Genomic DNA, 72089 nt, shown 5'->3' on the forward strand with positions numbered 1-72089 from the left:
AAGCAAGCTTACAGACACATAGTCTGCGTGTTGTACTGACATTAAGACAAGCATTACCCAGAATTTAGTTTAGTTGTGTAGTGTGCTTTCAGAAATACTGGTTCACGTTGCTGTCACTGAAATTTTGCAATGTTTAATTCTGTTATTGAAAGAAGAAACAATCATAAACAATAGACAGACAAATAGATCGATTCTTTCACGTGAAACTGTTCCCTAAGAACCACCAAATAAAAATCATTAAAAATTGTCTCTCACAGCTTTAATGGTGAATAGTGGTTAGCATTGTCGCCTTACACCTCCATGTTCGGGGTCTGATTCCTGCCTCGGGGTCTGTGTGCATGGAGTTTGCATGTTGCTTGGTGGGTTTCTTCCGGGTACTCCGGTTTCCCACCACGGTCCAAAGACATGCAGGTTAGTCATGTGTGAATGATCTAATATCAAGCTGGCAACCCGAACCCTTAATTAAACTGCCATAAAAATGACGGATAGACCAAAATATCAAAAAAATTAAAGCCCTTTGGCCCCGAAAATAATAGAATTAAAGTTATATAATTTGTTATAACATACTAAAGATGGATGTTTGTACCATCCTAGCAACAAGGAAATACCATGTGGTAGCTTTAATTCTGAGAGTGCTTATACATTATAAGTAATACATTTGTGGACATTTGATCATCCCATTTCAGATGTTGCCCACTTTTTTGTATATATACATACACACACTACTGTTCAAAAGTTTGGGGTCACTTGCAATTTTCTTTGTTTTTGTTTAGTGATTTATTTTCTACATTCTACAGCAATACTGGGGATTTCAAACCTATAGAATAACACATATGGAATTAGGTAATTATGTAACAACAAGAAAAACAACAGTTAGTTGTTATTTTAAGACAGAGAGGTCAGCCTTTATGTAATAGTTCTTGCAAGAACAGTATTGTCAAGTGCATTTGCAAAATCCGTCAAGCACCATAATGAAACTGGCTCTCATGAAGGCCATCCCAGGAGGGCGAGACCAAAACCTACCTCTGCCGCAGACGAGAAGTTAATTTCGAGTTATCAGCCTGAAAAATGACCGATTAACAGCACTTCAGATTAGAGGCGTTATGAAGTCTTTACAGAGCAGAAGTAGCAGACACATCTCAATATCAACGCATTTTTTGGACGTCTTCAGCATCGCTTTAGAATGTAGAAAGAAATAGAAATCAGGAACGATCATGGTGATAAAGATAAACTTTTTTAGACACTTTTTGGAAGACCTTCCACTAGATTTGGGGTGTGGCTGTGGGGTTTTGTGCTCATTAAACCACAAGAGCATTAGTCAAGACAGACTCTGTGTTGGGTGTGAAGGTCTGCGGGGAGGAGCATAGAGACAGCATTCCAATTTATCGCAGAGGTGTTGAGTGGGATTGAGGTCAGGGGTCAGAGCCGGACACTCGAGTTCTTCCAGTACAACCTTAACACATAATGTCTTCATGGAGCTTGCTTTGTGCACAGGATCAATGTGATGCTATACACACATATATATCCACAAACGTCTGTGTAGTCTTAGCAGAGATGGGAGGAAAAAATGTATTCAATGATGTGTCGTGATTCCTTTGTGTGCCAATTTATATATAGTCAAACTGATTCCAAAATTTAATTCGTAAAATGAATTTTTACCTTTTATGCGTTTGCATTTGAGTCGCAGTTCCTCGGTATTCCTGCAGGTGGTGTGCTCTAAACTGGTCACCCATTGGCACACATTACCTGGTAGCAGCAAAATATTAGCAAAATTTGTTTAGAATTGTAACACCTCGGGGCCTGGAGTCTATCCCAGGATATTTATGAGAGGGTATAAGGAGAGGTACACCCTGGACGCAGAGCACACACACATATATTTAATTCAATTTTATTCAATTCAATTTTATTTATATAGCGCTTTTAACAATGGTCATTGTCTCAAAGCAGCTTCACAACATGAAAAAAATACAAAAAATTCTAGAAAAGAAAATTTTTGAAAGTGTGTATCTAGAAAATAATGAGATGAATAAATGAATGATGAATGAAATGTCGAGCAAGCCAAGGGTGATGGCGACAGTGGCAAGGAAAAACTCCCTGAGATGGCAATAGGAAGAAACCCTGAGAGGAACCAGACTCAATCAGGGAACCCATCCTCATTTGGGTGATAACAGCTAGAAATTATATACATCATGTACGTAACATCATGTGTGTTGTGCAGGTGAAAGTTCAATATAACAATATATACACACTCACATGCTCACCCACACACTCCGGGCAATTTGGGAACGCCAGTTAGCCTAATCTGCATGTCTTTGAACTGTGGGAGGAAACCGAAACACCTGGAGGAAACCCACCAAGCATGGGAAGAACATGCAAACAGACCTAACGTGGGATTAGAACCCAGAACATGGAGGTGGAGTCATCATGCTAACAACTAAGTCGCTGTGGTGCCATAGAATCGTAACAAAATCTGATGAAAATGAATATTATGATTTATCAGCGTAGGCCGCAGGATCCAGCGTGGCTGATCGTCGCGTCTGAGGGGTCACCCCAGCAGAACAGGAAACAAATAAACAGAAACCTGTTACACAAACTATACTTGAGCTATCCGCTGTCTGTGGGACGAGTTCCCAGCCTCAATGAATCGCAATGCGAATTGAATCGGCACCTAAGTATCGTGATAATATCGTGCCTGGTGATAAGTCTTACTGTGTGAAAATAATTATACCTCATGCCTTCTGTTCATACTCGGTCTGAGCCTAAATATATTATAGGAGATGCAGTAGGGACAGTAAAAGATTTACAGATTTACAGTATTTAGAAGAGAAAAAAATGCAGAATGGGAAAAGGGAAATGGTGTATATATGTATGTGTATGTAATATATATGTGTGTGTGTGTGTGTGTGTGAGAGAGAGAGAGAGAGAGAGAGAGAGAAAAAGGGAATACTACAGCTTATACGCGCCCACCCAGTGTCCCTCCTCCTTCTTTCTCACTCTCTCCTCTTGCTCTGTTCACAACCATCACTTTGTCTTAAGTAACTCTAACATCCGTCCTGGTCTGAGGGAAACAGCCGGTTCTCTCTGTTTAAATAAGTCTGCTTTGATGATGCTTCACGCGCGGGAGCTTTGGTGAAGCCGAAGGCGCGCGCGCGCACACACACATAAAAAGAAAGAAAGAAAAAGAAATGATGCCGGCTTTGTGAAGGAGGCAGCGCGTGAAGACATCTGCGCAAAAGTTGGAGATGGCAGCACTCCGACGCAAGTTCGGCGAGGACTATCACCAGGTGGGGAACCCGTCGCGCGGCGGCGGCGGGAACGGCGGCGGCGCGTTCTCGGCTCCGGTGAAGAAAAAGCGGCAGCGCTTCGTGGAGAAGAACGGCCGCTGCAACGTGCAGCACGGCAACCTGGGCGGCGAGACGAGCCGCTACCTGTCCGATCTCTTCACCACGCTGGTGGACCTGAAGTGGCGCTGGAACCTGCTGATCTTCATCCTGACCTACACGGTCGCCTGGATGGTCATGGCGTTCATGTGGTGGCTGATCGCGTACGTGCGCGGCGACCTGGAGCGCGCGCGGGACTCGTCCTACACGCCGTGCGTGGCCAACGTCTACAACTTCCCGTCGGCCTTCCTCTTCTTCATCGAGACCGAGGCGACCATCGGCTACGGCTACCGCTACATCACTGAGAAGTGCCCCGAGGGCATCATCCTCTTCCTCTTCCAGTCGCTGCTCGGCTCCATCGTGGACGCCTTCCTCATCGGCTGCATGTTCATCAAGATGTCGCAGCCGAAGAAGCGCGCCGAGACGCTCATGTTCAGCCAGGACGCCGTGATCTCCCAACGCGACGGCAAACTCTGCCTCATGTTCCGCGTGGGCAACCTGCGCAACAGCCACATGGTGTCGGCGCAGATCCGCTGCAAACTCATCAAGGTGGGTGCGCGCAAACTTACTGCACACGCGCACGCACGCCCGCACGTGTGCGCACACAAACACATAAACACTATATGGACAACATAACCCTATTTGGCCAAACCTGTAAAAAAAAAAAAAAAAAATTCAGGTGAATCAGGCAGTCTTAATGCTTCAGCATATGAACAAGACATCTGCTTCCAACTTTGTGGCAACAAGGTCCTTTTTCTATTCCAACATGTGCACAAAGCAAGGACTTTTATAAAGACAATCATCTGGAAGGACTTGACTGGCCTGGATAGAGCCCTGTGACCTCGAGCAGCTTTGGGATGAATTGGAACTGGAAATTGCAGTCGTCCAACATCAGTGCCAATACTCTACAGAATGAGTGGGCATGACTTCCCCATGCACAGAAATACTCCGAAATCTTGTGGACAGCCTTCCAAGGAAAGTGTTGGCTGTTATACTGTAGGTGCAACTCCATATTGAAGCATATCTATTTGGATGTAATGTCAGTGCAGGTTTGGCCAAATACTTTTGCCCATATAAGATTAATGCACATGCTCAAGCACATACTAAAATGTGTGCATGTATGCACAGACACGTGCACTTGTGCACACATATTTCCATGCATGCACACACACATACAAAGACACAATTCCATCCATGCATGCGGACACAAAATTAAATACGCACCCGTGCACAGGGAAAGACGCCTCTCATGAGTCTCATGCACAATGTTTCTTCTAATTCAGGCTTGTATTGCTAATACACTTCTAAAGTATTAATGTAGTAACACTACTTTTATATGGTTTTTAGGTTTAAAAAAAAACAAATTACACTATTACACTTTAGTTATTGACAGGGTTGATAACTAGTGAGAAAATAGGAAACACTATGATTAGGGGTTAGAAGTCAGTCAGAGCTGATGGGAGATTCCCTGATGTAATTACTGACCCCTGACCCTCTAATCAATGGCAACGAACAGCAGCGAAACAGGGAAATTAATGCAGAATCAGACGAAAAAAACAGGCGGCTGACAACAGAATTCTTTGCATAACGGCCGCACACCCACTGATGCGCCCAAGCTGCCACACACTCAGGATTAGCTGAGTGTAACCATGGTGCTGTTTCAGCAATTTCTTTGGCATCAGTGCAAAACATTTTATGCTGTGAAAAATTAAGTTTCTTACGAAAATTTTAGTTGCAAAATCCTTATTCAAGAACATATATGAAAATTGCTAAAAAAAAAAAATCCTGTCTCTCTAATATATTTTACTTATATTAACTTGTATTGTATCGGCAAATCTTTCAGTGAGAATGTGGGAGAATTATGCATTAAATATTTTATTCATTTCAACGTTTTATACCATTGAAACAAGTTATATTTATATCATTTAGGAGAATTAAAGAAGGGAACTTCTTTGCAATGCAATATATTTTTTCGGTTCATTTTGCATCGATTATTTTGCCTGCGGCTTTTACATTTACAATGATGGCAAAACGTATTAAGACGACATTGCCATGCATTATATTTCTCCCTGTGCACAAATTAGGTCATGTGTCACTAATTGTTCTCGCCTATCTGAAGAGTTGTGCTAATTAGAAACAGCTGCTTTACTTAATGGATGGGACAAATACTGTATGTTGCAGGACTTTTACTTTCTGAAGCCGGGGTGTCTCTGCACAAAAAAGGGCTAAAACTAGGGAATTTTGAATTGACCTGAGAACTGCTGTGGCAGATTTCTGTACATGATTTTCAGCAAGCAATCAAGCCGACATGGATTGAGTGAGTGACACCGGGGTACTGCACACGTCTTTTTTTACTTTATGCCCAGTCGGGTCCAGCAGGTTTTGAAAAATAAAGAACTTTAGATTGTTGTATAGCAATTTAAATGCATAATGTAACAAATTATTATTATTATCTTAATTTGCATTATTCAAAAAAAGTCATTTAAATGTGCTGTATACATGAGACTTTTGTCATCCACCATTCCTGAGGGAGTGTATCTAATATCTGTGACTGTAATATCCCTTAAGCTTGGTGTAGACTTCCTTCTGATGATGCTTCTGTTAGAACTAGTACTGTATGTCAGAATGGGATTAGATAAAAAGACAGAAAATAAACTTTATTGATCCTGAAGGAAATTGCAGTGCAGGTCCCTTAGGACCCAACAAAAAAATCACGGGATTGGGAGTAGTGCACTTTCCTGAGGGAGGGAGCAGGAGGTCAGATATGAGGACTGTGAATCCAAGAAACTTCTTCTTCATTAACACAACATACATGACGCTGCATGATGTGATTTCTGTATTTATTCAGTCGTCACTGGTACCTGATTTAAACCACAGCATCACAGCGGATTAAATCACTTTTTAATCACTTTTAAAAAGAACAATCTTCAGAACAATACTTCTGTAAAGATTTAAATTAGGTAGGAAAATGTTCACTGTTTTATACCTAATGTCTCCTTTTTATTGCTGTAATATATAATATTTTAATTAGCTTAGTGATTGAAACATAGTTTAGACCATTTCAAGAAAACAACGTAGTTTAAATAATCGAATAATTTAATTTCGGTTGGTTGGAAAAGTCGATGGTGCAACAGAGCGGTTTCTTATAAATTCTTATAAAACAGGCTGTGCGTATAAATTGCAATTGATAAGATATACAAGAATGTACTTCTTGCAAGCTCTAAGTAAAACTTAAAAGCCTACAAATGTGCAGTGGTGATAATTTATTTAGAGCATTTGCTATTAAACGCTCGCTGGTCCGTATTGTCTTTCTCAGATAAGGCTAAAAAAAAAAAGAACAGCAATATTCCCATTTTTGTTGAATCGCCACCATTTTATTTCAGTTGCCAAAAATACAATGTGCACTTTCACATAGTGCTGTTTACTATGCTGTCAAATTGATGGACAACTAAGAACTGGAAACTGTTCTGAGAAAACACAAATGCACACACACATGCACACACATACACAGACAAGCATTCTTTTGGGGTGTCTCTCAGACACTCTTCTAACAAATGATATCCCAAGCATTAGTGCTAGCCAAACCCACCTACACACTTCTGTTCAATCTGACAACATGTGGCCAAACCTGCACCGCTTGAAGGAATCCTGTACTCTTTTTATGTGTGTGTGTGTGTGAGAAAAAGAGAGAGCTCTTCTATCATTCACTGAAGAGTCTTCCACTTTAAAAGCTGCTAGGTCGAGCCGGTCTGTGCCAACCTGAGACAAGACGAGATGAGATGAAATCTGTTGAAGCTCTGAATTCCTGAGCCTCTTTAAGCCCCCTGCCTGAGCTGAGTTTACGGTCAAAACCACATCAGCTAATCCACGCTTCCGAAACATGATTGTTTTGTAGGGCACAGCTCGGAATGAGTGTTTTTTTTTTTTTTGGAGCAGCAGCAGAGTTGTGTGTCGAATATACAGTATCTATGAATATGTGGTTTAAAATTAGGAGTAGGTGGAGGAAGATGAACTCTCTGTGAACTGTGACTACTGTACTAACATAAGACGTCAAAACCATTCAGCATATCGACATTTTCCACTTTTTTTTAAAGTAAATTTTGATAAATTGTGCTTTTCCTTCCAGGACACTTGGAAATAGGGACATTAGGCTTTGCCTAGTTAGTTGAAAGTCTAACTAAAGCAATATGAGCAATATGATGGTATGGTGAAAGTAAAAAAGGTACAAAACTATCATTAATATCTATAGTACATTTAGCACAGTTTTTTTTTTGTTGTGTTTTTGGAAAAGATGCAGTGGCTTTTCCTGATACCTTGAAGTGCGAGCATTGTCACTTTGCACCTTCAGGGTCGGGGTTCAATTCCCACCTTGGGTCTGTGTGCATGGAGTTTGCATGTTCTCCCATTGTTCCCAAGTTCTTTCTCCAGGTACCCTGGTTTCCTCCCACAGTTGAAAGACATGCAGATTAGGCTAATTGCCATTCCTAAATTCCCCCATACTACCCAGCCACTGCATGTAGTGCCGGTCCCAAGCCTGGTTAGAAAATGGGAAGGCATTCGGCACAAAACCTGTGCCAAGTGTAAGGGCGAACCAGATGGTACGCTGTGGTGACCCTTTGACGGAAGCAGGCAAAAGATAGAAACAAAAATGTTGTCATTTACCTCAGACATTTTGGAAAATTATTCTTGTAAGCTTGGACATGTATGGGTGATGCAAACAGACCTGTTAATAACTGAGGCTAATTGAGACTACTGAACAAATTGAAGTCTTAATGGTTATAATAATACGTCAACACCATTACATATCAACATTTACCTCAAGTTATGTTCGTCAACTGTGTCTTTGTTTTGACTCCGCTAATGAATCTGGATTCTGAGAACAGGCTTGCTAATCCCTGCGGCGAAACTAGACAAAGCTATCGGGCATCTTTTCATTACCTCAGAAGTGTTGGTAAACTGTATCTTCTAGTCATTAATGATATCAAAAACGAGTCATAACCATCAGCGAAGTTATCATTTACCTCAGAAATGTTGGTAAATAGTATCTTCTAGTCAACATGGAAAGTATACTGTGGGGGACTGTGGGAAAAAGTCAAGTCATAGTAACAGTAAAAATGATCAACACTATCAGACATAACAATATTTACCTCAGATTGTCTCTGTAGATCATGTCCTCATCAGTTTAATTGATAATAATTTAATTGTTAATCGTACTCCACTTTGTAGGTTACACTTACTGTCGGTCGCAATCATGGATGTTTTTTGCTTAAATGAGACTAAACTCATGGTGACGGTAACAATGAGTCAACTAGAGACGAGAAACACGGATCTATTAACGGATTAGAATTCTTCTGAATCACTCACTGAATGGATCCGGGTCTTCCCTACTGGTCCCTCCACTAGAGGACGTTCACTGAATTCTTAGAATCCACGGAATCCTTGGACTTATGAATTCCACACATTAAGTCCCTTAAATCTGGCTGTTTCACGCCGCGGTTCCAGCTCGACAGATCTGAAGCCGGCGCGATACAAATGCCAGTAGCCAGTATTTGCCGGTTTAACCATGGTCCTCCACTAGGGGCGCTAAAACGAATTCTCAGAACCCACCTAATACTTGGCCTTATGAACACACACTGAGTCTCTTGGATCCGTCTATTTCACTATGCGCTACAAGTCAACGATTCAGATGAATCAGTACCTGCAATTTTCAGTCTCACGTTTCTGACCTTGCGGGAATTTTTCTAAACAACTCAGTCAGCTACTTGTTCCTACAGTTACTAGCTTTTGACCAACTGAATGGTGTAATTTTTAGTTTGTATTTATCTATGTTGTTGTTAGCAGAAGGATAACTTAGGACTCAAACAAATCCGAGTAAATGAAGAGAAGGATTTATGATTCGTGAGTCATATAAAGGATCATGTTATTTAACCCGGATGAATCTGAATTCGCTTATCTCAGTCAACACCATCAGACATATCAACATTAACCTCAGAAGTTCAGAGTGTTTTTTAGTCAACTGTGACAGTAAACATGAGGCAAAATGATCAGTTATATTGTCATTTAACAGCAAAAGTGTTGGAAAATTCTGCCTTTAATTGCTAAAAAAATTATTATGTATGGGCGGCACGGTGGCTCAGTGTTAAGCACTGTCGTCTTGCACCTCCAAGGTTTGGGTTCGATGTGTGCATAGAATTTGCATGTTCTCCCCATGCTTGGTGGGTTGTCTCTCACAGTCCAAAGACCTGCAGGTTAGGTTAACTAGACCTCCCAAATTGCCCCTGGCATGTGAGTGTGTGTATGTGTGTGCCCTGCGATGGACACCTGTTCAGGGTGTACCTTAAGTCTTCTGGGATATTCTCCTGGGCCCCTCCCCTCAAACCTGTATACGGGATAAAGCGGTATGGATGCTTATTACACATGGCATCAAGTTATTATAAGTGGTTAAACATAGTAAAGTCTATAAAATGAGTTGTTTATAAGGAAACACAGAACATGACTCAATTTAAACGCAGCTTATATCTAGCTAAGTATAAACTACATAATACTGGTCACCACTTATTAAAGCAAAGAAACAAAAAATACACAGATGCTTAGTTCTTTTGCGGTCATTTGTTATGTAACAATGATTTGGTCTGTGTGTGTGTGTGTGTGTGTCTGTGCTCGCACTCTCTCCTGCACTTCCAGATGATCACACTAAATTAAGCAAACAGAGATATAGCTTAATGACGCATAACATATTCCATGTGGACGAGGACACTGAATAGACACATGCAGAGCGTTGTGCACTTGTGTTGACTAAAAACACACTCCCTTGCTAAGCACAGATAAGTCATTGAAGGCAGTGAACAAAATAAAATGTAGTGAGCAAATGGAAAAAGTGTCTAGGATTAAATGAATCCAATTTAGAAATAACCTAATTGAGTTAAATTTCAGTATAAATGGTAGCGATGCTTTCGGCTCATAACAGACGTGAGATGTGTGTAAATCAAAGATAAATCTCATTGGGAAGATTATATATCCTGTTCAGATGGATATAGTGTTCATACCAGTCCCAGTGGCAGCAGCGGGTAACAAGGAGCAGTAGAAAAAAAAAATATCCAGAAGGACGAATTAACCAATGCTGCACTGAGAGTCAAGCACTGAAATTAACTCAGTGGGGTCTGTCAGTTAAACTCAGAATGAAAATGTATTAAGCAACGATGATTTATTAAAAAGGTATAGGAGTGCCCCTAGTGTGCATATTGTGTGCATTCTCTACACTGCCTATCACCGGGAATTGTGGCACAATGCGGTATACACCCTGGATAGAGTGCCAGTCCATCACAGGGCACAAGCATGCACACACGCTAACACTGGCAGAATTGCCAGGAACACACTAACAATGTGTTCCTGGCAATTCTGGAACACAAATTAGCCTAATTGGATGAGGGGGGAAAACCGGAGCACTTGGATGAAACCCACCAAGGACAGGGACAGCAAACTCAAACCCTCAACCACGAATGTGAGGTCGCAGTGCTAACCACTCTGCCTCCATGCTGCCTTTTTACATACATATGTATTGGTATTTTTAAATCTTTAAGGGGAGCTATTATGAAAAATATTGTTATATTGTCATTTTTAGAAAATTCAGTTGTGTCCCCAGTATGTGTGTTCAAATAGAAATTGAGGATGTTTTTGTTCTTTTTCCATTTTTGTACTGGCTGGAGCTTAAACAAGCCAATTAGATTTTTCCCCTATTATGACCTCATAGAAGAAGATACCAGCTCTATTGTTTTCTGGAGGGAAATGGTTTAGCAGTAGCTCATTTACATAGACACAGAAATTGCACATTTGGAGAAGGAGTGTATGTATAATGAATAAATGCATTATCTAAGGAGTTTTTTTTTTAGCTAGAGTATTAAAAGACATCGTGGGGGAGCTCTGAGACCTGGTTTAATTTGTTAAATAAAAAATGAAATATTGGATCAGTAAAGCAGTGTTTAGATGATTTGGTCAAAGTAAAACGAAATGGGTAATTTAGAATGCTTTTAGCAAACATTTCCATTTCAAATCATTTCAGTAATCACTTTAGGTCAAAACAGAATGTAGAATTATTGTACCACTATAGGCCAACCTGGATCCTCTTGTCTTTATGAGTACTGTAACAGTCAGGATCTTCCACCTTTCCACCAAATTGGGTGATTGATTTATCTGATGTCCAAAGAAAAAGACAGTAAAGGAAGCATATAAAGAAATCCCTTAAAATCAATGACAATTGATCAACCATGGGAAGGACAGGGGAAAAGTAAGAGAGATTAAAGCAAAGAAAGAGACGAGGTAAGATAAAAAGATATGAGAGACATGAAAAGACAGAGAGAGAGAGAGAGAGAGAGAGAGAGAGAGATCAAGCGAGCTAAAGACAAATGGAAGAAAAATCAGTCAAAAGAAAAAGGCGAATACATATAATAAAGAATAAACCATTTCATGAATTATAAACCAAAGAAAAATAATTGAATATCTGGCTGAGATAGTGACAGAGTGAAAGAGAAAGAAATGAACAAACGAAAAAAAAAATGAATTTGGACAAAGTCTGAAGAGTATCTCAAGACACACACTCTCTCTCTCTCTCTCTCTCTCACTCTCTCTCTCTCTCTCTCTCTCTAACTAACTATCTATCTATCTCTGCCTACACTCTAATCCCTGTAGTATTTTGTTCTGCTTTAGGGCTTTTAAAAAGGCCAGGGGTTTTTATCTTGAAAGACCGTCCGCATGCCGAACAGTTCATCCGATCAGCGATTCTAAAATAGCTTCAGGAGAAACGAATTGGACGAAGAGAATCTCTGACTCACGTTACTTGGGTTATATAACACAAATGAAATGCTTTTTCATGTCAGAGTACAAAAGATTTTTTTAAATGAGGTATAATATCTGGCTTACAGCTAATTAGAGAAATGAACACTGGAATTATGCCTTGATCAAATGTCAACAAGGTCCACTCATTGTAAAGATGAAAGCGAAAGTGATGTCTCGTAATAGCAATTGAAAATATATAAAAATATCTAGTCAAATTGACTAGAAAAAAAAAGGATTTTCTTAATATAAGGTTAACAAAAAATAAGATTACTAGGGTTACTTTTATAAAATTTTGTTGGCAGACAATTTTGCTAGCTTTAAGCAATTATTTCTTGAAAAAAAAACAAAATTACTAATACATTCCCAAAAGAACAAGAAATTAACTAGTGCTGCACACATAATCACATTAAATTTAAATTGCATTATAGACCTGTGCAATTATTTAATTGCAAATGTTATTACAGGTAATATACAATTAGTTGGAAATAGATGCTGTTTGTCAATAATTTAAGTATTTGCGCATTTTTTAAAACATTTTTGAGGTGTAAATAAATAATAAATAAGTAAGCAACTGTTTTAATGAGATCATTCGTCCAATTCTTTGCTTTTCGCCTAGATATATAGGATTAGATATAGATTTATGGCAGTGTGATTTTTTTTTTTAATCTAATTGTGCAGCCCTAAAAAGTACACTTTATTAATTAAAAATTTTAATTTTTATTTAGAAAAAGACAATTTTACAATTGGTTGCTTTAATCATATACAGTGCTACCTTAGCATACAAATGTAATCCGTTCCGGAGGTTATTAAGTTATTAATGCGAAAATGCGTATTGTGAAGCGCATTTTTCCATATGAAATAATGTAAATGCAGATAATCTGTTCCAGCCACCTAAAAATATTACCAATTTTCAACAATTTTTGCATATACTATAAAAACGAAGCATCTAGAAAAGACATGTAAGTCAAGTAAACTATTAAATAAATTGACCTCACTTAACCTTTATTTATGATTCCTCAAAACTGAGAAACGAAACTAAAAGTGGCTTCCTGTTCTTCTTGCTACCATCCTTGCTAACATTTTTGGGACCCATGATGCTATGTTTTCACAAAATCTTGCACAAAATGCAAAAAAAACACAAAAGAATTATGTAAACTTGCTTCCCTTGGCTTTCCAAGTTTTAGGTCTTAAAATGAAATTTCTAATAAATTTTAGATCAGTTTGACTACATTCAAGATATTTTTAACCACTCAAATATCACTTTTTTTTTGTTTAGTCACCAGATACTGTAGGTGATATGTAAAAGCAAACTAATTTCATTTTCTGGAGCAAGTGCTATTCTTCAAGCTCATGTATAATGAAAACGAAAGATAATTTGTGAGATAAATCATAAGGATTATGTTTTGTAGCATTGTACGACTTACTTTTACCACTTTTCTTTCATGCACCATGTCTAATAATGAGTGCACTGATGGTGCATAATGGCGTGTGTGTTTTGTGGATAACGAATGAATCCACACCAGATGGTTATCACAGGACAACAAAGGAATCAGAATCCTGACTGTTAACCTGACTGCATGCAGTCACCCAGGAAATACTAAGAGAGGAAATAAAGTACAAAGCAAGTCAGCAAAATGAGTGTGTTGCTGTGTAACTGAGCTTAGCGTTCTGTGTGTATGCGTGCGAGAGTAATTGTTAGATTCAGAGAAACCCCGTTTTCAGCCACAATTGTCAGTGTGAGAGGGAGAGAGAGAGAGAGAGAGAGAGAGAGACAGAGCGGAATCTGCCAGTTCTAGCTGTTTCATCTTTTCCTCTCCGTTTTTTTCACACATTTACCAGGCAACCATCTTCATTTTATCTTGTCCCACTCTCTCACCTCTGGAAACATACTGTATCCGTTCTTTCATGTGGCTTGCGTGTATTCCAGTCAATGAACATATGGGTGTGTACTTGTGTGTGTGTGTGTGTGTGTGAGAGAGAGAGAGAGAGAGAGAGAGAGAGAGAGAGACTGTGAGTGTGTGTGTGTGTGTGTGTGTGTGCGTGCTTTTCTGGAAGCAGAGAATAAGGAGAGAGGGACGAGTGCAGATGAAAAGGGCAGACACATGAAAGGAGACAGAGAGCTTTGTCAAGAGTGTCTCCATGTCTTCACAGGAACACAAATGCGGGTGATTTTCTCTCCAGTACCAGAACAGATGGGTGTGCGCGTGTGTCTGTGTGTAAAGCTGGCTGAGTGGACATCAACCCAGAGATTGAATCCCACTCCATTTACTTGCACGCATTTATGGATAGCCGAAAGTGATGATACACAATAGACATTCCTATTAGGGACGTTATAATGTCCTGATTTCCTGCAACAGCTCCAAATGAAGTGATATTTCATGTGGATGATGTAGAAGGTCTTGGGAGGCCTGAACAGATCCCTGTCCTCAAGCCCACTGAAGAGCTTTGCGATGGACTGAAATATCAAACGACTTAAAAGCCATGTCTTCTTGTCAAACACCAGTGCTTGACCTCACTTATGCTCTTTTGACTAAAGAGGCACATATTCTCAAAGACACACTCTAAAACCTTGTTAAAATCCTTTCCAGAAGAATGGAAGCTGTCGTAGCTGTAAAGAAGGACAACCAATCCAAATAAATGGCTTGGGTTTTGTTTTAGACTAGGATGTCCAAATAAGTGGTGTCCAGACTATTTTAATATTTCGGGTACCGTACTGTGTATCTTTCTCTTAACCATTGGTGGCGCTGTTATATTCCGTTCCGTCCATTATTTATAGTGTTTATTCTGTGTACCGTCACAGACTTTTGAGCTTAAGGAATAAAGTAGGGTACAGCCTGGATGGGGTGCCAATCCATCATAGGGCACAAGCACATACACACTCACCCACCCAATCATACACTAAGTCAGTGGTTCTCAAACATTTTCTTTCATTCCCCACTTAAGGGGGTGAGCGAACTTTCAAGCCCCACTTGTCAACAAAATGATAACAAAATTGGCCAAGTTTACTATTTATTGAAATATCGATTTCTAAACCAATAAGATCAACACCAAGTTCGAAACAGATAAAATACACGTGCTATTGTTATAACAGGCTTATTTCGTCACTTATCTAGAGCTTTCTTTCAAAGAAGTCGAGTGGCTTATTAACGTGACTGGGGTGTGTCGTCTCTAAGTGTCTTCCTACTTTGTTGAGTCTCATGGTGTCTGCTGCCAGCGGTTTAAGACACAAAACACACACGGGTCTCTCCTCTGCCCCACCATCCCCACCATGAATCCAAGCGCAACGTACAGTAGGTTTCATCATGTTTCCCTTTCGGCTGCTTTTTGGTTGATTAGGCTGATAGTGCTGATTCACCTGCTTTTTTGTGGTCCATGTAACAAATGCATCCATTGATGTTATTATGCTCACTACATACAGTACAGTACGCTACTGACCGGGTTTGTGTCCGCAGTAAAGTTAGTTTGATATTCGCATCTCCGAATTCAATAGCTGCGTAAATAAACCCGCAAATAAAATACCCACATATATTTCCTCTCTACATTATCTTGAAGCTATATCCGCCTTAAATTATACATGTTTAAAAGCATAAACACCATTATTCTCTATGGCACAATGAATGATTTAGGGATCTTCGCAAAATGCCGCACACCAACAAAAAGCGTAGAACGATATTGATCTTCCCTTCTGTTCAGCGCCTGAAGGATCAAAAAGTAACTTTGTTACCGCACTGGAAACTAGAAATGCCAGACTAGTACTGCCTGATAAAATATTAATGTTTAACAAAAATACAGAAACATCAGCATACACATTGGAATGAATAAAATGACATATATAATACCGAATGTTTCCTTATATATTGTTCCTCTGCAATTAACATGCCGACGTTAAACCGTTATTGTTGCACTATGGTTCCACTTTTTCTCTGATGTTATTTTAATTTACCTGTATTAATGATACATTTCTTTGCGTGTGATTGTTTAGTTTCGAGTGTCCAATCTTTATTGTCAATCAAGAAAAGTGTGAATTCCGATTATTTTCCACTAATTCCCTCCCGTTCATTGCGCCCCACCTGTCATGTCTGTATTCCTCACTAGGGGGCGCGCCCCACACTTTGAGAACCACAGATTTTGGGTGATGATTCATGCTCGCAGTGATTACGTTTCCATCTTTCCGCACAAAAAAAGCTCAAGGACCTTGCAGAACTTCAAGGAACGTCGGGCGGTAAATCGTGGCGGCTAACAGAGCCTAACACCGCATCTCACCGCGAGTCAAACCGCATTGGTGAGATAGGGGCATAACAGCAAACTATACAATGTGAATGCCAATAAACAAAGCTTATACTGATGTATTTTAAAAGACAGGGTACTTAGCCCTGCTAGCCCCTTAATACTAGCCCTCAGGGATATATTACGTCCTGCAATTACGTCTTGCAAGAGGTCTACTATTTATCTCAGTGCGTTTTAAAATAATAGCCTTTTGTATGTGGTTTGTAGGGAAGTAGTACAAGAGGAACTCAGATGTAAACTTCTGCACGCAAATGCCCTACCACTACCTAAGTCATTATTGGTCAAAAGAAATAGTAACAGGTGAGAGCATATAAAATTGGATTAGATTAGATTGAATTAGATTAGATTAGATTAGATTAGATTAGATTGAATTAGATTAGATTGGATTGGATTAGATAGGATTAGATTAGTTTGGATTAGATTGAATTAGATTAGATTGGATTAGATTAGATTAGATTAGATTGAATTAGATTAGATTGGATTAGATTAGATAGGATTAGATTAGATTGGATTGGGTTGGAATGGGTTAGATTGGGTTGGATTTGATTGGATTAGATTAGATTAGATTGGATTGGATAAGATTGAGTTGGATTGGATTAGATTGGGATGGATTAGATTGGATTAGATTGGAGTTGATTAAATTAGATTAGATTAGATTTAGCTGTTATTGTGCAAAGTACATGTATAAAGCCAATGAAATGCAGTATAACAATGTGGTAAATTAGGGTATGGGTCCATATGTACAGGGATGAGAGTAATTATTCTATATATGGTAATATGCAGTATAACTTGGAAAACATTGTGAGGTGAATAGGGCATGTCAAGAAGATAACATGCATATATAATATGTTCATCCTATGGCTCGCCGGAACACTTTTGTTTTACTGGGAACAGGTATTTCCTTCACACGTGCTGTGTGTGTTGTGTGTTCGGTATCTCTCCCGGCCAGTAAGCGCATTGGAGTGCAGCGGACACATCAAACTATTTTTCTACCTTTGCTTGATTTTAAACCTAATACATTCATATTCATACTGACATGGTGTCTAAAGTATTAGATTTACCAGTTCACCCCTGGCATGTTTGGGGAGGTAGAAGGAAACCAGAGAACCCACAAGAAGAACAGAGGACAGGATCCCAAAGTATGTACTGTACAATATTATAATGATGTACCATAGCGTATCAGCAAGTTAGAATCCGTACCATGGTACTATCAAAAAGACCGTGGTACTAAGTGGGTAGTATTCTGGTGGTAGTGTGGAATGACATCAGTGCCCCTGGAGCTGTGATTAGATAAAACTAAGTGTGCCACAGTGCCCCCCTGCTAAGAAGAAGTAAAAAAAAAAATTAAATCATGCTTGTTATGTGTAAGTGTAGTGTGAGTTGTAAAATGTTTGCTAATTGGGAAACATTACACTTTTAGATGTGGTGACATACTGGGAGTAATTAACAATGTTGTTTTTCCCAGTGAGCCACTGGCCCTGAGGGATTGCATGATTACCCCCCCCACACACACACACACATCAATAACAGTCAGGGAAAGGCCAGAGGAAAGTGTTGTCTTTATTGTTGCTGGTTTTGTGTTGTCTGTGCTTTAGACCGACACCATGATAAAGTGATGAACGGCGTTAATTAACGCTATTTAGCAGACATAGGAGGTATGAGTCAAAACTTATTCAATACGGGGTATATCTGTGTGTGTCTGATGTAAAGTACGGCTGTTTTTTGAATTATTATATTAAGTACATTTATTGTTTACAATATTTTGTGTTACAAGAGCATTTAAAACATTTTATATTTTGTCAAATTGTTTGTTTGACAAAAATTGTTTGTTTGTTACTGTCGCCTTGCACCTCTAGGGTCCGGGTTCTATTCCCAGCCAGATTCGATTACTGTCTCTGTGTGCATGGAGTTTGCATGTTCTTCCCTACTTGGTGGGTTTTCTCCGGGAACTCCGGTTTCCTCCCACAGTCCAAACACATGTTGGATATGAATTGCCGTTCCTAAAATTGCCCGTAGTGTGTAAATGAGTGTGTGAGTTTGTGTGTGTGTGCCCTCCTGGGATAGGCTCCAGGCCTCCCGCGACCCTGAATTCAGGATAAAACAGTATAGAAGGTAAGTGAGTGAGTAAGTGAGTGAGTGAGTGAGTGTTTATTTGTGTGTGTGTGTGTGTGTTATTTTTCAAAATGCTATAACTCCACAATTTTGTCACAATGGATACATCAGCCTGCATTTGTGTTTGTGGTAATTTAAGTATGCAATTTAGCATCAATAATACATTGGTTGAGTTTTGATAAAAATATAGCAAACTCATGCTTAGATTTTGATTTTGTGCTGAAGCAAATTGCAAGAAATGACAGCAAATTAGAAAAAGAAAGAATGAGAAAGTGGTGAGTTTTGTTGCACACAAAACTGTTTACCAAACAAAGATGGTTAAAGATCATGAGAAGCCCATAAACAGGACCAAAACTTCAGTTTACACCTTTATCAGCCTCCTCCTCCAGGTTTAGTTTTACTTTCCAGCTTGCAAACATAGTGCAGGTATGCACCGGTTAACCAGCAGGTTAACACAGCATGTGCACCTCATTTCTCTTTCAAACAAATCACTTGTGCATACAGGTAGTTCGTAAGTCCGATTTGTTCTTAAGTCTGACAAAGTGAGACTTATACGCGTGTAACACGAATATACACAATGTAAAGCATACCAATCTACTTAATTAAATTTCTGTCCCCTTTCCCCACACTGCAATCATGTGACCATTTTTTCCGCACCATCACACATACACACATACAACATACTGGACTTTAGACATTTGGAAGTATTGTATATAATTGTATTGGTATCTGGTTCACCGCAGTGTCTATTTTTTGTACATTACATGTGATCTACTTCTGTGATTTGTAAACCGCGGTCCGTTCGTATCTGCGGAAATTTGCAGTTCGTAAGTCAGGGGACTACGTGTATTTTAAGTTTTCTAAAGTGATTTCTCCATCATATCCCACATGGTGTTGTTAAGTAAATAACAATCACACAATGCGCATAATGTCCTATTTCACAGGACGTATCGCGGACATTAAGCACATGTCCGTTTTCATTTCTATGCAGACGATCTTCAGATCTACCTTCCTGTGGTTCTGAGTAATGGTTCTGCATTGGACTCTCTTTATGACTGTATTTATGACATCAGAAAATGGCTTTCTCATAATTTCTTGCACCTGAATGAAGAAAAGACTGAGTACATTTTGTTTACTCCGGATCCATCTAGCGGTTCTCCCAGTTTTGGTCCTTTAACACCTCGGTTTGTTCCGGTAGTGCGCAACCTGGGTGTTATTTTTGACAGTGGCATGTTTTTTGATAAACAGATAAGTGCAGTTGTGAAGGCAAGTTTTTACCAGCTAAGGCTTCTCAGTAAGGTCAAATCAATTTTGACCCGAGCTGATCTTGAAAAAGCTGTTCATGCCTTCATCAGCTCGCGGATTGACTTTTGTAATGCCCTCTACTCTGGACTCAGTCAATCACTGCTCAATCGGCTTCAACTGGTACAGAATGCTGCAGCACGTCTTCTTTCCAACACCTTTAAACGCTCTCACATCAGTCCAGTCCTCCGCTCACTCCACTGGCTTCCAGTGCGGTTTAGGGTGGAATTTAAGATCCTGATGTTTGTATTTAAGGCCATCAATGGTCTGGCCCCTGTTTACCTCGCGGAGTTGATAATGGTCCACCACCCAGCCAGAACTTTGCGCTCTTCTGAATATACCACGTTGGTCATACCCAAGTTTAATTATAAAAAGTTTGGAGGTCGGTCATTTGCTTTTCAGGGCCCAAAACTGTGGAACGCACTACCGGGACAGCTTCGAAGTATCACTGAGCTCAGTGCTTTTAAATTGCAGTTAAAGACACATCTTTTTAGACTTGCTTTTGATATGTAGCTATTGATTTGATAATTGTTTTTATGTATATTGTCCTGTTTTGATTGTTGTGTTTTATGTTTTTTGTTTTTATACTGGAAAGCGCCCTGGGCACCTTTTGGTTGTTGTAGGGCGCTATATAAATAAATTTTGATTGATTGATTGATTGATTAAGCGATGCTTACCCAGTCCTGTCATTTATTACTACTGCAGTGATCATAATGGCGATAACAAAGTGAAAACATCCTTTTATTGGCTTGACCATTCTCTAAACACACTTAAACCACACACGGAAGCTGCTGAGTTGCACAGGAAGTACCTTCGCTTTAGTGATCACATGATAGAAAGAAGCGATGTCATTGGCTTTTCAGAACATTATGGCATTGGGCTACGGTGACACAAATACGCACTCTTTACAAACGTGGTAAACAGAAAAAACATCCGGGAACACATCGGATTCTGATCTTGACAGCGAAAAACAGGAATCTGTAGGCATAGGCTTACAATAGATAGGTTGTACAATAGAATAAGTCCAGGTGATTTTTTTTATACCTTTATCTTAATCTATAATAAAAAGACATGACAATAAGTACTCAGTGATAATATACTTTATGCATAGGGCAGTGCATGCTAAAAAGTCAGGATAACGGACCAGAATAGTATTGGATAAGAAATCACTACGAACTATACATTTAAAAATATGAAGTAAAATTCTTGTGGGAAAAAAAAAAAAAACTTGACGGAAAGATGTAGAAGCTCAGATAGTAATAGTAAAAAGAAATGAATAAAAAGCATCTCACAGCTGCACAATAGCAATGTCTCTGAGGGCATAATACACTCATTGAGAAAATGGAGTATAATTTTCAGTGGTGCCACAGGGTGCCATGGCAATTATTGTGGGTTAAATTTGGAAAAAAGCATCTTCTTTTACTGACCATGGTTATATTATAGATCATTTTAAAATTGCAAGAAGGTTCCAACCCTGATTAATGGGAATATGTGAGTAAGCGCTGGGTGAATCCTATTTATTTCACATCATCTCTCATCCCTATTGTTCGTGCATGTGCATGGTTTTCCACAACTGCCAGTAACAGACACATGAACCACCTATTCTAGATGGCAAGCCCTGGATGTGTTTTAGTGTATGTACACACCACTAGTGCACTAAAGACCAGAATTATTATTTATAATGAGAAGAGAGCAGTAGGATACCTGCAGCACTCCCAAGGAAAAAAAATCTTTCCTGCAATCTGATTTCCCTGTATAAGAGCATAATCCAATCTAAATGCAGCCATCCATTAAATGAATGGAGACGTGTTTATGTAGGAGTGGAATTTGCAGCTTGCAAATTGATAAAGGCACCATGCAAATGGAGAGGTATATATCTTCTACGGTATGCATGCTGCTCGGGTGTCACAGCCGGTCTGCTTCATTTTTTTTTACAGAGAACAGAAAAATCCCAGCTCTAATTGAACTCCGCATTAGACTAAGTAGGACTGATGGTAGCTGCGACCAAAGTTGCCCTTTCCATCCTTGGTATTTTCTTGCGTTAATGGCCGAATCCCTTTCTTTTTACTACCCCACCACTTTAGGGTCTTAAGCTCTTTGTAGCTATATGTTTACATTTCCTCTACCTGTCCCCTGTCTCTCTTCTCCCGCTCTTTATCTCTCAGCCTTAATTCTGAGATGTGCCAGTACGGTTTGAGGAGGAATAAAAAGATAGGTCAACAGCTAGATGTGCAGTCCGTCTCTGAGACTAGACTTCGAAGTGCTCACTTACCAGTGAGTGTAAAAGGTCTGAGTACACTACCGGTATAATTACTGGACTGATTAAGAGAGATTATTGCATTTATTGTTTCAGTATTGTTTTACAATGTGGAAAAAAATCTAACTCGGGAAAGACCAAGCACTTAGAAGGTGTGTCAAAATGTTTTTACTGGTAGTGCAGATTCATTAGAGAAATTAGAACAAATGTTTTACTGCGCCAGGCTGCAAAGTGCCTGTAAGGGCCAATATTTCATTCTTGTAATTTGTTGTTGTGTTTATTTTATTTTAGTCTATTAGTTAAGCATTAAGCATCAAGTATCATACTCATAATTTGCATTGTGACATCATTTCATGAGTTGTTCTGTGACATCACCTCACAATTATGTAGCTGCATGTCTATCACGCACGTTAGTTGTTCAGTAGTTGTTAAGACACCAAAGGATACAGAAAGGTGTGGAAAACACGAGCTTTTGACCGTGAGACAGTAAGCTAAAAAGAATACAGAAAAATAAGTTGTTGTAACTGTAATTTATCGAAGCTACAGAACACAGCAAGGGACTCTATTTATGCAAGAAACTGTAACAACCCTTGTACTTTGATGTTGAAAATGAAACAAGAGACAAAGAAATCAACGAAACGTCTGGAGTCGCGAGTGACGCTGTGTAACAAAAGGGACACGCGTCAGAACTTGTGAATAACATGCACGTACAGTGCCTAAAAATGTAATTTATTATGAATTGGTTGTTTACGTACCAACCTCAGCAGCAACCTCATTTCCCCTCTTGTTCGTTCCAACCATTTAGCATTCAGCATCACCAGTATACTAATCATTAGCCAAATTATTTGCATCCTTTTCCCACTGGTTCATGCCTTAAGTTAGACTTTTTTTTTTTTTTTTTTTTTTTTTACAATTCTTTAGTCACAGTGGCTTAACAAACAAAAAAAATTCCTCTGAAACTGGTCAACTAGAGGGCCGAAAAAGGAAGAAAAAAAAAGAAGAGAAAAATATTCCTCAAAGCTATATTAAAAAACAAGAAAGTCTGAGTTCTGTGAAGCAAAATATGAAAAAAATGGATGAAGTCAGATTTTTGGATCCTGTCCATTCGACTGCCATATAAATAATAAAGTCAAGAAAATACTTCCTGGAATTCAGCCAAAATGCAATACAAACAGCATTACACAGGCCTTCTTCAAATGTTTTTTTTTGTTTGTTTGTTTGTTTTCTTTTATTATTATCATTTTTATAAATCTCTGATTGGTCCGAAACGCAGAAGAAAAGAATCCCAGATGCCGTCCTGAATGCGAGCCTGATGTCTGGTTGTGCCTGTCAGCATGATGCTTGTTTAAGTATACTGTATGCTCTCAATAAAGGCTTCCTTTTAAACACTATACATACATTGGGTTAAAAAAAAAAGTCATGTCGGACACAAGTGATTGAACTACAATATGTTTTTGTCCAACATTTAAACAGCTTTATCTGAAAATATTCAAATCCCCATCCTAGCTTTGACCCGAAGCATGTATCTAGCTATCGTATATTCTGAATGACTCAAAAGGTTACGAGAGAAGTAAACGCAACACATTTCATGTCACTGAATGTGGGTGGAATCGGGTCATAAAAACAAGCGTAGAAAAAAATCATAAAAATCTGTGGTTTATCATGTGTTTAGAGATTACAGTTTTGGCTGTTTTCCATGATTTAAACTGCCTACTTTACACTGCGCTGTAGTGAACACTCAGATTAGTAGCGCTCCCAGGTGACACAGCTGTTTTGCATGATGTTGTTGCGAGGTTGAGACTTAAGATTCAGCTATCCATAGCCAGAAGTCCAGAGAGTTTGAGTAGAAAGAATCGTTTTCCTTTTGCCTTCATCAGGCGTAAACTCTAAAGCACCTCTCCTTATTGGTCTCCTTATTAAAGGTCCTGTATTTTACTATTTTTTTAACAAGATAATACAGGGCTCAATGCTCCTTCAAAACTGACATAATAGGTTTGAAATAATTTTTCATACTTCAAACCAAACAGTGCTTTTTGTCTATGTAAATGAGCAATTCGGGAACGCCAATTAGCCTAATCTGCATGTCTTTGGACTGTGGGAGGAAACCGGAGAACCTGGAGGAAACCCACCAAGCACGGGGAGAACATGTAAACTCCATGCACACAGGAACGGGAATCGAGCCTGGCCGGGAATCGAACCCGGACCCTGGAGGTGCAAGGTGACCACCGTACACCACCCTTATTTACACTACACCGCCCTAATTTAGTCACCACCCTAATTTAGTCCTATTTAATTCTCACCCATGTTAGGGCACTCCCACATCAGCGACACCTACCAATCAGGCTAACACACATTCCCTCTGACGCACGTCAAGCCGCTGACCGCTTCTTTTTTAAACAGTCGTATCACGCACCGTTAGGGAGCGGCATAAATCTCTTGGAGAACAATAGTATCTGACCCCTTTCCATCTGTCTGTTATCTTTAACACACAGGTCTTTAGCTGTGTGCCACTCATAAGCCCTTATATGAGGTCACATTAGGGGGGGAAAGGTAACTGGATTTTTTTAACCCCTGGTCCAATGCACAAACTGAAAGAGAAAGAGTTTTTGTTTTGTTTCATTTCTACAAGTACATGGCCATTTTTAAATAAATGCAGTGCCTTCACCTCTCTCAGTGCAAGCACGTTGTCTCATGAATTAATTTGGCCAAATTCACCATGTAATTGTAAATTAAAAGATATGGCATCATTAAAATAACCACCGAAGCTAGGTTAGCGTTCATATTCTTTTATCCTTAATACTAAATGCAAAATCCCATTATGCTATTATTTGAATGCAGAAATGCTTAAGTCGTGTTCTTAATCAATCAGCTGGTTTAAACTGTAGATGCATACAACATGCGATTAGCTTCTCAGACAGCACGTGACTGAGGAAGTGTGACTGTGCATACCATTCTCGCCCATGAACCCATAAATATATGCAGAAGTTATTTAGCTAGGTGAGGGTTCTGCCGCTAATCCCCTAAGTCACGAGGCAGTGACATGCTGGCTTTCATTCTTCAGGACAGTGGTTAAGCTGGCTAGATCAGAGATCAGTCTGTATCTGAGCAGCGTGTGGACCATAATGTGTCCTGCAGAGCGTGTCCTGCGGAGCGTGTCCTGCAGAGCGTGTCCTGCCGAGTGTGTCCTGCTGCTCTCTGTGTAAGAGATGTGTAAGAGTCTGGGTCCAGCATACAGTCATCCGCTTTACTAATCTTAAGATGTGACGGCAGGAGTGAAACAGCGGGTTAGAAACGTGTCTGTGTCTGATTAAACCCAGCAGAAGAAAGCAGCATTTAGTCTCACAGAGTCAGTTGCTAAAGAACAAAGGGGTCCTGATAATCTCCCAGTCAACTTCATTAAACTGCTGAAACATGATCAAGTTCCTGCTATGGCCTGGGAACTTATTAATGGGTCTCTTGTTCCAATGAAAGCAACATAACCAAAGGAAATATGAATTGGTACAGGTGAAGTGGAGTAGAGTGGAGTCAAGGAGCCTTTATCCGTTAGTCTCCATGTGGAAGAAGAAGAAGGTCTTTGTCTGTCAGACTCGTTAAAGAGGCGTGGCCTTTATATCTGTCAGTCTCAGTAAAGGAGGCGTGGCCTTTATTTCTGTCAGTCTCAAAAAAGGAGGCATCGGCTTTATATCTGTCAGTCTCAGTAAAGGAGGCGTGGCCTTTGTATATGTCAGTCAGTAAAGGAGGCGTGGTCTTTATATCTGTCAGTCTCAGTAAAGGAGGCGTGGCCTTTGTATATGTCAGTCTCAGTAAAGGAGGTGTGGTCTTTATATCTGTCAGTCTCAGTAAAGGAGGCGTCGGCTTTATATCTGTCAGTCTCAGTAAAGGAGGTGTGGTCTTTATATCTGTCAGTCTCAGTAAAGGAGGCGTGGTCTTTGTATATGTCAGTCAGTAAAGGAGGCGTGGTCTTTATATTTGTCAGGCTCAGTAAATGAGGCATGGTCTTTATATCTGTCAGTCTCAGTAAAGGAGGCGTGGCCTTTGTATATGTCAGTCTCAGTAAAGGAGGTGTGGTCTTTATATCTGTCAGTCTCAGTGAAGGAGGCGTCGGCTTTATATCTGTCAGCATTAGTAAATGAAGCGTGGCTTGTATATCTGTCAGTCTCAGTAAAGGAGGCGTGGCCTGTATATCTGTCAGTCTCAGTAAAGGAGGCGTGGCCTTTATATCTGTCAGTCTCAGTAAAGGAGGCGTGGCCTTTATATCTGTCAGTCTCAGTAAAGGAGGCGTGGCCTTTATGTCTGTCAGTCTCAGTAAAGGAGGCGTGGCCTGTATATCTGTCAGTCTCAGTAAAGGAGGCGTGGCCTTTATATCTGTCAGTCTCAGTAAAGGAGGCGTGGCCTTTATGTCTGTCAGTCTCAGTAAAGGAGGCGTGGCCTTTATATCTGTCAGTCTCAGTAAAGGAGGCGTGGCCTTTATGTCTGTCAGTCTCAATAAACAAGGCGTTGCTTTTATATCTGTCAGTCTTTGTAAAGAAGGTGTGGCCTTTGTATATGTCAGTCTCAGTAAAGGAGGCGTGGTCTTTATATCTGTCAGTCTTATTCTTTGTAAAGAAGGTGTGGCCTTTTCATATGTCAGTCTGAGTGAAGGAGGTGTGGCCTCTGTGTTTGTCCGTTTCAATAAAAGAGGTGTGGTTTCCTTTTCATATGTCAGTCTGAGTGAAGGAGGTGTGGCCTTTACATTTTACAATCTCAAGGAAGGTGTTGAGGCCTCTGTATGTGTCAGTCTCAGGAAAAATGGTGTGGCCTTTAAATCTGTCAGTCTTAGTGAAGCTGTCAGTTTCAGCTCAGGAGGTGTGGCCTTTATATAGAAATTATGACATCAGGTCAACATGGCTGCTCACGGCATCAGAAATTAATAAAGCAGGAGGGTTTTACCTTTAAGTGAGTTATTCTGTACATGCACAATTATTTGCTTTAGATCAGATTACATACAGACATCTTTGCTTTACACTTAAGCATATCCCTTTTCACAGTTAGCTGTCTAGCCTGTTGCTGACAAAAACATGAATATGGAAGAGGAGCTTTGTAGCTCTATGAAAATGATGCCATAGTGAGCTCAGACTAACGCAGGCGCAGGCTGAATAGCCGCAACCAGGGCAGAAGGGAAAACCTACATTATAGGACTAAATCTAACAGACCTGACAGTACTGACAGTAAATACAGACGATGTGAATGTCGGGATGAGGATCGTTTCAGCCCCATTCACACAGGATTGAGTGGAACGTTTACAGTAGAAATTGTCAGTTAGATTTATCTGATATGAAATCAGATGTAACACAGCCTGTGATTTGTGCAGTGCGAAATCCAGCCTGATGTGAAAGTGTGGTTCATGTGTTATGAAATTGCCTAGAAAACTACAGTATGATTACGTAAGATAATGTAATAACACACTTCAGATAATGAAGCTGCAATGCAATATGTAGAGCATGAGAGAATGTGCTCTACAGTACATACACACAAGTTGTGTGTGTGTGTGTGTCTGTGTGTGTGTGGCAAATTTTCCTGAGTGGAGACTACAAAGATTACAAAGCCCAAACTTGAGCAGTGGCTTCGGCTTGTGTTTCAGTCCAAATGAAGGCCATGAAAGAGCAGTATGTGTTTTTGTCTTCATGGACGATAGTGTAATCAATCACACACACATACACACAACACACTTATTTTATACACTTTACAGAAAAATGCGCCTCTAAAAAGTGGTAGCATCATTTTGGGAGTGATTTCTGTTGGAGGATGTACGGCAGATAGCATGGCTAAATATAGAGGAGAGAGACTGCACAGAGACAACCGATGTAGTGAAGAACCAGAGAGAAAACACACACACACACACACACACACACACATGCAGGGTACATGTGGACTGTAGCCTAGCGGATTGTTTGTGGTTGCGTATGTGTGTGTGTGTGTGGGCGGGTATATGGGTCAGTGGGTTGGTGGGCAGTTAGTGAAGAATTTCTGTGATTTTATGTTTTACTCTATGTGTGTGTGCGTGTGTGTGTGTGTGATATTTTTGTTATATGCTCCATTCCTCTCACTATGTGTGTGGGTGTGGGTGTGTGGGTGGGGTGGTGGAAGAGTATATCTGTGATATTATGTATTCCTTTCATAGTGTGTGTGTGTGTGTGTGTGTTTGTAGTTGTGCAGACAGCCTCACTTCCTCCTGTTCGAACCTAAAATCAGGCCATTTCTTCTCACACTTCTAAAACCGATGACTTTTGATGAACCTCTGTAAACAGAGTGTGAACATTTTAATACAAATATATCACAGCTTCCAAATCGCTAAATGTGTTTGAAACTCAATTTGATGTTCTTTTAAAAAAAAATGTTCGCTTTGACTCCTTGCTGTTGTATAAGATGTATTCAAATTGGTTACTTTTTTGTTTGGCATGTTGTTATTGTCACTTCCTGTTTTTGTTTACACTCTACTTCCTGTCTTTGTTATTAATGCATGGTCATGGTTTGGTCAGAACGCCACCTGTGGGAGTCCACTGACTATTTTGTTTGTTTTACCCATAGTTTCCTTCATATAATAAACTCTGTCCCATCCGTCCATCGAATATATGAAGAGTTATGATAATTCCAAGTTGTTGTTTTTTGTTGTTGTTGTTGTTGTTGTTGTTGTTGAAGCAAGATGTATCGCTGCTAATAGAGAATATTTTTGCGTGTTTTCTTTAAGTCATAAAGATGTTAAAGCACGAATGTACAAATTTTGTCAAAAAGTCTAAATTTTGTTTGTTTGTTTTTTTGCAAAAAGCTATAATTCCACCTCCCACAGTTTTGCTCCAATGGATGAATCAGGCTGCAGTTGTGTTTGTGGTATTTTAAGTAAGCTGTTTATTATCAATAACATTCTGGTTGCATATAAAGAAGAGCAAAGTCATACTTTTGTAGTGAGTCAAATACAAAGTACAGTACTCTAGTAGCAGAAAACCTATTCATTTAAAAATAAATTTAAAAAAGTGTTGAGTTTTGTTGCACAGAAAACCTTTTTCAATTACAATAATTGTTGAAGATTATGAGAAACATTATATGCAATTTATAAAAACTTTAGGTAACAGCATCATCAGCCTTCTCATTTAACAGTGTAAGTTTTACTGTGCAGCAATAACTTCGAATAATGTCTCTCACATCACTGTGGAGGAATTTTGGTCAATTCTTCTTTACAACATTGCTTCAGTTATTAATAATAATAATAATAATAATAATAATAATAATAATAATAATTTATTTTATTTATATAGGCGCCTTTCTGGTCACCCAAAGTCACCTTACAATTTAAACCAAAGATAAATTAAAAGACAAAACCAAATAAAATTAATAAGAATCGGTGGTGTAGTGGTTAGCACTGTCGCTGTGCACCTCCAGGGTCCGGGTTCGATTCCTGTCTCTGTGTGCATGGAGTTTGCATGTTCTCCCTGTGCTTGGTGGGTTTCCTCCAACAGTCCAAAGACATACAGGTTAGGCTAATTGGCGTTCCCAAATTGCCCATAGAGTGTGAGTGTATGTGTGTGTGCCCTGTGATAGATTGGCACCCTGTCCAGGGTGTACCCCGCCACGTGCCCTAAGCCTCGTGGGATAGGCTCCACGACCCTGAATACAGGATAAAGCGGTATAAATGATGAGTGAGTAAATAAAACAAGAGCTTTGTTGGTCAAACAATCCTATCAGGACAACAACACGGTACGGATTTTATGCCGGCTGCTCTACCTGGTGCAACCCTCCCATTTCATCCATGCTAGGGACTGGCACTACCATCCAGTGGCTGAGGTTTGGGAATTTGGTGGGAATTTAACCACATGGCAGGCAAGAAACCTACCTCTGAGCCACCACATGACACAAGAGACAGTTTCATAATCTAAAACCTTTAAAATCAAATAGCGATTTGCATGGATTTGAGACTTGTATGTTGTTTGTGGCATAGTTCGTGTAGGTAGCTCATGTAGTTTATTGAGGTTTTGGGGTATTCACTTATGTACAGCTCTCTTGAGGTTCCACTACAGCATTTCAATTGGTTTAAGATCTGGACTTTGACTAGGTCATTAAAAAATTTAGCCATTCTGGTATAGATTTTCTGGTGTGCTTCAGATCATTGCCCTATTGCATAACCCATTTCTGACCAAATCCTAGCTGTCGGACAGATGGCCTCACATTTGCCTCCAGAATACTCTGGTTCGATCGATGGTGTTTAGGTCCTGTGGCTGCAGAGCAAGCCCAAATCATCAGCCCTCCACCACCGTGCTTCACAGTGGGTATGGGGTGTTTCTGCTGAAATGCTGTTTGGGTTTGGGCATTAAGACCAAACAACTCCACTTTGGTCTCAGCTGTTGATAGGACATCATTCCAAAAGTCTTTAGTTTGTTCGGATTTAGTTTTTTGAACATTAGTTGTGCTTCTGTGAAAAGGTTTTTTCCTTGCAACCCTTCCAAAAAAACTTACTTGTTCATTCTTCTTCTAATTGAGCTGTCATGAACTTTAATGTTTAACATGCTCAGTGAGGACCTTAGAATCTGTAGGGTCTGAAATGTTTTTTTGTTTTTTTGTCATTCTCTGAGCATTGCACAGTCTGACCTTGGGGTGAAAGTGCTGGGACGTCCCATCCTGGAAAGATTTAATGCAACTTGAATTTTGAATACTTTCCAATTGTAAATAATATTTCTTATTGCAGAACGTTAAACTCCAAATTGTTCAGAAATGCAAGATGATGCGCAGCAGCAATCGCTTCTCTAAGACCATAGTCTCTGACCAATCTCTCTCTCTCTCTCTGTCTCTCTCTCTGTCTCTCTCTCTGTCTCTCTCTCTCTCTCTCAAAGAGCCACTAACAGGACAATGTGTTAAACAAGGACTGTGTGTGTGTGTGTGTGTGTGTTTGTGTGTGTGTGTGTGTAAGGGCTATTAACAATCGGTGCATTGGAGACATAGTTTGGACAAATATCTAAATAAGTGTCTCTAAAGAAGCACATTTATATAAATATTCATGTGTGATTAAACATGGATTATTGCATTAAGATAAAAATCAAAATGTAGATGAAATTAATAATCTAAATCTGATTGACGTTCGAATTAGTGAATCTGAAGCTGGCTGTTTGTACGCTACAGACTAAAAAGTAAGCGTGCTCAATTTATACCTGTGATATCATTGTTCTCCCTGGATGAATGGATGGAACTGAAAGTGGGCACGAGTATACCATAAAGTTTTTAAATATATTGGTAGAAATATAGTTTTTATTTTGGAGTTGAGAAAAGGCTGAAAAGGGCCTTGTAAACATCTTGAAGTTGTTTGTTCGTTGAATGCAATCCAGATACTACAAATCATAAATGTGCACCACTGGTGACTCCATCCCAGAGGTGTCGTGATATCCGACCTGATCCGCTTTGAATTTAGACAGGACGTGCTTTGTTCCATATTTTTTAGAATCAGTTCAGTATAATCTACTGTAAGAGAAAAAAATATTACAGTTCAGACTACTAGGACATGGTGCTTTGCATAAAAAATATGCAAACTGTCAGTGGACAGAAATAACCCCCCCCCCCCCCCACTAAGTGAAATGGTTTAACATTTTGAGTCTTGAGTGTGTAACATTCTGGTATTCTTCGAAGTAAAAAGAACAAAAGGTCAAAGCCATTACAAAAGGAAAAATGGAAAACGGTATGTAACTGTTATCGCTTTATAATGTTTATAATGTACTTGGTAACATAGGCGAGTATAACACCTATGTTTAACCTGCCTTGCTAAACTAGCTTACATAACACTGGATGGATATTATTTTATATCCAGTGTTTTTTGTCATAATGTTAGCAAAGTTAAGGCAAGTTTTTGCGGCTCACTGAAAGGAAGTTTGCCCAGGGCACAATACACACCAGAGGCACTGCCCGAGAGGTAAGATCAGGTGCCAGAGGAACGGAGTAAAACTTACAGCAAAAGACAAAAAGACACAGAACAAATTTAAAACCAGGCAAAGCAGTCTAAAATAACTGATATATATGCTGATACATTTGTTACTACAAAAAAAATTGAGCAGCAAATAAAATTTATTTATAACTATTTTATTATTATCACTCACTCTCACTCATGAATTATCTATACCGCTTTATTCTGTATTCAGGGTCGCGGGGGGCCTGGAGCCTATCCCAGGAGGCTTAGGACACAAGGCAGGGTCCATCACAGTATTTTATTATAATTATATACTGTATTATTATTAATAATATATTAGTATGTCACTATATAAATACTAAAACTTTAAAGAATATTTATAGTTTTTACTATTACAAAGTTCTTGGATATACTATAGAATGAGAAAAAAAAAAAAAAAAAAAAAAAAAATATATATATATATATATATATATATATATATATATATATATATATATAGGGTGTTTAAACCGGGACTTGGTGAAATTCCTCGTGAATGAAGGTGTAAAGCCAATTGCAGCCCCTCACTCCACTCCTACGGTGGCCCTGAAGTGCAAAACAAATTAACAAAACTGAAAACAAAATAACTAATATCTGACTGGCTGAGAAGTCCAATACAAATTAACAAAACGGAAAACAAATTAAAAACCAAATAACAAAACCCAAAACTTTTTTTTTTTTTTTTTTTTTGAGGGGGGGGTTTTGTTGTTTTGTTTTTGGTTTTGTTATTTTGTTTTCGGATTTGTTAATTTGTTTTCCGTTTTGTTAATTTGTTTTCCGTTTTGTTAATTTGTATTGCACTTCTCGGCCAGTCCGATACAAACCGGAAAAGGTAGGTATAGTCAGCAAATGAAATGCTTACCGCTAATTGGACGAGACATCTGTCACTCAAGATATACAGGAAGTACTGTAGTAGCGGTAGATTCGTGTGTGTATGAATGTGCAAACACTATTGTGGTTTCAAATGTGGCGTACTTACGGTGGCCCTGAAGTCAGTTTTGTTAATTTTTTTGCACTTCACGGCCATCATAGTTTAAAGTGAAGCAGAACACACAAGAAACAAAGATAAAGAAACAAGTTCCTACTTCCTGTATATCTTGAGTGACAGATGTCTCGTCCAATCAGCGGTAAGCATTTTATTAGCTAACTATATCTACCTTTTCCGGTTTGTATCGGACTGGCCGAGAAGTGCAATACAAATTAACAAAACGGAAAACAAATTAACAAATTCAAAACTAAATTAACAAATCCGAAAACAAAATAACAAAACCAAAAACAAAACAACAAAACTCCCCCCCTCCAAAAAAATTTTTGGGTTTTGTTATTTGGTTTTTAATTTGTTTTCCGTTTTGTTAATTTGTATTGGACTTCCAGCCAGTCAGATATTAGTTATTTGTTTTCCGTTTTGTTAATTTGGTTTTGAATTTGTTATTTTGTTTTGGGTTTTGTTATTTTGTTTTCAGTTTTGTTAATTTGTTTCGCACTTCACGGCCACCGTACCACCCCACCCAAAAAACATTTTAACCACAAAAATATAAAATTGCAAGTACCATTCCATCCTTCCTTTGATTCCTGAGACATGAGCTGACTTTGTGAATCAATTAATGCTGAATCTTCGACCACTCCCTTACTTTGCATTGGTTCTCTTGCATGATGCATGCTTTACTGATGATTGGCTCTTCAAGCTCTAACAAAAGTCACATTATTATAAAGAAAGTATAAATATAAGAGCCATTTGAATATTAATGTTTAAGCAGATAATGTTTAAGACAGTTTGTATTATCTGATTTAAATGTACACTGCACTTAATTAGTTCCACTGAGATATGTTTTTATTTTTTTGATTACTATCTTACTGTAAATTTCCTGTTGATTACTCAGGTGTTAATCCTAAAATGCATTATTCAGATAGTGTTATGAATTATTCAGTAAATAGAGTTTAGGTTAGAGGGAGAGGGGTGTCGTTATGAGAGAGAGAGAGAGAGAGAGAGAGGAATAATGTAAATCCTAACACACTGATGGGAGATGAGCAGGGAAAAAGATTAGCATGCTTAAGTGTGTTTATGGCATATTGTGTCATATCCTGACCCCTGAATGATGACAGTGTCGTGTAGAGAAGTAGCTCGGGTTTAAAGCCCGAGGACAGAGCAAAGAGCGATAGTGGAAAACTTGACATTATTTATTTTCTTTCTCTCCTGTCTGTCTGCAAATGCTTTTATCATCTGTGTGCAAACATGATGCCAAGACAGCAGAATAAATTTATTCACATGGGCCTGCTCTCTGCTACACTGTTATACAGATTCCGTGTACGTGATAAGAAATTATTATGATTCCACAGCTGGTTATTTTACATGTTCATTTTTACTCTGATGATGAGGATAATGATAATACCAGGGTGGGTGACGAATGATCTGCACTCTAGATGTAGAATGTATTTGAATGAACTTTTTGAAAAAGACAAAAACATCATTTTTTGACAATCTTTTCATTATATTGCTTTTCAATACTCATCGTCCATCTGTCAATAAGCTTTATATTCCCTCATTAAAAATGTTTTAGGCTGAGCCAAGTGAACCAAACAGGTGAAAGTCTTCTGGAGCGAGATCAGGACTACTACTTGAAACAACAAAGTTTTTTGCAGAGTGTCGACAGTGTGTGCAGACGTGCATCATCCCGTGAGATCACAACGCCCTTGGATGTCCTCTGTGTTTATTCCAAATTTAAGGCTTCAGCTCTTCAATAAGCGTCTCACTGTAACGAGCACTATTGATTGTTGAACTTTTTTCCTAATACTGTTCCAATACTGGCCCTTGAGAGTCCCAGAAAACCGTGAGTAGTTTTCGAACTGATGTTTGACATTTGAACTTTTCCTCGGTCAGCAATTGAGGATGTTCCTGTTCCGTCCTCTGCGGTTTACTCTCAGGTCCATAGTGATCAATCCATGTCTCATAACCAGTAATGATTCTCTCTAAGAAACTTTCACCTTCCTTAAAATATTGGTCCAAATTTAGTTTGATGGTGTTTTGTGATGATGATGATGAGCATGATGATGGGAATGGTAGTGATGAAGACGATGATTATGATGATGATGTTGGGAATAGCAGTAAAGATGTAATGATGATCATTGTGATAATGGGAATGGAATTGATGATGATGATGATGATGATGATGATGATGATGGGAATAGTAGTGATGATGATGATGATGATGATGAAGAAGATGCGAAGGGGTATTATGGTTATGGAGATGATAATTATGGGGATAGTAGTGGTGATGATGATAATGGTGATTATGATGATGGGAATAGCAGAGATAATGATGATGATGATGATGATGATGATGGTTATCATTGTGATGATGGAAATGGAAGTGATGATGATGATGATGATGATGATGAAAATGGGAATGGTTTATAAGATTATGGAGATAATTATTATGGGAATAGTAGTGGTGATGATGATGATGATGATGGTGGTGGTGAAGATACGAAGGGGTATTATGGTTATGGAGATGATTATTATGGGGATAGTAGTGGTGATGATGATAATGGTGATTATGATGATGATGGGAATAGCAGAGATGATGATGATGATAATGGTGATGATGGTGATGATGGTTATCATTGTGATGATGGAAATGGAAGTGATGATGATGATGATGATGAAGATGGGAATGGTTTATAAGATTATGGAGATGATTATTATGGGAATAGTAGTGGTGATGATGATGATGATGATGATAATGATGATGATGATAAAGATACGAAGGGGTATTATGGTTATGGAGATGATTATTATGGGGATAGTAGTGGTGATGATAATAATGGTGATTATGATGATGATGGGAATAGCAGAGATGATGATGATGATGATGATGATGGTGATGATGGTTATCATTGTGATGATGGAAATGGAAGTGATGATGATGGGAATGGTTTATAAGATTATGGAGATGATTATTATGGGAATAGTAGTGGTGGTGATGATGATGATGATGATGATGACGACGATGATGATGCTCATGATATTGATAATAATGATGATGATGATTGCGTGTTCCTGTGTGTGTCTGTGTGTGTTTGTAATGTATGAGATTAATGATGATCTGCTTCTCCATTTGTCCCAGTCTCGTCAGACCCCTGAGGGCGAGTTCTTACCGTTAGACCAGTGTGAGCTGGACGTGGGGTTTGGGACAGGAGCTGATCAGCTCTTCCTCGTCTCTCCTCTGACCATCTGCCACGAGATCAATCCCAAGAGCCCCTTCTTCGACCTCTCACAGAGATCGCTCATGAATGAGCAGTTTGAGATAGTTGTCATCTTAGAGGGCATCGTCGAGACCACGGGTAAGAATTTCTTTCTTTCTTTCTTTTGAATTGATTATTCCTGCCTGATGAAGTTTGTCTTTACCTGTTTCTCCTGTCCTCTTGTTCTAAATGCTTTTATTCAACTTTTTCTAACATTCTCTTTCTTTACTGCCAACCGCTCATATCTCTTTCTCTTTTTCTCTTTCTCTATCTTTCATGATCTGTCTCATACTCAGACACAACCACTCTTTGTCAATCCATATACCTCTTTCTCCCTTTCTTTATCTGACTCCCTATTTGTCCACTTGCCTCTCTCTTTCCCCTGATCCTTTGTCTCTCCTTTGTTCTTTTTATACCTCTGTCTCTCACACACTCTCTTTCTGCTTCACCTGTTCTTTTTATGTCTTTCTCCCTTTTTCTCAACCTCTTTTTCTCTATTCCTGTCTCACTGAAACAATTTTTCATCTCTCTCTTACTACAGTATGTCACTTTCTGCTTCTCTGTCACTTCTCTTTCATTCTTTCACCCTTTTCCTCTGTCTCTTCCACACTCCTTTTCTCCGTACCTTGGTCTCTCTTCTAATCTCTCTCTCTCATTCTTTGTTCATGTCTTTATCTTCCCTTTTCCTCTATCCATCTGTCTCCCTGCTCTTGACTCAATCTCTCTCTCTCTCTCTTTCTCTCTCTCTCTCTCTTACACACACACACACACACACACATTCTGAGTTATGAAAGCAGTGGTATAAACACACTCATGCTTCCAGCTGTACTCTATGCATAATAAAATGCTTTGGGTCTCCCGTGTGCCACTGTGATATATGAGCGTCAAACTCTCTCTCTCTCTCTCTCTCTCTCTCTCTCTCTCTCTCTCTGTCTCTCCATCCTTATCTTCCTTTTAATCTATCACTTTTAATCTTATTCCTCTGTTTATCTCTCTCCCTCTCTGAGACTCTTCATTTTTTTAGTCACTCTGTCTGTCCCATCTGGTTTTCTGTCAATCTGTCTGACTCTCTCTCTCTCTTTTTCGCTCACTCTCTCTCTCTTTTTCACCCACTCTCTTTCGTCTCTCTGCTTATTTCCCATTCTCTCACTCTCACTCTATTAGACTCTTTTTCTTTCAGTCTTTCTCACTGACTCATTTTTTTAGTCTCTGTCTCTCTATTCCTAACTTCCTCTCCATCTCTCTCTCTCATTCTCTCCATCACTCTCTTGCTTCCCCGTCTCTCTGTCAGTTCAGTTCAGAAGGGCTTTATTTGCATGAATGTTTGAAAAAAAAAATACATTGTTGCCAAAGCAGTTATTGAAGACTGATTACATTATAAATGACATCAATCAGTATTTATAAACATACATAAACATTATAAACAATGTCACTTACTTAGCATTTTATTAATCTGTCGCTCTTTCAGTCTTTCTCTCAAGTCTCTTTCTCTCTCTCAACTCTCTGTCTTAAGCTCTGTCTTTCAGTCTTTCTCAGAGTTCTTTTTAGTCCTCGTCACCTCTTACCTGATCTCTCTCTCTCTGTCTCGCTATCCTTATTTTCCTTTCCATCTTTCTTTATCTCTCTCTCTCTCTCTCCCTGAATTCTCTCTCTCTCTTTCTCTCTCTCTCTCTCGTTCTCTCTCTCAGCACTATGCCAGGTGAATTGTCATGCACTTATAACCGATTATTGATCAGCACGGGACCCTGAATAGAAATGTCAAACTGAATATTGTACACAATTTCTGGTCATGCAACCCGATTTCCGCGGCTAATCAGGGGATTTCTTTCTCTGCCTTTAAATGGTTTGACAGCTTTTTCGAGTAGTTAGAGTCGTTCGGTATTAAAAGGTTGTGGATATTCATGTCCATGTGCATGTTCTGAATGACTGGAATATTTATTTTCACTCGATATGAAGTGGACCCGGTGCCCAGCTGTTCTAAAGATCGCGGATTATGACCGGTGTTGTGCATGAACGTGCTAAAAGAGCGGCACTTATTCAACACACAAATGTTTTGGCGAACTGTCAGTTTTCAACTAAAGAATGTGAACAAGAGCGTTTTTAACATGCAGGCTGATGAACATAAGTGTCACAGGCTTCGTTCAACCGAGGATTAGGGTTAGGGTTAGTACTATGTATCCTGTAGAGAGAGAGAGAAAAAGAAAGAGAGAGAGAAAGAAAGAAAGGGAGCATGCACATTCTGATTGATCTTGTGCTAAGTGAACCTCTCACCGTTCTCAGTGGGCGGGGTTTTATGTTTAATCTCTCTGTCTCTCTCAATCAGTCCAGTCCAGTCTCGATCGGCGACGTGGCTGATTCGTCAGAACAGGAAAAAAAAATACTTCAGTATAAACAACCACATGGGTTGTAATAATATATAATATCAAAAGAGGTGTTACTAAAATAGAATAGAATAGAATAGAATAGAATGTCCCCTACATATGAACGTTCGAGTTACGAACTTTTTAAAAACTTTGTTTTTTCCAAAAAAAGAGAACGTGGCCCCCGGCTGCTGCAGTGGGAAAGTGCTCACCCCATCATCTAGAGATCGCAGGATTGAATCCTGGATGATGCTGTAGCCTCCCGCAGAGTTCCTTTCCAATATGATATCATATTAATACATGTTTTTCATGTGACTTTTTCTGCATGTACCCAAAGTGGTAGAATCAGAAAACAAAGTATTATAGAAGAAAACATAATAATGATAAGATAATATACAAAGTACACCACCTGACCAAAAAAGAGTTGCCATTTCAGAAGCTGCACCAAACAAAGCAAACAACTGGGTAGATTTTAAATCCCTGGAGCTGGGTTAAGAATCCTTCAACGCATCATCGAAACCTGGAAGGATAGTACTGAGCCATCAACTTTGTCACACTGGTGAAGTTAAAAAAATCTATTTGAATGTGTAGTCTGTTGGGTTCAGACTGACCCTATTCCAGAGTGATGGGTGCATCGGGGTGAGATGGAAAGCGCATGAAGCGATACATCCCATTATGCATAGTGTCCACCGTACAAGCCTCTGGAGGCAGTGTTATGATCTGGGGTTGCTTCAGTTGTCAGGTCTAGACTCAGCAACGTTCTGTGGCAATAAAATGAAGTCAGCTGACGACCTGATTGTAATAAATGATCAGGTTATCACATCATTTTAGTTTTACTTCCCTAATGGAACAGGCATATGCCAGGACTCAAATTGTGAAAGACTGGTATGAGGAATCATTTTCACACATGGACTGGCCACCAAATTGTGTTCGGTAATCAAAGCTCAAGGTGACTGAATGAAATCTTAGAGTGTGGGATTTTTTTTTTTTTTTTTTTTTGGCCAGGCAGTGTATTAGGGAGCTCAATCAAAGGGAAGCTGGTCAGGTAATTTCACAGTTCCTTTCAGCAGAAAAACAAAGTCTAACAGAGAAGGTCACGAGATCTGAGGAAGTTTACTTCTTTCATCTTCGAGTACAACCTGACATTCCAGGTGTGTAAGCACTGAGGCACTCAGGCAATTAGTATGTTTCAGCAAACAAATCAGTATTCATATTTATGAATTATGAACATGAACTAGTTCATTTCACTGTATGTGATCTCTTGTGAAGTGTGAACTTGCACAACGCTAAGATTTAGGAACCATGCTTTCTTTTAATCATAGAAACTATTTAAAAAACAGCATGAGTTTTCATGTGTTAAAGCCTCGATCATGTAGTGGTTTGGAAAGTGCACACATGAGGCCTTTATAACAAATTCATAAGCATGAATCTTTGATCAAATAATGCTGGAGGAACCGTGTAAGCTTTAGGACACAACAGATGGGGTGGCATTCATTTTAATGCTACAGACTGTTTTCTTGTCTCGTCATCTTCTGGGAACTTTTCTTTCTGTATCTTTTTCTTATGATGTAAGATTTACTTTCAAAACTATGAAACTCCAAAGTGATATTTCAATGTGAGTTTCTCATACGGAGGAAGTCTAGAGCAGCTATAACACTGTAAGGAAGCATCAGTATATCGCTGGACTTGTTTAGGAAGGCTGTGTATCAGCTAGAGGAATATATGAACGTGACGAATCCTCTATATATAGGGAGTTATCATGAACGTGCTATGAATAATTATTCACTCACTCACTCACTCACTCATCGTCTATACCACTTTATCCGGTGGTGGAGGGCTGGAGCTATCCCAGGAGATTTAGGGCACTCTCTTTAACATACCATGGGCAATTTGGGGACGCCAATTAGCCTAATCTGCATGTCATAAACTATGGGAGGAAACCGGAGTACCCGGAGGAAACCCACCAAGCACAGGGAGAACATGCACACAGACCCCAAGGCGGGATTCGAACCCAGGACATGAAGTTGCTAACCGTTACGCAACCTGTTTCCGCGTCCCACCCCCCTATCTGCAGGTGCGTGAAGGGGCGAGGCCACCAGGTCAGGCTGGCTGGCGATAATTAATGTTAATGGATCTCTGGCTTTCTCCACGTTTAAAATGCTCAGCTTTTTTTCCCTTCGTCCATCCTTTACCCTTCTTGTTTCACCATATTTTCTAAATAAATATCCCCCTTTTCCCGTAAGACCTCGCCTCGTGTCTGTGTGTCTGTGATGCCACCTGTGCACAAATAGTGAACCCGGTACAACATTAGATGTAAAAGTACAAAGCTCTTAGATGATTGAATAAAGCACATTACCTAATTTCATAAAAAGTTCATTACCTAATGCCGCCGTGCAAAACGTGTTTTTTAAATGCATTTTGGTTAATCTTTTGACATCGGTAACGGGAATCAAATTACATGCATTTAAAATGTTAAATTACTGCATTATCAGGACAAGTAATTACATACACACTGACACGTCTCACAGTAACACATTACACAGTAACGGGTTATACCCAACTCCGATCCCCACACCGCTCCCTGTTGACATTTGTGTTCCTACGCAAAATAAAAAAACACTATAAATCTGCCCATCCGCATCAAAGTCACATGACTACATTTCAGGTATACAGAATGTTTAATCTATTATCCTAAATCTAAATCATTTGTGCATTCAGACAGCCATTTAAAAAATCTGAAAATGGAGATCTCTGTAAGGTATTTTGTCCTGGAACATGTCTTTGAAGTCTTTTTTTCGAAGCGTGTCAAGCACCTTTTGCGATTCATGCTGGATCTTCGCCAGGGTGTCAAAACAGCAACTGGATCTTCATGTAATAGAAGAGGGTGAAGTCGGCACGAGCCAAATCTGGCAAGTAGGCTGGGTGCAGGAGACGATCATCATGCACAGTTGCCGAATGGTTTTGGTATTTTGGGGGGTTTTGCTCGTTGAAGTTTTTGTTGATCTTTCACAATAACTTAAGAAGGTCGGTGCTCCCTGTGAAGTCTTGCAACTTTTTGATTCCACGTATCGAGTGTTAGGTACTGTAGGTGAGATTGTTAAAGCAATATAAATACCCTGATTAGCAATTCTTAGTTAGCAAGCTAATTTGTTAGTGATGGAGTTAGCTAGAGGTTGATATGGTGCGGCAAAGACAGAACTCTTTGGACCAGAGTTGTCTCTGTTAATAACTTCACTTTTCCTTAAACTTGTAAAAGATGAAAAAAGAGATAAACACTTATGAACACTTTTCTAGTTCTGACACATAACATTTTAGAAAACATATCATTCCTCCCTATTAGTAATCTCATTATCTTTTGCGAACAGGCTGACGTCAGGGAGACATATACACCTAAGGGTCCATTGAAGCCTGTATTAATGACACATTCGAAAGACGTCATAAGAAGTGATGCATGAGAACTGGAGCAGTGAATGGAATAAAGATGAGCGATGTGGATTACTATCTCGATTACTGATTTTTTTTCACAGTTCTAAAGGGAGAAATTAGAAGCAAAGAGACAGCAAAGCAAACATCTCACAAGTCGAAGCTAAGATAACACAAAGGGACAAACGACAGACGATAAGTTCTGCATTGTTTGAATGAAGGATAGAGCTGGCTAGTGACAAGCGCAGATTTCCTATTTACTATGCGTAATCTGCAGATGAGACACGACATAATTACAGACTTGAAACACTTTATGTAAAACAAGGGCTGCCTTTTTGTCTTCCAGTGAGTGTGTTCTTATGTGTCTGCAACCCTCTAGTAAAAACCTCAACCAAAGTCTTTTTATAACAGTAAGATCTGAGGTGTAGTAGAATTTTTACGTGTATGATTATGAAATGCTCAAAGGGGCAGTAGTTGTTAGGGATGTTGTAGCACACGCACCTCTCTGAGGGCTTATCTGCCGGAGCGTGCATCATCACTCCGGACAGTTGAAGGAATTTGATGCAGATCATATTAGACATCATTTAAATTTTCATTTAGTTATAGTTACGGTTTCACAATGGACATCCAGTCCAATTGGATATCATGTTACGGGTATAATAAAAAAATGTGTGTGGAGTTTAGTAAGTGTGTGTGTGTAAGAGCGAGGGATGGTGAGTTAATTAAAATGCATGAGAAGCTCTGCTCAATAAACCTGTATTGCACGTAGACTAAAGAGAAGAGAGCAGATTTCAGAGTCCAATTAAAGTATGAGAGCTGATCAAAGAAGAAATCATCAAAACATAAAAAATTCCTCTAATTCATGTAATCAGTGTGATTAAATATCTTTGATGTGATTGTTTTCTTTTCCTGCGGAGGTTTGTGAACTGAAATGGACTGCAATGTATCAATAGTCGTTTTGATCTTAAGATTCTTAATAAGACAATGAAGTCCTTAATGCTTTGTGCAATTAAATCCCATTAAAGTTATATTTGTTTTTGTTTTTTTTAACAGTTTTTTTTGTTTAGGTAATAGAGTTAATTTCTGAGAAAAAAAAATTTGAAAAATAAATAAATAAATAATAATAATAATAATAGTAATAATAGCTGAATTTCATTTATATAGCATCTCTATCAACTCACTCAACCTCTGTCATCCATTCTCCATACAGCTTATCCTGTACAGGGTCATAAAAAGCCAGGTGCCTATCTCAGGGGACTTGGGGCACTAGGTGGGGTACACCCTGCACAGGGTGCCAATCCATTAAAGAACTCACACACACACATTCTTACACACTTAAACCGTGGAGAGAAACGCACCAATCACGGGAAAAACAAACTCTCCTTTACTAAATAATTAATTAAACTAATTAAATTATTTATTTTATAAAATATAATAATAGTAATAATAATAATAATAATAATAATAATAATAATAATTATTATTATTATTATTATTATTTTAATTATTATTATTAGATAATTAAATAAATAGCATCTTTGTTTATATTATTTTTTATTTACTTCTAATTATTTATTTATGAATAATTTTAAATATCTATAACATTTTGTAGTACATAATACTAATAATTAATAATTAATTACAACAACTATGAATTATAATTTACTATAAAAAGTGTTTATGTAATTATGTATTTATAAATTGCTATAACCTATTATTATTATTATTATTATTATTATTATTATTATAGAAGCAGCTCCACCAACAATAATAATAAGGTTAATTTATACAGAACACTTAGAATTTCAGTTATTTTGTTAGGTGTTTATTTGCTCATTTATTATTTCTTTTTAATAATATTTATTTGAAGTATTTGTATATTTAGTTTTTTTCTACTACTATTAGTACTATTTAATTTAATTAATAGCATCTTTATTAAGTGACTTATTTTTTATTAACCTATAGTTATTTATTTATAAATGATTTTATATATCTATAATATTTTATACCAGATTTTACTAACAATTATTAATTAATTACAACAACTATTAATTATAATTTACTATAAAATGAGTGTTTATATCGTTATTTATAAACTGCTACTACTACTATAAATCTTTTACAAAAACCTTTCATGCATCTTTTTTGACATAATAATCCACATTGCATAAAGCCATGCCACACAAATCTTACACCCAAATAAATATAAAGTGCCCAATACTTGTGCAGTTTCATGTCGTTATTAAAAGCACATTTTTTCTTCTTTTAAAGATCTTTCTTCTTGCGCTTCTTGCCATTGACACCCCCTACCGATCTGTCTCTCTGTTCCTCTTATGTCTTTCTTTATTAACTACCTTCTTCTTTGTTCACTGACTTTAGTTTTTTGTTGTTGTTGTTTTTTTTTTTGTTTTTTTTTGTTTTGCAAAAGCCAGATTAAAAAAAATCCCTTTTGTACAGCCTGAAAGACTTACTTTGACTTTCCAGAGACAAACAAGTCTGGATTAATCGGTTTATTGACTAATTTAAATTGGACAGAAAGCAGTTAAAATGCGAGAAATCGGATTTGGTGCTGTCTCTCCTCGGATATAAAGCACGCTGGCAGAGCTGAGTAACGATCGGACCGTCTCACTTCATGAACCGCAGAAAATCTCACTTAGCTGCTGGCTGAAGACTCACCCGTAGCTGGCACTCGCACAGACACATTACATTCAGACAGTGTAAATTAGTCTCCCAGCGATGGAGGCAACAGATGAGTGAAACAAAGACAGAAAACAAATTATTTTGTTGCTTCTAACATTTCATCAGTTTTTTTTTCTCTTTCACATTTTTACATTGTAAATGTTCACGAAAACCTAAAACCTGGATAAAAGTATGGTATATTCTAAATCTATGAAATAACCATGGAAATTGGTCATAAGCATCAAGAACTTTACCTTATAAAGTGTTTAATAAACACATATACACAAACACATTCAAAATATACAAAAATCGCCTTCGAACAGTTGATATCGAGATGTGTCTGCTTCTTATGCTCTGTAAAGCTTCATAACGGCTCTAATCTGAGGTGCTGATTGTTAATTGGTGATTTTTGAGGCTGGAGACTCTAAATGAACTTCTTCTCTCCAACTTCGATCTTGCTTTCCTGGGAAGGTCTTCGTGAGAGCCAGTTTCATCATCATGGTGCTTGATGAGTTTTGCAAATGCACTTGACACAATACTGTTCTGGCAAGGACTATCCAGAACAGCTGACGTTCATGTCTTGAAATAACGACTGAATGTAGTTACTTAATTACTATACCTAATATGTTAATATTTACCTATATGTGTTATTTCATAGTTTTTGAAAACTGGAACTTAAACTTCAGTATATAGATGATCAACTGCATTTTAATGTAGTCTTGAGGAATCGGAAAAGTTTCAGAGGAAAGTTGCTAACCCTAACCCTAACCCTGATTGTGCGAATAAAGCTCTGCTTGTCCTTGTGTTTTAGGTATGACATGCCAGGCGCGCACATCTTACACCGAGGACGAGGTGCTGTGGGGTCACCGCTTCCTGCCCGTCATGTCTCTAGAGGAGGGCTTTTTCCGCGTGGACTACTCACAGTTTCACAACACGTTCGAGGTTCCCACCCCACCTTACAGCGTGAAAGAGCATGAGGAAAAGGGCTCGCTTCCCTCTCCACTCGCCGTGCCCCACCGCGAACGAGTCTTCTCTGTCAACTGCTTAGAGCTAGGGGAAGAGCGTCCCAGCCTTGGAGGTAGCGCCTCCTGCAGGCTGCCCAGCAAGCTCCAGAGGATGAGCTCGTCTGGGAAAGAGGATCTGCCCAAGAAGGTTCTGCGTTTGAGCTCCCAGGGCCCGGAGAAGGCATCCAGCACGGGCGACTTGCCCCTCAAACTGCAGCGCATGGGCTCCGGTCCTGGCCAAACAGACGACTTCCATCTTAAAGCCCTCAGAGTGGGCTTTGAACCCATGACCATGTCCACCGGAGACCTCCAGCAGAGGAGCCTGTCCCCGATGCCGTCACCCATCGCCCTGGCACACACTCACGCCCCTCCACATACTCCTCTACCCTCAGCTGGAGCCAGAATGGAGGATAAGCTGCCTGCCAAACTGAGGAGGATGAACGCTGACCGCTGAGGTCGTAGGGATTTGTTGTTCTCTGTTGCTGATCTGGGATTTTACATGATTCGGGTCCCGCATCAGCATAAAAGAACAACTTCTAACATATATATGAAAGAGGTCACGGGTCATGGATGAACTGCAAATAAAATTCTGACAAAAAGACGGAAAATTGAAAGCACATATCAACGCATGAACTGACGGGAGTTATTTAGTTCTTTGGACGCGTGTTTGTTTCTGTCCACTTCACACAGTACTGGATTATATATGGGACAACTGTTATTCTGGTCCGTTTGCACCAACAGGTCATAACCGTGAAGCTAAGAAAGACAGGACTTCCAAATCATTTAAAAGTTATACGTGACCTATAATACCGACTGACTTGCCGAGCAGTCTGTGTTATTGAGTAAAGCTGCTAGTTACTGCATCCAATCAGAACTGACTTGTTTTCTACAAGTTTATTTTCCACTCATAACATATTTTGTTGCTCATCAGCGTCCAGGGATGTCCATTCCGCAAGACAAACTGGTCCCGATGGCCAAAAACTACTCCAATTCTAAAACTGAAAATACTTCACTTTTAAACGTTGTATCATGCATGCAGATAAATAATGCATGAAGAGAACATAGCTTAGGGAAAAAACTCTTTAAAGAAAACAAAAACAAAAAAATCTCTTACATTTCTCTCTCTTTCTCACACACACACACACACACACAAATGTATTCTTTTTCAATAACGAAGTTCTGAACATTTTTAGTTTGGAATATTTTTAAAGGTGCTGTTTGTCATATCTGAGCCAGGCAAACTCTAGAAGCCAAGGAATGAGCAAAAATCAGCATAAATGACTCCAAGCGAGGGAGGTTTGTCAACATGTCTTTGCCTGAGTCAAATATGGGGCTTAGCCGAAGATTACACAGGATGAGCGAGAGAAATTGAAGACTGAATAAAATAATTACAGATTTAACAATGCTTGTTTCATGCAGATTAACAACAGTATCTTTTTGAACCTCAGATTTTGCTGTTCTGGTTAAAATCCAATTAGCAGGAGCACTAATAGGAAATGTGATTAATCTGATTGAGCACTTAACATAATGTTCCATCCATCCATCCATCCATCCATCTACAAACCTCTGTAGTCCAACTAGGGACCGTGGAAGCCAATGGTGATTACCATTGTATCTTACCATCCTATTTTTTTTACAACCATGGTAGGACCTTAATATAACTATGCCACCATGCCACCTTAGATAATGTGAAATAATGTCAAAAATTCAAAATTTTGAATCTGTCACTACTGCCATGCTAATTACCAATGTTACTCACCAAACCATATTTGTGTTTTTGACTACATCTGTAAATACACTTCTTTTGGAACTTTTTTTTTTTTTTTTGAAAGAAAAACCTCAGTTATTATTATTTGCATAACCCAAATGATGTTTGGCGTATACAGAGCTAATGTTGACATTATGCTCATCGTTTAAGAGTTATTAGTTCATGCTGCAATGCAATATATGGACAAAAGTATGTGTAATCATCACAACCATATCGATTACACAGAGGCCATTAAAGTCAAAAGGGGAACTAAGAATAAAGGCATAAAATTGATTGACCTTTGCAGAAGACTTCATCCGCAGTACGGTGATGAGACTCTTATCTGCAGTAAAGCATTTGATCGGTGCAAACATTTTAAGGAAGGACCTACATCCATGAATGACGATCCCAGCTGAGGTGGCTCTGAGCCCACTCATTCCTCTGAACATTCAGTGAGTGAAATGCCAGATCCTTGAAAACACGTTGCCAACTCGCAGAAGAGATCCATCTGTATGTGGGAACTGTACTGAACTGCACAATCATACACAAACACCACTTGCACGTAACAGGAACTCGGCTTGAAGTTATTTCCACATTGCCTGTATAGTCCTGATTTAGCTCCAAGCCATTTCCACATGTTTGGGCCATTTAAGGAGTTCCTGGGAGGCTAGCAAGTCAGACCTAAAACAGGTAGTCCCATCATGTCTCTGGCGTACTGAGAAACTGTCTACCTAGATGGTATCCAAGCACTAGAGAAACACTGGGATAAGTGCATTAGTGTAGCACGGAGATTCTCTAGACAATTAAAGGTAGTTTTTACATATAACTGTGTTCTGTTATTCTGCACAATCAAAAGTCCCGGGTTTGACTTGAACGCCTTTTGCACTCTCATAACATATGTGATAAAGTTGAAAGCACACCATAGCAAAGAATGTCCTTGTAAGTTCTATTGATTGGAACAAACCTGTTCCAGCATGCACAAAGTGAGCTTCATGGAGAAATGGGTTGCTAGAGTTGGAGTGGAAGAACTCGCAAGTCCTGAACAGAGCCCTGATCTCGACCCTATTACCTCCATATTAATGCCACACCTTTGGATGACACATTAATGCCATGCAATACCATTTTGTGCTATCGAATTACAGTAAACCAGTCAAGAAGTTCGAAAGTAACAAATAACAAATTCAGCTCTGAACATAAGCTGTAGAGAAAGCGTTAGCAAAGTGTACATAATTAAATGCATGCTCTGTGAAAATGCCAAAACCAACATTATTAATGAATACATCTATAAACAGGTACAATAGCCAAACTGGCTGTGAACCTTAAACGAACCCAGTCAAATGGAGTATAATGTCACTTGTTTATTGGAATAAATTAGAGCTGAAATTCACTGGAGCATGTATTGCATGTTGTACATTTGACAACGGTTCCTTAATAGCCTTTAAACACACAGGAAATGCCAGTGCAATAAAAAAGAAGCTATTACATAGAGTGTAGTGTGTGTTCTCTTCATAAGATGTTGCAACGAAACCCGTTTTAGACATATTGAACTACAGTAATTTGACCTTCATCGCTGCTCAAATGAAGAATTTTCATAAAGGTTCTTTTTAAAATGAGTTTGTTTGTTTCCTATATTGTGCTGATTGTGTGTAATAACCGCTACCTGGTCCTAGTGTCGTCTCCACTGTGTTCTTTATCTCTGAGTTGCTTAATTTGGTTGGTCTAGTAACGAAAATGATAATATATGACCATATGGTGCAGCGAAATTATTTCACACCCAGAAAACTATTAACTTGTTGGTGCAACGGACCCCTAGCACTCTAGAACACGCAAATGCTCATACACACACACACACACACACACCATTTGTGCATGCAGTTACACATCACCATCTATGTGTAGCACCATCTCTCATCCTAGTCCATTAGTTTGGAAAAAGAATAAATTATATTTAAGAGGCTTCCTTTGTGGTTATTATTCTGAGCTGATAATTAACCATTATGTTGCTGTTTAGAGAAACTTTTTTAACTTTCTTTAAGCAATAAAACACAATCACGCATGCTGCTCTAGGAAAATTAATCAACAATGTTGTGCTCTAGTCATGCAATGCAACTAGACACGGATGAAGTTACTGTTGTCACAATCATCACACTTTTTGAACTGTTTATAGTTGAACATCTGTAAAACAAGATTCAAGGTTCCTAGAATCACATATGACAACATTATCATATATTTTATATTATATATTATTATATTATTATTATATAATATAGTGTTACTATAAAAAACTATACCATATCAAAATGATTGCATTAATACAAACCTTTGATCTGTCTTGCTGCCTTTTGAATTACAGAGCTTCTGTTATAGAAAATGAAAGAAAAACATCTGAATCAGAATCAAGAATTGAGCAGCACTGTGGTATAAGGCCGTATTAACTCCTCTAAAACATTCATTATCCACAGTGCATGTGGCAAATTATTGGAGTGTAAGGAAAGTAGATTTGGACTCGTTTGACTCCTGGCACTTTAAGGGGTTAACACTTTGTAATGACACTAATAATGAACGAATGATCCAAATGACCACGTTGCTGCGGATGACACTTTTGATGTGCAGGTGCATTATCCATAGATGTGGGCTTTGCATTCAACATCATCTCCTTTCACTGTCTATTCATGCACAGCAGATGTTTTATTCATGTAATATCAAGACAGAGACGATGTTGCATGAATAAAACAATGTCGCAAAACAATTATTTCGAGTTCCAGCCCAATTAGAAAACAGGATATTTAAATGTCCTTGGAATAAACAGATGTTCTAGTATTTTAGGTCCCAGGGAAGAAGCTGCGCAGAGCTTCGGTGATGCCTTGAAAAATAATGTCAGGAAATTGTCTGTCCTAGGTAAGTCCTGTCCCAGATTACTGACCACCTCTAATACAGTTTGAAAAGACTTTATAAAGAGAATTATAAATTGGCAACTGTCCACAATGGTACTACAACTCTAAGCACTGTGAGCATTTGGTTCCCAAATATTGCACACTTTAATGAATAATGTTCTCAGGTTAAATGAAAACTAGCTGAGATTTTCTGCCATTACTTGACTTATATAAATGTAAGAATTCAATTAAATTTTATTTGTATATTGCTTTTACCAATTGACATTGACGCAAAGCAGCTTTACACAATCAAAATAATTATTTAAGTTTGTATGAGATGTGAACGTGTATGAATCAAAATGATAAGACTGTCAGCAAGCCGAGGACGACAAGGAAAAGTGGCAAGGCAAAACTCCCTGAGATGGTAATAGGAAGAAACCTTAAGAGGAACCAGACTCAACAGGAAACCCATCCTCATCTGGGTGATAACAGATAGCAGGGATCGATCTGCATCATACTGTGTGAGATTGGAAGTTGAGGAGATGTGTTTAAGTTAAAATTGAGTCCAGTTCGTTATTGGAGGCTCAGATAGACTGTAGGAAGTCACAAGTACTCAGAAAACAGCTGTCTGCATCAGCCGAGGACAGGACCATCTTCGTGGAAAAGTGGAACCATTCCCAGTCACCACACGCATCCCCGGCAGACCACACAGGGCATCCATACAACGAGATCTCCAACCAGGAGCAGGACACCAGGACGAGTCAGACAGCTTTAGGGAGCAGAGGGGTCTGGATCACTGGCAGCTCAGGAGTGACATGTATAGCTCTAGACAGGTGGAGGGAAAGAGAGAGAGAGAGGGGAAGAGAGAAGAAGAGATAGAAGAGATGGAGAGATGGCAGTTAAGTATGGTCACAGTCAAACAATGTATAATATAAATGTATATTTAGTGCACAGTGCAAGCAGAGACCCCGGCAGGACTAACTATGACAGCATAACTAAAAGGGAGAGCCAGAAGGAAACATAGACATGAGGGGGAACTGAGATGAAAAGCAACCAATCGCTTTACCGTCAACAAACCTGAGAGTGGGAAAGACAGCATCTAAACATACCAGTTCACCTAATACTCTACGTCCATGAGTCCCCCAGATCTGCTCCTTTATGTATGGCAAATCTATTCATAAAAATGCTTGATTAAATAAATAGGTTTTTAGCCTGGACTTAAACACTGAGATTGTGTCTGAGTCCCGAACACTAATTGGAAGACTATTCCATAATTTTGGGGCTTTGTAAGAAAAAGCTCTGCCCCCAGATGTAGTTTTCATATTACGCGGTACTAACAAGTAGCCTGCATCCTTTGATCGAAGTGGGCGTGGCGGATCGTAAGACACTAGCAGTTCGCTCAGATACTGTGGAACGAGACTATTTAATGCTTTATACGTCAATAGTGGTATTTTAGAATTGATGCGAAATTTCACACGGAGCCAATTAAGTGTGGATAAGATACTGTAGAGGTGATGTGCTCATATCTTCTGGTTCTAGTGAGGACTCTCGCTGCTGCATTCTGGACTAACTGAAGCTTGTTTATACACCTAGTTGAACAACCAGACAGTAGGGCGTTACAATAGTCCAAGCTAGAGGTGATAAAAGCATGAACTTGTTTTTCTGCTATAACTATAAACATGAAACTCAGGACCTTAGTTTTATTATTTGTAGAGTTGCAAGTAGTCATCTTTTGGGGTCCAAGCACCAAATTACAATGGAACCTATTTGGAATATATTTGTCAGCTTGGCAACCAAACAAAATAAACCAACAAAAAATAGTAACAAAATAATTTTTACTGTATCCTTCATATAAAATTACACTGGGCGCCCCTCCTCCCTCCCGTTTTATCCGAGCTTAGGACTTGCTCTGCATCCAGTGGCTGCGGTTTGGGCTTTGACTGGAAATCGAAGCTGGGTCTGCCGCATGGCTGCCGAGAAACCTACCACTGGGCCACCAATGCCCACTTCTCATAAAAAATAAACACCATTATTAGACCAGTATTGGTAAAAACTGAAAGATTAAATTTTTAGGCAAAAAGAGTATGTTTAAAACTCTTAACAGACAGGTGGTTTGCTTTTATCAGGAAAGTGTTAAACACTGTTCAACCCTCTGATAATAGTGTTACCTACTGTATCAGTTTGGTTAAAGAAGTTAAACATTTTTTGGAAAAGCAAAAGCCCTTTTCCACACAAGAACCCCCGGGGAAGTCACTATTATTTGATTTGTTTCTGCACTGTACGGTTTTTGTAACCCATTACATTTTAGGGCAAAAAACAGTATAATAAACATTTTTTTTTTTTTAAACAAATTTTTGTGTAAGCTTATTAAGTTATTAAGCTGATTACCTATATTTTGTCATTAATTGCAGAACCAAAGCAATAATGGAATTAGGATATTAGAGCAATTCGGATATTATTTATTATATGAGACGCACTCCGGAGGTCAGGGGGAAATAGCATTGTTTTAACCTACATGATTCAGTGGTGAATTGAATTTCATGGGGAGTCAGCAAACATCTACAGTTTCAAATGTTCACGGATGATAACCCATTCAGATTTATCTCGCATTTATTTAAATGTTTTCTCAGAGCCAGGGGACCTAATCATCACCCACTGAGAAACAGAAGTCATTTCCTGCCACTCTTAAGCCACATTTAGGCACTAAGAGTGTGCCTTTTGATTGGATCAGGAATTTTACCCCTGGCTGGTCAGGTGGTAACTGAGGAAATCTGATTGGTGGGTAAAAAAAAAAAACATTGAATACTGCATCATAAGGTTGGAGGGTGAAAAAGGCACAGCTGGCACTGTTACAATTATTATGCCAAAGGGGGAATGGAAACGATCATACAAAACACACTTGGGAAAATTACAATAGCAGAAAAAAAAAAAGACAAAAAAAAAGAAGTCTATGAACAGAGTGCAACAGGCCAATGACAGAAAATTATGGTCCAAAAATTGTGACCATAACTGGCTGCTTTAATTAATGAATTAAGTTTATAGGTAGAAGTAGAATAATATAATAATATTACTTAAAATCTATCTTTATTAAAAAATATTTAAGCCTTAATTGTTTTACATATAAACAGCTTGAAAGCAAAAAAGGATAAATGTCATTTTGTTATTTTTACCTACAGACTATCATTAGCACTGGTTTCGCCACATTAGGGTGCTATAATGAGCTTCAATATTTGCAACAGTAACATTACCAAAGAAAAGTAAGCAAAAAGGCTGATGTGTTTGGTGTGTCTGGTTATGTCTGTTACATTAATTTCTATTGTACAATTAGGATTTCTGAATGCTATTATAACCTTTATAATATATTTATAACCTCTATGATAACAGATGTAAATACAGCAATAAAAGTTTTTTTAATGCTTCTATTTTTATCATGACAACAAATAATTATATATTATTTAATAAATTATGGTAATTAAAAAGGTTTTGTGTGCAAGAAACCTCAACACTTTTCTCCTTGTGCCAAGTGCCATGTCCCAGGTTCTGCCATAAGTTGGCTATATTTTGTAATTAAAACTCACCCAACATGATAGAAAGCACAAATGCCAAAATTTTTGTCAAATTTGTTTTGGTTGTATCAGTATGGATTTGTGCATTTGTGCTTTTTATTACATGCTGGGTGATTTTTAATTACAAAATATAGCCAACTCATGTTTGATTGTGTTTTTGTAATGAGTAAACCCTTGTGTGTATCACCATATATTTTCTCACAACCCCCCAAAATGCACATATCTAATTTTTCAGGCAATTTTTTATTTTTTTATTTTTTTTTTGATATCTCAAAAGATTCCGCTGTGGCAAGGCCTTAAACTTGTGGCAAAAAGTTGTTAATAACTTCCTTAGTTATATATAATGATATAGTTATATATAATACTGTACAACATGCATTTATAAAGAGGCCATGTAGAACAGCTTATGGGAGCATATTTGTTTAATGAAACTCATTATTATACACACTCATGTATTTATTCATTACATTTTTCACAGTATCGCGATGTGGTATTCTGGTCACCGGAAAAGCTGTCTGAAATTTTTAATGGACTAAATCTGTGTATTCATTGCCAGCTTTAAAAATGTGCTCCACTAAAAAAGAAAAAACTTCAATGGTTATCATTTTCTAACAAAAATACAGGGCCGACGTTAAGCAATGAAATCCTAACAGAAAAAGAGAACATGTGAGGTTCTATCTAGAAACTTCACCTGCAACAATGTGCTTTGTGCACACATCAACTCCACGATCTGGTGTAAAAGACGACTTTGATTAACATGAGAGTATTTTGGGAAAAATAAAACCACAATTAAAAGGAAAATAATTGTGGAATAAAACAGTAGAGCGATGAGATGGTGAGAGGGGGTGTTGAAGTTACTAAGTAATTAAGGTTGGTAAGTAGGTCTCAGCTTTTGCACCTTGGCAACAGATTAGACTTGAGCAAAAGAATGTAACTATTACTTGACTACTTGAGAAAACGAAGTATAATTGTTTTTTTTTTTTTTTTGCACCTAGTCACCATTAAGGATGCACTTCCTTCTGGCCCTTGCAGATACCCCAGGACACCTCTGATGTATCTGATTCCACATATAGATCACTCAGACATTAATCAGAACAACCTCTAAATATAATCCCTGCTTCAAAACTCCAACACGTCTCATATCCTTCTCACGGCCATTTCAAAGTCTCAGTCATTACAATGCCCTCCAGCCAATCACCACCATCAGTTACCCGAACCAACGGGAGTGGTTAAGGTGTAAAAATACCAACGCTGTTAAAAAATTCAGCAGCTTCAGCGGCAGAAGAGCGGAACGGCACATTAAATTGAAGAGCTGTCATACAACAGCTACTCAGTCTTTTTTTTTTAATGAAAAATCTGGATGGTTCGACAGAAATGTCCAGCACTAGAACCCATTACGGTAATCAGAGCATCTCTCTGGGGAAAGAATAAGAGCTCGATTAAACCGAATGATGTAATTAAATTGGTAAAGTGGCCATTTAACACATCCATGGCTATTGTCTAGGATTAGATTGTGCTTTACAATTAAACTTTCTGCGATTTGCCAAACTGTAAACTTGTGTCCTGATAAAACCTTTACCTTGCATCTAAAATCACACCCTGTTCAACTTTTAGGGCAGCCAAGTCTTTAGTAGAGTAATGGAGAATATCTAGTGTTCATATTCTATAATCTAATTGGTGTATTATAGCACTTACGAAAAAATCCACAATGCAAATGTAGGTTTGAAAAATAGTCCTTCAAGGGGGTTCTTTGCACAGTGATGGGAGTTTAGCTACCTAAAAAGGGTTTAAAGGGGATTTTGTATGACATTCCTTTCAAGCCTTCCAACTGAAGAATGATTACATTTCTAAAAACCTTCTGTAGGAAATGATAAGAAGGACATGCTTCAGACACAGGTTCGATAGGAGGTAGCAATATTACTCTACCTCAAAGAAAGAAACTGTTTTTGGGAATAAAATCAACCTTCTCTTGGCGTTTGTGTTTATAGACTGCAAGTGAGTTTAGAGGGCGAAAAAACTTTGGCCTAAATAAATCTGATGGTTAAAGACACCCAGAATGTCAACCACATGACTCAAGCTTGAAAGAAGAATGAGGAGGACAGCATGTTATGGCTAAACTACGATGAAGGTTAACCTTAGGGCCACGGTTATTTATTGCTCATTTCTTGATGCGTCACGTCACTCATAGCAATAAACGTCCTTCTTTGAACTCAACTGAGGATTGGCTCTCATAAGATAAGAGATTTTTTTACAGTGTTTCCTCTCCCCGACGTCTATTGCCCAGTTTCATATGGACATGACATGAATGTACTATAGGCATGTTAAAGATCATGCATTAAATGATTACATAAAAAATATTAATGCATTTTAATAATTAATAGTTATTATTAAAGTCTACAAACCCAATACTAAAAAAGTTGGGATGCACTCACTCACTCACCCATCTATACCGCTTTTATCTTGTATTCAGGGTCTCGGGGACCTGGAGTCTATCCCACCCTGGAAAGGATGCCAATCCATCGCAGGGCACACACACATTCATACACTATGGCCAATTTGGGAATGCCAATTAGCCTAACCTGCATATCTTTGGATTGTGGGAGAAAACCAGAGTACCCGGAGGAAACCCACTAAGCACGAGGAGAACATGCAAACTCCATGGACACCGAGACAGGAATTGAGCCTGGGCGGGAAGCGAACCCAGACCCTGGAGGTGCAAGGTGACAGTGCTAACCACTACATGACCGTGCCGCCGAGTTGGGATGCAACAAAACCAAAAATTGGGGAAGTCTCCTGGATTTACCAGGTGAATTTAATTGTTTGTTGAAAAATATGTAAACATTTTTTTAACAGCTACTCATTTTAGCAAACTGTTATTCTCTGACACACAATGTTGTGTATTATAAAACATTTAATTTGAAAACCACAATATAACCTTATTTATACAACATTTTATCTTCCATGGCAAGGGCAAAGCACAACACCTAGACTCCTGGTTTTTAAGCAAAAGCCATTGTGTTGTAATGAATCAGTTGCATCACTTTTTTTAGTCGCGTGATTAGTGTAGCGAAAATTCTTCAAGGGTTTAAATGTGTTCAGAGTGCTTTTGGAGAATATTTAAGTCTAGAAAATGTTGTTTACATTTTGTTATTGCCAATGCAGTCACTCCAGCAGTATGATGGGTATGTATCACTTAACGTCTACGATACATTCTGTGAAACTGGACATTATGTGATTTAAACGTTGTTCGAACACCATGTTATACACCTAACAAAACTGTGTGGGATACTGTAGTATAAGCACTGTGGTAAAGCAGAGAAATAGCATTGCAAAATACACCCACTCACAAAAGTGAGTACACCCCGCTAATTTCAGCAAACATTTTTCTCAAAGGACGCTACTATAGAAATGAAACTTGAATATATTTTAAAGTAGTCAATATGCAGCTTGTTTAACAGTATAGATTTACTGACCTCTGAAAATAACTCAACATACTGTATAGCCATTACTGTCAAAATAGCTGGCAACAGAAGTGAATACATCCTAAGTAATAACAGCTGTACATCTTTAGCTATGCAAAGTCACATGACCTATTCATCATGTTCATGTGTTTGTCAGTGGCCGAGTTTGTCCCCAGACCTGAACCCTATTAAGCACCTGTAAGGCCGATAACAATCAACATTGCTAGATAACAATGAAGCTCACACAAAATGTTGACACTTTGCACACAGTTTTGATAAATAAAGTTTTTTTATATAATAAAGTGCTTGCTGAAATATGTATATATATGAGGGAATATATATATTTTTTTCTCAACTGCAAAAATTTAGTTATGTCCTTTTGCTCTCAGACTGTTCATGGTAATTTTAACAGATTCTCTATGAGATTTCTCCTTAATAAATGCCCATTGGTGGTTTAGCTCCTCTGAAACATGTCTGGATGCATGCGAGTAATGCCTAAACATGACTGACTGGTAAGGGTTAATTGTATTCTTTTTATTTTGGGGCAATTCAAAAATGCATTCTGAAAAACAACTTTTTATTGAGACTTCACCCTGTATCTTCGTCATGGTAGTAAACAAAATCGACCCAGCGCTCGGGGCAGAATGAACATTGAAACTGTTTAGAGATTTGTAAAAGTGCCAATAATTTATTTTCAAAACATCATGAACATGAATCCAAATTGCATTTTGGTTTATGATGAAAAACTAGCCTGCTTGATGCCCCGGGAAATTTGCTCGCTCAGTCAATTCCATTCCTAACTGAAGTCTTGGTGCGGGTACACTAATTGTTTCATATATTTTATTTGCAAAGAGCCCAGGTGTCTCTCTGTACCCTAGTACAAAAAAATGAATAACTTAGAGAAATATGCTAGAAGAGTGCTATTGGCACTTTTTCAGCTTTAAAGTAGCATATTAAAAACGACATATGACTTAACACACATATAAAACCTGAAAATGAATATTACAAGCACAAAACACTGCATAGCAAACAACAAAGTAGCATCAGATAATCACATTTTACTGAAATGAAGCATAAAGGATTTCAAACTAACTGTACTGTATCAGATAGGTAGTGAATTGAACTTGTTAAATTAATTAACTCAATCATTTTTGAGTTTATTATACATTACATATTGTTAGGTATATCATATCACCTGAAAGAGAACAATTCACAGTCCTAATATTACCTAAAGTCATCCGATACTTGCTTAACTGGCCCAGAAATATTTGTAACAGGAATGTCACAAATAATATCGTTGGTACTGTATAGGACCTAAAAGTGACTCCTGAGGTATACCTTTGTTTACTAGCAAAAGATCAGATAATTAATGAAAGTTATTTATTCATTTATTCTTTTTGTTAATTTTTTATTTATATTTTTTCCATTGAGGTTTAGTTCTTCAAAAAGCTAGGCAACCATGGAGCATAGAAAAGACATGAGGTTTCGTTTAAGCATGACCCAATCTACACTGTGTAATGTTGGGCTCATCCATAAACACAAAATCCATTTCCTACAATCCTCCACTACAAGACTGATCCTTCACCTAAGCCATTACCCTGGTTTCTCTCTTACACACACACACACGCACACACACACACACACACACACACACACACACACACACACACACACACACACACAAACACACACACACAAATGCACACCTTTTTTAAATCACAGCTTTACTATAACTAGAAGTTTACACCAAAATGGCTTTCCGTTCTTTCTTTCTTTCTTTCTTTCTTTCTTTCTTTCTTTCTTTCTTTTTGGTATTTTAAATAAAAATTTGCACATTGTGGTTTTTGCACCCTCGTGTTTTATTTATTTATTTCCATTATCAATTCCTCTCTCCCTTTAACTTATTTAAGTGCAGGTGTTTCTTCCAGGCCTCAACAGCAGTAGTTTATGTGCTACTGGGGCTTAAACCAATTACCCTTACGTTATGAGTCTATTAAGTAAAGGACTGGAGTTCAACAGCTGCCTGGCATCTAGGACTCTCTTGCTAGAGAGGGATGTTAAAGCTGGACTTCTTCCTGAATACATGATTTTAAAAAGATGCTCAGACTGCAATCGTTGACCCAGAAGAGAAATAAAAAAACACCAGTATGTTGGACTGTCTAAAAGAAAAAAAAGATGAGAACCATAATCTCTTTAATGAAGCAGACAGTCTTTTTGTTTTCTTTCCAATTTGAGTCTCCTGCTTGAGCAGACCCGTGATCTTTCCTTCTGTATTGTTTTCCATTAGTGTTTCCATCAGGGATATAATTATTTAAAGAAATTGAAAAACACTTTGCTTCATTTGAGCAGTAACAAATACCACAATTATTTAATAATCTGTGAGTGAGGGATTCCGCAGTGTACTAAAGAGGTTCATCATGGACTGTTTTTGTGTGTCAAGCATTGTTATTGCCTTTGCTCTCTTTCAGATAACGCAATGCTATAAATAAAGGGATATAAATAATGCAAAGTGTCACCATGGCCCATTACAGCTTAGGGGAACAATGGGATTAATTCTGGATATGTTATTATGTGGATTTACTGTTCTCTCACAATCACAGCAAGGTTAATGGCTGGTTCTAAAACCGAAATGCTGATACACTAAGAATCGCTTGTAATAGTCATTTTTTTGTGGTGCATGTCACATCCTACAGTGATCAATTTATATGAGGTGTTTTCAAGTCAAACCAGGATTTTTGATTGTGTGCAATAACTGTATCAAATGCTTCATTTATTTCTCTAAGTAAATTCCTGCTTTCCCAAGCTTTTAACTAGTGCTTGGATACCATCAAGGTAAAAGGTTTTCTCAGCCTGCCAGAGCCAGGATTGACTCATTGCTTCATGTCTGAAACACTGGCATCCGAGGAACTCCCAGGAACTTTGATGGGGCAAGAACGTAGAAATGTCTTGTGCAAGTGTTTTTTTTTTCTGAGCGCATTTCATTCGCTGAAAGTTCAAGTGCACAGGTACTATACACAGGAACTACCTTGATTCATAGATGTTGCACATTCAACAATGTTAAATGCAACTACAAATGGTCAAAAAGCAAGACAATTTTACTGTCATGTAACACAAATAAAAGACTTGGGGACATGCTAAAATAAACTTTGTCGTCTCCCATGCTCAGCCCCAGTGCGAGTGCGTCACTCGTATAGTTGACATCTGTGCACGCGTGTACTGTTTATTATAACATTGTAATCATGTGTGTTCACACGCGTAAATATAACGTGTCATTAGAAAGGCAAAAAGAAAGTCATTAGAAAGGTTCCTTGTTAAAAATCCAGTTTCTAGAGTATCTTTTGGTCAAAAAGTACTGATTCTGTTAGTGTGTGTGCATGCGCATGTCATTATCATATGTCATTTCCCGACAGAACAGGGTTTGTGTGTGAAAGTTGTTCTACACAGTAGCCCCCTCCCTCCTTCTCTCCTCTCGCACACGAAGAAACACACACACTCTAATGGAAACACTGCTTTGTCTGGATTCTTTTCAAAGGTACAGTGTGGGTTGAATTGTTTTATTTTTTACTTTACATTTTGTATTAATAATTTTTATATGAATATTTTAGGATTGTGGAACCAATCATCTGAGTTTCCAATATTTCTTATGGAAAAATTTTATTTGATATATGATTGTTTTAATATACAAGCATGCTTCTGAAATGAATCATGCTTGCAATCCAAGGTTTACCTGTAATAATATGGTGATCTCAAGAAAGGGAAAAAGCAACAGTGTTAACAATGATCACATTAGAATGCTTGCTTGGTCCAAAGGCATTTCTTAATATGGTCAGTAGTCGCTTCCTGCTTTCACATCTGAAATTATAGAACAATGGTTATGGAAATGAGCAGTGGAAGAATGGGTCAAACTGGTCCCGCAAATGTACACAAATCGAACTTATCACTTCAAAAGAAAAAAGAAGGAAAAATCTTTTATGCACCATGTTACAAAAGGCCAAAAAAATGCTTTGCAGCTTCTTTTTCAGCTTATCAGAATAAAGCACAAAAGCAGCATCTGGGTAGAACAGCAGGAACGCAGTACACTGCTTCTTGTAGCATGAGTGTGAATATGTTATTCTGCTCCTTTTTCCCTTTATATGATGAATGTAGGCACATCATTTCAATTTTGAACATGGAGGGACATCTGCCTTTGAAAGGTAGTAAAATGTGGGAGAGTGGAGTCCCTATGAAAAGTGGTATGGGATTAAAATGTAAGCTGGCATTACACATAAACTCAGTTGCACTCAAACAAAAGGTTATATTCCGCTGGAGAAAATGTCTGATTTATAGAATAGTTAAAACTAAATTTTCTTTTTCTTTCCGCAATCTCAAAACAAACTCAGCGTGTGTTGCGTCCCTGCGAGGGAAATCAATGTTGTGGAAAGATAAACAACTGCTGCTCTTACGGAATTCATGCCATATTTTTTCCAAGTAATTTCTTTAATACGAAGATTTCATCCCTTGTTCAATTAATTCACCTTAGGTTTTGTTTAAGGCTAAGCATTATTTCTCGCATCAGGGGTCGCCACATCAGACCATTTGATTCCATCTAACTCTGTCTACTACATCACTCCAACCTCCCGCATGTCCTTCGTCACCACATCTATAAATCTCCTCTTGGGCCTTCCTCTTTTCTATGTATATGGGAGAAGTGTACATGTCATACACATCACTCCACTCAGTCTACTATAAAATAAGATAAGATATAGCTTTAGTCATCCATAAACCTTCTCTTGGGCCTTCCTCCTCTCCTCCTGCCTGACAGCTTAATCTCTAACATACTCCTTTTGATATCTCCCTCATTCCTTCTCTGCACATGTCCAAATGATCATAATCTGGCCTCTCTAACTTTGTCCCCAAACCGTCCTACCTGCACTGTCTCTCTAATATACTCATTCCTAATCTTGTCTATTCTTGTCCATACCGGACCTCGACTGATCCGGTATGAAAATCTTTTTCATGTTCTGCATTTTGATTTGCCAAATTCTTTCGCCAATACCCTTCCTGATGCAACCCTCCTCATTTATTCAGGCTTGGGACTGACACTAAGACAACACTGGCTTGTGCAACTTCAGTGGCTGAGTTACACTGGTGCATTGCTGTTTAGCCTCAACAACTTTTGTGGTGACAAAACTGGATAAAACAACTAGCAAAAAGGTCATGCCAAATGTAAATGCAAATCTGTTTGCTTTTCAGCAGATTTGATGGTGGTGTTTGGCTAATCTTTCTTTAATCACAGGATTTACTGGGATTGCTGTAAACACTCCAGACCACTCAACCACGTACACACACAGTTCACACCAGGCTCTGTTTGGACATCTGGTGGCTGTCTCGCTATGCCAGCAGAACATGCAGGACTTTTTTTTATCACTTAGCATGTCTGTTAAACGCCGCTGGCTACTCCAGTACTGTCTGCTCTGGTTTCTGTCCATCTGTCTACTTGTCCTTCATAATCCCTACTGTTTTTTTTTTGTCTCAATCTGTGTGTAACTCCACAGCAGGAGGTTCCTGAATCCATATGTGAAATGCGTCATGCAAATCGCATCCTGTGCAATTATATAATGGTGTAATTAAACTGTTGGGAAGCAAATGAAAAAGTGCACTTAAAAACATTTACACATAGACTAAACCAATCAAATCTGGTTTAACATGCAATAACTTCCAGCTTAATTTTTATATATTGTTTAAGTGGCACTGGTGAATGATTTTTGCGTAAAATCCTCACACACAGACACATGTCTATATAAATACAGTGGAACCTCGGATTGCGAGTAATACAGTTTGCGAGTGTTCCACAAGACAAGCAAAGACTTTTAATAAAATTTGACTTAAAAGTCTTGGTTTAAGAATACAGAGTATCATGTATCACGCATGTGCTTCTTGTTTTGATGCCAAGCGTCATGTGATCACAACTGAGCCAATGTTTTTTCTCTTTCTTGCACTGCAGAATTGAGGGTAATCGTCTCCCCTGCTGGGTCTTAGTGCGCGTCTCCCACTGGTTTAGTCAACATCCGTGCACGCATATACTGTTTACTATGAAACTGTATCCATGTGTGTGTGTGCGTAAAACATTTTATTTTGTGTTTGTATGCATGGTGTACAGCTCGTGTGTACTGTTTATTATAACACACGTATGTGCGCGCGTGTAAAGCAAAAGAAAGTCTAATTAGAGAGGTTAAAGATCCATTTTCTCTCTCCCTCTTTGTATCAGCCTGTATGTGTGTGCGTGCATGTCATTGGACACCATGGCTCCCTTTACACGCGCACACCCATCCTCCCCTCGCCTTTACACACACACACACACACACACACACACACACACACACACACGCATTCTCTCTTTAATGGAAACACTGCTCTGTCACAATTCTTTTTAAAGGTAGTGTGCAGGCTAATTTGTTTTATTTGTACTTTACAGCAGTAATTCCGTTAGCGTGTGCTCACGCGAGTTTTATTAGCGATGTTCTTAGTTAATTTTTCCAATAAAACATTCTTTACGTTAATGTGTGTGTTAAAGTTTTTTGAAACTTGTTTCCATGCACTTTCATTTACAGCATTTTATTGAAATATGTATCTACTCAGACTTTAAAGTAACGGACTGAACTGTTCCGAGAGGCCAAATGAAACGTATCGTCTGGCTAATCAGAAGTAACCATAGAGAAGGGGTGAGATGTTAAAAGACATAACTAACGGCTCATTTCAAATGCCCATTCATCTTTGATGCACAATTTTTATGCTCTTGCTCACAGGGAGACCTTAGTGTTCCTTTCATAATAATATAACTACACTTTTTACTGGTTCTGGAACATAATAATAAATAAAGGTTAATAGTTTAAGTTGTTTTGTTTAGTTTAAGATGTGACCTTAAAAAAAAAGGAAGTTATTGTATAAATTGTAGCATTTTAAACACTCAAGCTTTCTTTCTTCTGCTCATTAGTCAATGTATACTGAAGGGAATAACTGTTGAAGTGTCAAGATAACTTTTAATGAGGCAGGAGAAATCAGTAAGATCTCTTGACCCTGATCCAGTCATGAATTAATTTCTGCAAATGACAGCTCTCCTCAAACGACTTATTAAACCATGCCAGCTACTGTTAGTAAAGTAAGGCTCTCAAAAACTTAAAGAAACACTATAGATTTAGCACTAATCTCCCATCTTAGAATAAGTCACAGTTCAGTTCTGGTCTACCCCCTGTGCTGTCTTGTCATTGGCTAATTACTTTATTCTGTGCAGCTGTTCGGTGTGTATCACTCAATTAGTTTGTTTATTTATTTTCGGTTGTTTCTTCTTTTTATAGCCGAGTTTTCTTCTGAATGCGTCGTGCTCAGGATTTGAGTTAAATGAAAGGTTTCTGTTAGTTAATAAATTTTAAAAGCATTGACGAAAAAAATTCCAAGACCTTCTATTATTTTTGGTTATTTTATGTAGTTACAGTAGCTATTTACTGTTTCTCACAGTTATGATGCAGAATGATGCATAAAAATATGCAGTACTGTTTAAAGGTCTTTAGACTCCCCTTATTTCGTCATTTAAATTTTATTTCAATCAAATTAATGTATTAAATGTAGTATAAATATAAAAGATGGGAGCAAATATTTTCCTGCGACAGGCTGAAAAAAAAGAGGCCATTTAAATATCAGTTGTTTACAGTATGTAACAACCTCAGCAGCAACCTCATTTCCCCTCTCATCTGTTCCAACCACTCAGCTTTCAGCATCACCAGTATCACCTCTCATCATCTGCACCTGTTTCTCACTGGTTCATGGAATAAAGTCCTCAAAAAATATACTATAATATAATGTCATATAATAAGTAATAAAATCAGTATAATATAAAAAGTATAACTTGAACATATGAGATATGAAAATATATTATCCGCAAACACTTGTAGCATAGGTTTCTTCTAAAGATTGTCTGTTGTTAGAGAACAAGCAACTTCCTTTAAGGAAATTAAAACTTTTTTATGTCATAACTATTATATATATACATATATATATTATATATATAACTATAGGAAGCATAAGCAGAAATCATAACTATATATATATATATATATATAGGAAGCATCACAAGACGCTTTTGAGTTTTACGAGCTGATTTGCATATTAAATGCAATATGCTAATCAGATTTTAAATACAACATAAATTTTACATGACACAAGATGCGCATGATACTCAGGTGCAAATGAGGACATTCATTAGATTTTTTTTGTAAATGGAGCATCTAATGCCTTGATCCATTGTATAAGGTCTAGTGTTGACATTTATCGCTCTGGTGGCTTGTACAGGCTTTATACCCTAATCAAATTTTTGACCAAATGACCAAATGCATTAGCAGAATTATATTTAAGCTGGAGTTTATGTTTAAAGCTAGGGCCAGAGTGGGTTGGTATTCATGCTTTTTTTTTTAAGCACTAGAAGCAAGATAGTGTTGCCTTTCTTGAATAAAGTTTCCCACCAACCTCAAAAAATATAATAAAAAAAAAACATGGCAGTAGGTTTATTTGCGATAGGAAAAGGATCGAACACAACTTTTGCAGAAAAAAGTTTAAAAGTATGTATGTAAAGTTTTTTTTTGTGTGTGTAAGTGTGTGTGTGTGTATGTTATTTTTGTTTAACCAAAATGCAGTGTGGCATGTGCAAATGTTTGGACACCATTCCAGGTGTCCCAGAATTTAATAAACTCGTTAGGTCCTAATTGACTCATTAAGCAGGTTTAGAACTGTCATTAGTACTAACAAATCCGGAGAATTTTCAAGTCTTTTGAAAATGTAGTTACCTTGACAAGGGGCAAATTGTAGTGGTTAGACAACTGGGTCAGAGCAACTCCAACACTGCAGGTCAGGTGGGATGTTCCAAGGCTGCAGTGGTCAGGGCAAGTGATCCAAGGAAGGAAAACCAGCAAACAGGCGGCAGGGGTATGGTTAAGGCATTTGACTATGGTTCAGAAGGTCCCAGGTTGATTTGAGCAAGGCCCCTTAATCCTCAAATGCTCAGATGTACAGTATAATGAGATAAAATGTAAGCCGCTCTGGATAAGGGCGTCTGCCAAATGTTTAAATGTAAATATGCGACAGGGTCATGGGTGTCCAAGGCTCATTGATGCACATAGGGAGTTAAGGCTGTCCTGTGCCATCCGTTCCAATAGAAGCACCAGTGTACAAAGGTTCATGCCACTTCCAATAAAAAGGTGTCGGAACACACAGTGCATCACTGTTTTGGTGGCACAAAAAGATGAGACCTACTAAATATTCGGGGGCTCATAATGTTATGGATGATTGGTGTAAAGGAGTATGATTTAATGAAAAGAACATTTATTGTGCTTTGGGGTTGTGTGACAGCTAAGTGGCACAGAAAATACTAGGCAATATTTAAAACAAGACAAAATATGACACTATTAAATATATTGTTTTAATGAATACTATCATTCCTGTGTATACTGTGACTTTATGCAACTACACTATACACTCACTGGTCGTTATATTAGCTGAAGTGCAAAGTGTCTCCTGCTGTCAAAGTCAATTTTAGCAGTTGAGGAGCTCACAGTTTGAAAACAAATATCCACAAACCCGAACACCACAACAACTCGCCAACCCGATAATCAACAGAAACACACAAAAAGGGAAAGAAATTACAGCAGTTGAAGGTAGACAAATCCAAAGGGTGACTGGTGGATGTGTGAGAAATAAAAGGGAAGGACTGCCACACGTGATCTGACTTTCTGATTGAAAAGAAAGTCATGACCAGCGAACATGCCGAATTAGCTTAAACCATATAGAAGATTGTGCCAAATTCGGAAAGTGTTTATTTTTTGGGATGTGGCTGTTATATTCTGTTGTTCCCACTTCTGAGTAGACAAGTGGGAAAAGCTGTGCACACACACTGAGGCTGGCACACAACCCAAAATGTGAATGCAAACACATACACACAGAGCTCTCACGCAACACAAATTAAACGTATCACACACAGGCTTAAAAATGCCCTCAGCCGTGAAGTCAATCATCACTCACACACACACATGTACGAGCAAATACAGACAAGAGAATGGCAGGTGCTTTGTGCTATTGTTCCTTGTGATGGGAATCCTTTCAGGACAACACACCAGCCTGAGTGTCCTCTTCAAAAATAGTATAGCTACTTACCCAGCCTTTGTTCTCATCCCCAACCCACTCTTTCCATCCACTAACCTCTATTTATCGCTTTCGCTTCTGCACTGTATAACACATCAAGCGAGTTTCAAAATGGAAAGTAAAGGCAAAACCAAACTACACTTTCTCTATGCAGCTACTGTACTGAGCTGAAATGACAGTCAGTGACCATTGTGCCTTTCATAGACGGATGGAAAGAAATGTACTGTGAAATGTATGAAATGCAAGAATGAAAAGGAGAAACCTGGCAGCAAAAAAAAAAGAAAGAAAGAAATGCAGCGTTCCTTTTTCCTTTTTCTGTTTTTATTCCAAGGGGCAATCACCATTACCCATGGGTTCTCTGTTCATAATAACTGCCCGTCTAATCCGAGCCTGGCCTGGACTTAGAGTGCAAATGGCTTCAGATCCAGAGCCATCTTTCAGCAGTTTTTAATAAAAATAAAAAATAAAAAATAAAAACACCATTCGCACAAATGAATTATGAATCAGAACAGCTTTCAGCATGTTCCTCTGCCCGCCTTGTGGGTTTGTTATAGAGAGCTATGGCTAAACTGCCCAAAAGAAGCTAAATGCACAAGAAGCTTCACAGGGCAAATTTGCATTGTATTAATAGAAAAGGAAAGAAAAGCTTAATAATTATTAAAGAAATGAATTCCCTCTCGGAGCATTACAGTGGCTACATACCACAAGGGAAAACAAAAGAGCAACAATGCTACCTTTTGATTTGTCCCACAATGGGATCTTTCTCCTGTAACACCTGACCCAGAAATACAGACAAGCTGAAGGCTGCTATTAATTAATTTTTAATTATTAACTGGTCTTTAACAATGCCTTAGCAGACTGATCACAGCCATGACATTTCACATTGGTAAAGTAATTCATGCTAAAGGAATGAATAAACACAATTTTTACAGAATTAATTTATTCTAACTTCCTATAATCCTTTCTTGATTGGTCTTAGGAAATATTCAAATAAAAAATAAAAAGCCTTGAAATATTTTCCTTTACATATAATGAGTCTATAATATATATATATATATATATATATATATATATATATATATTGTGGCGTGGGCGGGGCGGCGGCTGACGACCAGCATGCCTTGCGGGGATGTCGGTGTGTGTTCACCATGTTGGGGAAAGGTGTTTGGGTTGGTGGCTTCGGCCCTGTTTGTGTGAGGGGTGTGTGACGTGTGAAATGTGCTTTAATTCCTGCTAAGGCTGAATTGGATGTAGGCTCCTGAGTGAAGGTGCTGCTCATGCCTTACATGCTGTGTGCTTAATAAAGTACTCCCAGCCATTGCATTGGGTAGCAAATAAGCTCACTCGTCTCTCCAGCATTCTTCCCGGCGTAAAAACGCTACATTGGTGTCAGAAGAGGGATGGAGAATAACGGGTTCGAGCGCACAAAGGAGGACCTTCTAAAAATCCAAGCGGGCCGCCGAGTAGCGGAGCGACTACTCGTGCAGAAGAAGCGCTTTCCTGGCGGAGCTAGCGCGAGCACCGCTGCAACGTTCTCAGGCCTGAGGGACAGCCGGACTACCGCTTCAACGTTCTCAGGCCTGAGGGACAGCGTACACCAGCAGCCGCTAAACTAGCGCCGGGTGGACGATTGGGGAGCCCCGCGGGGCTTTACATCGACTGTGTGCCGGACGGCGTCTTACTGCGGGCGCTCGTGGACACCGGCTCCACTGTTTCCCACGGGTTGTGGAACTGTGAACCGCTCATCGCCAGGCAGAAGGGCCCCGCAGCAAGACTTTTGGGTGGGGGCACCTATGGGGCGAATGGGCGTGGACACTCACAGCCAGCTCGGCTCTCCGATGTCATCTACCGGGTGCGGTTGGCAGGGCGGGCACAAGTTTTGCTCTACCGGGACCGTCTTGCGCCTTACCAGCCGTACGCCGGGGAGACATCGAACTCTGTGGAGGCCGGACCGGCTCAGGACTACGTTCGCATTCATCCCTCACCTGCCAAAGGACGCCGGCGTTCCCAGCGCCGACCGCCTCCACGCCTCCAAGGCGAAGTTCGTCATGGTGACTAGGGATGGTCACAGCTCGGGTGGGGGCAGTGTGGCGTGGGCGGGGGGGCGGCTGACGACCAGCATGCCTTGCGGGGATGTCGGTGTGTGTTCACCATGTTGGGGAAAGGTGTTTGGGTTGGTGGCTTCGGCCCTGTTTGTGTGAGGGGTGTGTGACGTGTGAAATGTGCTTCAATTCCTCCTGAGTGAAGGTGCTGCTCATGCCATACCTGCTGTGTGCTAAATAAAGTACTCCCAGCCATTGCATTGGGTAGCAAATAAGCTCACTCGTCTCTCCAGCATTCTTCCCGGCGTAAAAACGCTACAATATATATATATATATATATATATATATATATATATATATATGAGGGTTCCATTTTTTTAAGTTAAATTAAAAAAGAAAATTAACTTTTTTATAATATTCAAATTTTTTAAGATGCACTGTAAATAATGGATCTAATTTCTCATTATTTATGTGATGCGTCATGGCAGCAAATTGAACAATGTTTTCTTGCACACAAAATCTTATTAATTATAAGATCATGAGAAATAATAAAAACAATACAAAAACATCTGTTTAAAATGCATCGCCTGCTTGTTTTCTCTACCAGTCTTAGTTTCACATAATCATGTTAGATAATGTGGGAAAGATTAGAAATGATGCTATTGTTTAGTTAGCATGAGCTAAAGTTTCACATGTACTTTTTATAATTCAGAAAGTTATACTTTTAACCTTGAGTGAAGATTTTAAAGCTTTACATAAACATTTACCAAACAATTTATTTATATGAATAATTTCTCTTTTACATAAGAAAAGAATTTGTTTACTGTTAGAGCCTTTGACACTGCCTTTTGATTTTTCTATTCAAATACCAAAATGAATTTTTCACATAAATTCACTTCAATCTCATGTATAATAGTATTTGAGATGAGTCAGGGCTATACATATTTATTCGCTTATTTGTTTGAGTTGGATGAGAGGATTTGGACTGCTTTGGGTTAAAACAAGAGCAATAATGCTCGCCATAAACATCAGTGCTTAACCTCTATCTGCTTTTGTCTGCATCTACACCCACAAACACACACCTGTTTTTTTTTTTTCCATAGAGGCGGCTCGTGAGGCAGACTGATTATATCTGCATGACTGTGCATTGTAAAGCTGAGCACTCTCGAACAAAGAGGTCCTGACATCTGCTTTCCTCTACAGGATCAAACATTTCCTTTCTGTACATGTTTTTTTTCCCACACAAGATACAGTGAGATGAGAGACAAAGACAGATAGCGAGATCAGCCGGGTGCTTCAAAATCATCTAATTATTTTTCATCAAAGGCTTTGTAATGTATTGTTCTAAACATAGATAAAAGTAAAATAACTTACATTTTTCTGCAAAATTGAAAAAAGAAAAAAGATTTAGAAACAATTTAGTGTTTCTTGTTTAACAAGACTAACAAACTATTATCTATTAACGCCAATAAACCTGTCTCTGGATGTACAAGAGGCGTTCGAGTTAAATCAGGATCTTTTAGTTTACAGAATAACACAATATAGAGTAAAAACTTCCTTTATTTTTCTATATAATCCCCTGCTACATTAATACACTTATCCCAGTTTCACTGGTGTTGAATACCATCAAGGTAGAAAGTTTTTCAGTACACCAAGGCCATGATTGGCCTGCAAGCTTCACATCTAAAATGCTGGCCTCCCAGGAACTCCTTAAATGCCCCAGATGTGTGAAAAAAAAAAAAAAAAAATATATATATATATATATATATATATATATATATATATATATATATTTTTTTTTTTTTTATTTATTTTTTTTTTTTTATTAAAATCATATAATTTTAAAAACAAGATTTTTGAGCTCTATTAAGTTCGAACATGCAATACTTTTACATTTGTAAGTGTCGACACTAAGCAGTTCAATTTGGGATCAAGGGGCCAACATGCAGTATGCTTTTGACTCAATTTTTTGCACATTCATCAGACTTTAAACTCACCAAACAGATGTCCATTTAAAGCAGCTTTGAGAAATGTGAGAACACAAGCGCTACACTATGTGTCTGGTGTGAAGGTTATATAATACCAGACTAGTGAGAGAATGTTGAGTAATCATCTATCACATGCCATCTCAGTATTCTTATTTTCAGGTCACCACTATCACCAGCAACACGAAATGAGGCAGTGGGCTTTTTGTTTACCTCATTCTTTATGTACGTTTATATATTGTAATTATATGGTATATTGTTTATTATATATGATATTTTGTCTTATATTACTCATTCCTGTAGAAATATTGGTCATCTCCCATGTGTGTACTGTTTGTGTGTGGTTTTTGGCTGTGTGCTTTACACGATGCAACTGCAGCTACTGTAAATGCCTGTTGTGTTACTACAG

At 38.5% G+C, this 72089-nt stretch overlaps 1 protein-coding gene across 1 annotated transcript; it reads left to right on the top strand.

Moving 5' to 3' along the window:
• Positions 1-3096: 3096 nt before the first annotated feature.
• Positions 3097-47349, top strand: kcnj19a (potassium inwardly rectifying channel subfamily J member 19a). The gene is made up of 3 exons (XM_053515213.1): positions 3097-3929; positions 36256-36472; positions 45647-47349. The coding sequence occupies exons 1-3, from the start codon at positions 3243-3245 to the stop codon at positions 46291-46293; spliced, it is 1551 nt and encodes a 516-aa protein (XP_053371188.1). The 5' UTR covers positions 3097-3242; the 3' UTR covers positions 46294-47349.
• The last annotated feature ends 24740 nt before the right edge of the window (positions 47350-72089 follow it).

Source organism: Clarias gariepinus, chromosome 16 (assembly GCF_024256425.1).
Source record: "Clarias gariepinus isolate MV-2021 ecotype Netherlands chromosome 16, CGAR_prim_01v2, whole genome shotgun sequence".
Taxonomy (NCBI): Eukaryota; Metazoa; Chordata; class Actinopteri; order Siluriformes; family Clariidae; genus Clarias; species Clarias gariepinus.

Coding starts and splice junctions, on each gene's coding strand:
- kcnj19a (XM_053515213.1), top strand. CDS start 3,243: ATGGCAGCACTCCGACGCAAGTTCGGCGAGGACTATCACCAGGTGGGG. Junction 3,930..36,255: donor TCCGCTGCAAACTCATCAAG/GTGGGTGCGCGC, acceptor CATTTGTCCCAG/TCTCGTCAGACCCCTGAGGG. Junction 36,473..45,646: donor GGGCATCGTCGAGACCACGG/GTAAGAATTTCT, acceptor CTTGTGTTTTAG/GTATGACATGCCAGGCGCGC.